The 72089-nt window shown below is 43.0% G+C and overlaps 3 protein-coding genes across 12 annotated transcripts in view; 1 reads left to right on the forward strand and 2 right to left on the reverse strand.

The window, feature by feature from the left end:
• The window catches only part of myl6 (myosin, light chain 6, alkali, smooth muscle and non-muscle), an 8456-nt gene extending 5495 nt beyond the window's left edge, over positions 1-2961 (forward strand). For both annotated transcript variants that reach the window (XM_021569290.2, XM_021569289.2), the window contains one exon: positions 2438-2961. Coding sequence is in view for 1 of the 2 variants with exons in the window: in XM_021569289.2 (XP_021424964.1) it covers positions 2438-2466 (29 nt within the window). In the remaining variant the exon portion in view is untranslated. The remainder of the gene's footprint in view (positions 1-2437) is intronic.
• A 2492-nt stretch (positions 2962-5453) lies between these two features.
• On the reverse strand, positions 5454-19319 carry smarcc2 (SWI/SNF related, matrix associated, actin dependent regulator of chromatin, subfamily c, member 2). Of its 8 annotated transcripts, none has more exons than XM_021569293.2 (25): positions 19159-19319; positions 18187-18306; positions 17958-18043; positions 17653-17728; positions 17464-17556; positions 16975-17044; positions 16745-16814; positions 15623-15698; positions 14976-15229; positions 14703-14845; positions 14265-14324; positions 13948-14116; positions 13787-13858; positions 13501-13614; positions 13230-13383; positions 13016-13135; positions 12841-12903; positions 12387-12645; positions 11958-12119; positions 11744-11805; positions 11471-11597; positions 11191-11354; positions 9941-10075; positions 9435-9813; positions 5454-8811 (listed from the first exon to the last, which is right to left on the reverse strand). In XM_021569293.2, exons 1-25 carry the CDS (start codon positions 19267-19269, stop codon positions 8747-8749), a joined length of 3204 nt encoding a protein of 1067 aa, XP_021424968.1. In that variant the 5' UTR covers positions 19270-19319; the 3' UTR covers positions 5454-8746. The 8 variants fall into 8 exon arrangements, with proteins under 8 accessions (XP_021424968.1, XP_036806310.1, XP_036806308.1 ...); XM_036950415.1 differs by having other exon boundaries at positions 11744-11802; positions 14721-14845; positions 14982-15229; positions 17653-17734; XM_036950413.1 differs by having other exon boundaries at positions 14721-14845; positions 14982-15229; positions 17653-17734.
• A 5953-nt stretch (positions 19320-25272) lies between these two features.
• On the reverse strand, positions 25273-51491 carry LOC110494331 (complement C1q-like protein 4). Of its 2 annotated transcripts, none has more exons than XM_036950416.1 (3): positions 50917-51491; positions 48498-49235; positions 25273-28494 (listed from the first exon to the last, which is right to left on the reverse strand). In XM_036950416.1, the coding sequence occupies exons 2-3, from the start codon at positions 49041-49043 to the stop codon at positions 28315-28317; spliced, it is 726 nt and encodes a 241-aa protein (XP_036806311.1). In that variant the 5' UTR covers positions 49044-49235; positions 50917-51491; the 3' UTR covers positions 25273-28314. The 2 variants fall into 2 exon arrangements, with proteins under 2 accessions (XP_036806311.1, XP_021424971.1); XM_021569296.2 differs by having other exon boundaries at positions 48498-50287.
• Between the last annotated feature and the right edge of the window lie 20598 nt (positions 51492-72089).

A 72089-nucleotide genomic window follows, 5' to 3' on the forward strand; every position in this document is an offset into this window, starting at 1 on the left:
AGGAGGGGGCCCTCTTGTCAGCCCATCACTGCACAGAATGCTCCTACTCCTAGCTACTGATACCGCACATATAGCCAGTAGTTTACTAACAGTTTTACACTTTAATGTTTTAAAGTGATACTTGGTTGGGGTTGTGTGGGGGGACCGGGTGCTCCTAGTCTATCTAACTCACTTGTTTAATAAGTGGCAGGCTGTTGTAGAGATGCAGAGTAAAAGCTATGATACTAATAGAGTAGGATATTGCTCTGTGCCATGATGGTGTTGTCAGAGGCTGCTGGGTTCCTGTGATGGAGTCAGTGGTTCGAATTTATGGTTTGATCTCTGTTCTCTTTAACTTTCTATCTTGCAGGGCCCTTCTCCTGCCCAGCTCCCTCGCCTCTCTCCCCCTCCCCTGGCTGTTGCCTGCATGTAGCGTCTCTGCATGTGTCTAGGTGGCTCCTCTAAATTACCCCCATGGACACTGACTCTCCAACTGGAGGAGGGCAGGACACTGACGGGGGGGTCTGTTAGCTAGACTAGATGGGTGACAGTTCAACTCCGAATGTCGGGGAGAGAGGGGTTTGGATAAAGTGGTGTGCAATAATAAGGAATTCTTAATGGTTGAATTATCGTCCTCTACTATAATGATTTCCAACTATTGCAGTGAGTAGCTCCATTTCCTTGGCTGGTGACTTCTGTTCCCTTGTACTGAAGGAAGCTGCTGCTGGTACTGTAAGCGTGCTAGAACCTTGATTTGTTTTTTCCCCTACCTTTCTGCCAGATCCATCGCTCCTCCTCCTTCCTCACAGCTGTCCTTGTTCTCCTCTGTTAGAACAGGCCAAATAAGGAAGGGGGTTGCTAATCCTAACACATTCCAGGTCCTGAGGCCTGGCTGAGCAAATCCTTTGCTGTTCTGGCTCGCTAGGAGATAGTTTCTCTCTGTGTCCCTCCCTCTACAGTTCCCCCTCCCTCGCTCCTGCCTCTAATGCTCAACCTTTTAATGCTGATTCTCTCTTCTGTCTGACTGACACATGGAGTCTCTGTGGATCAGATTCAGGCTTCAGCATCCAGCTGAGAGCAGTGCTCATGTTGGGGAGGACTTACAGTGCATTCGGAAAGTATTCAGACGCCTTAACTTTTTCCACATTTTGTTACGTTACAGCCTTATTTTGTTTGCTCCTCAATCTACACACAATAGCCCATAATGACAAAGCAAAAACAGGTTTTTATATATTTTTTTTGCAGATTTAGAAAATAAAAAAAACGAATCACATTTACATATGTTTTCAGTACTTTGTTGAAGTTCCTTTGGCATTAATTACAGCCTTGAGTCTTCTTGGGTATGACGCTACAAGCTTGGCACACCTGGAGAGTTGGTTGTCCTTCTGGAAGGTTCTCTCATTTCCACAAAGGAACTCTGGAGCTCTGTCAGTGTGACAATTGGGTTCTTGGTCACCTCCCTGACCAAGGCCCTTCTCCCCCAATTGCTCAGTTTGGCCAGGCGGCCAGCTCTAGGAAGAGTCTTGGTGGTTTCAAACTTCTTCCATTTAAGAATGGAGGCCTCTGTGTTCTTGGAGACCTTCAATGCTGCATAAATGTTTTGGTTCCTTTCTCCAGATCTGTTGCGTGACACAATCCTGTCTTTGAGCTTTACGGACAATTCCTTTGACCTCATGGCTTAGTTTTTGCGCTGACGTGCACTGTCAACTGTGGGACCATAGACAAGTGCCTTTCCAAATCATGTCAAATCAATTGAATTTACCACAGGTGGACTCCAATCACGTTATAGAAACATCTCAAGGATGACCAATGAAAACAGGATACACCTGAGCTCAATTTTGAATCTCATAGCGAAGGGTCTGAATACTAATGTGAAGTTTATTTGTTGTATTTTTTAAAATACATTTGTTAATATTTCTTAACTTGTTTTCGCTTTGTCATTTATAGGGTATTGTGTGTAGATTGATGAGGGAAAAAGCATTTAATACATTTTAGAAATGGGCTGTAATGTAACAAAATGTGCAAAAAGGGAAGGGGTCTGAGTAATTTTTGAATGCACTGTACCTCTCTGTTGATTCATTGTAATTTCTCCTTGTGATTTTTAAATATATAGGTGTCTGTAGACTGTGACATCCTTTGAGTGTGCTTTGAAATTACAGCTTGGTGGGATAATGCTTAGGAAGGCTTTTGGTCAAATTTCTTTGCATGTAATAGCCCCTCCATAAATTATTCTCGGATACCCAAGTCATTTCATATTGAACCATTCAGTAATGAGTCACAGTATGAATTCATAAGGAATATAAGGCCCTCAATCTTCATGGTGAGTCTGGGGCTATTTGGGAGAGATGGGAGGCTATAGCACTGCTGTCAGATGCTGGAGGTGGGGTTTGCTCTAGGCTCTTCTCAGACACTGATGACCAAGCATGCTGCTGATGTTCTTTCTTCTTCTCTCCCTCAGAACTCGTCCGGATGGTGATGAGTGGTTGAAGATTAAGAACACATCCGGATCACTTTATTCCCAAATGTTTTTTTTCTTCTATTATATACGCAACGTCTGTCTCACCCCCATCCACTGTCATTCCCCACCCAACTCTTGTTATCCCTCGTTTTGTCATATTTTTTGTATTTTCTTTCAGAAGTGCCTTTTCTGTGTCTGAGTTGAAGAGCCCCTTTTCATTTCACTTCAAAATATCATCCAACCACGGAGGCGCATGCTATCATGCCTGGCTCGTGGACAGAATCGGCAATAACATTCCCTGGATTATTCCATACATTCCCATCACCCACCCTGTCACTCAACCCTTGTCAGCCCCACCACCAAATAGCTGTTTTTTTTATACGGAGGAGATGCATGTTCATTGGCTGAGACCATGCTGTAATGTGGGTTTTACCAGGCCAACCAACCAATCATGAAATTACAGATTTACTGTCATGTATATGTTATAACGAACGGTATTTAATAAAAATCCCCAGTTTCTGAAAGTACTGTGTTTTTTCTTTTTAATAAAACGATGGTGAAGCAACATTCTTAATTTAGTTTAAGAGTCAGTGGAATTCTAATAAAGCAGCAGTGCAGTAATATACAAATGGATACATCATGTACTGGACCATTTTGGCCTAGTGTCCAGGATGGGCCGGATACCTAGCTATTCTGGCTACACATCTGGGCTCGATAAGAGGATGCATGTTTTGAGTTGACACCATGTAATGCAATCTAGGAAGTGGTATTCAAGTAGCAGAGTTTAACCGTTGGATAATTTAAGTGAACAAACTTCTCTGATAGCTTTCTCTCAAATGTAAAGGTCATTTGAATATTTCAACAGAACTGTATAGGGCCTTTATTCTTTGCTTATTGTAAGGCCTACTCAACTTTGTCATAGTATATTTTTTGCAGTAGTCCTTTATGGTAAGATGGGTATGTTTTATTGCAGTGGCCCTGTATAGTTAGTTCTCTGATGTAGTTCCAGTACTTACACCAGCCCTTGTATGGTAATGCAGGTATGAGTCTATTTGCTCTGAGGCAGTAGGCCCTGTATGGTAAGGTGAGATATTTTCCCGCTGGATTGTTTGTGGTCTCTGTAGTATCTGTTTAGTACTAGGTGATAGTTCAGAGGAAAATTAGAAACGTACAGTATGTTCAGGATGCAGCAGTCTCATGCATAGAGGGAGGGGGGGGGGGGCTGTAAGTAAGACAACACACACAGCCTGCCCTCTTGTGGTGCCTGCAGTGCAGACACTGACTTTAGGATTATTTCCATATAGGCCTAATGTCACATGAAAAAAGTGAAAGATCCTCAGTCTATTCCTTGATATAAAAGTTGTGTAAAGAAATGGACGAGGAGTAATAGTTCTCTCAAATGTAGGGGTCAAAATGATTGAAATCCCTTTTTTCAATACCTCACCGTGCGAGGATAACGACACTAAGCCTTTTCCTAAAATGTTTTTTGAGATTGGAGAACACACTGGGAGAGATATTAGACCTTCTCAGTCGCCGGACTTGAACCCCATTGAAAACCTGTGGTTTGAATTGAAGAGGGCAGTCCATAAGCACAGACGAAGGATATCAAGGATCTGGAAAGAGGAATGGTCTAAGATCTTCCCAATGTGTTTTCCAATCTCAAACATTAAAAAAAAGGCACAGTGCTGTTATCCTTGTAAGGTGATGTATTGAAAGCAGGTGTCAATTTTGACCCCTGACTTAAAAAAAAAAAAATGACTTGTTAAAGGTCCAATGCAGCGGTTTCTAACTCGATATCAAATCATTTATGGGTAACAATGAAGTACCTTACTGTGATTGTTTTCAATTAAATGGTCAAAAGGAAACCAATAGCTTCTTAGCTAAGAGCAATTTCTCAAGCAATAATTTTGCAAGTGTTAACTCTCTTGCGTTATGTATTTAAAGAAAGGACTGGCCAGCCAGCGATCCCAGTTGATGGTGTTTATTCTGACGATAAGACACGTAGAAACACAGATGTACAGGACAACAGTATGTTGATGGCAGTATATTTGTGATTCGTCGCTTGCATGTCAATATCAGACGGGGTATTTTGTAAACATAACAATGACAAAAATAGTACAAAATCCAATAAATCTAAGTGTCTGACGATAGACAAAAGGAAGCACATTAGATGTGCAGGACAACAGTATGTTGATGGTTGTAGATTCGTAATTCATCTGTTGGCATGGAAATAACTCAATTAGCAGGGAGCTAATGTGACCATTAGAATTAGAGCATGCTAGCTAACTCGCGCTTTTTAGCAATTACGTACAAAAGCACATGCCAGAATGCCCCCATTATTTAACAGGTACCGTGCACATATACACCGAGTATACAAAATATTAGGAATACCTGCTCTTTCCATGACCAGGTGAATCCAGGTGAAAGCTATAATCCCTTATTGATGTCACTTGTTAAATCCACTTCGATCAGTGTAGATGAAGGGGAGGAGACAGGTTAAACAAGGATTTTTAAATCGAGACAATTGAGATATGGATTGTGCATATGTGCCATTCAGAGGGTGAATGGGCAAGACAAAATATTTAAGTGTCTTTGAACAGGGTATGGTAGTAGGTGCCAGGTACACCGGTTTAAATGTTTCAAGAACTGCAATGCTGCAGGGTTTTTCACACAACAGTTTCCCATGTGTATCAAGGATGGCCTACCACCAAAAAGACATCCAGCCAACTTGACACAACTGTGAGAAGCATTGGAGTCAACATGGGCCAACATCCCTGTAGAACGCTTCCAACGAATTTAGGCTGTTTTGAGGGCAAGGGGGTGCAACTCAATAGGAAGGTGTTCCTAAAGTTTGGTATACTCAGTGTATACATCAGGACATGTACAAAGTGAACTCGTACACATTGTACATTTGAAAATAGAATGCATTATTTCAGAACGTGAGCTCCTGCTTGCATGTTAATATCAGACTGGGAAGAATTGATATTCATTATCTATCTCCCCCTATCTGCAAGCGTTACGAATGGCATAACACTTTATTGATATGTAAATTCACCCAACCAATAAGAATACATAAACATCGAAAACATAGTTCTGCAGTGGCAAGTGGAAACATAACCAACATCGTTACACTAGGACTGTCTGGGAGTGGTCTGAGCTGGGAGGGGAAAACTGAAAGCTAGCTGTTATTGGCAGAGAGGTTTGGAACTCTCTTTCTTATTGGTCTACAAACTAATTTACCACCTGGGGTTGTCAACAGGCAGTGCAAAACTCCATCCACCAAAACAGGCTGAAATTTCAGGCGGTCTTTTCAAGCCACTCTTAAAAGCGCATTATCACCATTTCCACAGTTTTACAGTTTTTTTCCAACATCAATGTGGAAATATATATATATATATATATAACTTAGGAAAAATCAGTTTTGATTGCACAGGGCCTTTAAACAAAATCTCTTTCTTTGAGCAATTGTATTAGTATAAAATAATATAATTAAAAACAAATATATTGCATACAATACAGCTCAGTATTTGAATTATTTCTTTTATGCAGTCATTTTTGCTCGTCTTTATCCAGGGTGTCAATAATTGCGATCCCCACAGTAGCAACAATGACCAAACTATACACGTCACGTCATCTTCATTTATTTGACTTTCCCCAAAAAATTGTAAGTAAAACCTTCGCATATATATATATTTTAATTCAATACGAACGGCAGAGCAACTGTTGACACTCATTTGGCAAGAGTTTGACTGAGGAAAGGTTAATTTCTACTGTATAATCAATGCAATCATTGCTATCGTTAGCAACCATGAAAAACAAACAGAAACAAGAAACTGAACATACACACGTATTTCATATCACGAAATCCACACAATGCAATAATAGAGACCAAAGCAGTCCATCCATGGTCACGACTGTAGTGAAGTTTCTAACACTGGCTATCTGGACACAAGTTGTATTATCAGAGTATATGTAGACACTGTCAGAGGAGTGGGTTTGTGTAATGTGTTGCTGTGTCATCATTTTCTACTTCTGTATGAGAACAATGAGCATCCCAATTCCTCAGCCTTTGTAACAATTCAAATACAATGGCACAAGGGGGTTAGATGGAACTGAACTGAAGGAACAGTGGGGAAAACACACCCATGCTCACAGTCACACTGATTGAAAGGTCATGGAGGCCTATCAGGATCGCGCACATGACAATGAGGGAGGGGATTAGAGGTTACATAGATAATAAAATACAGCAATAAAATGCAAACAATAATATCAAAGAAACAAAAATGGAAAACCTGACAGTCAAATATTATAAAAATAGATAGGATACATAGAGAAGATATTGTTTACAGATATTAAAGGACACAATTGTCCTCTGTAAGCTGAACTGACTTCTCAGATTCCTTGATTTAGAAAGTTATTTTGTAACATTAAAGCCACTTCCATCACATACTAACAGCTTCATGCGAGTTGGACAGGTTATTGGAAAACACAAAACAAACTATAAAAATCAGTGGATTTCCAAATGTCCGCATCCCACAAACTCATATGGAGAAAATTGCAAACCTAAAAAAATGAACAGAGTTGTGATGGTGATACCTGCTATCTTTGAAGTTGCCAATAAGGTTCTTCCGGAGCTATATCCAGTCATTGTTTTAGAGTATCATCTCTACAATGGTATGATTCACTGATACTGACTAGCCATACTGGACATACTGACAAACACCATCTTATTTGTGCAGTTACTGCTAGGCTTATGATTATGCTCTGCTCTGAGCATGTGCAACTGTTTCAGAAGTGCTTCAGATGTTAAACTTAAAAAACAAAGGGCTCTGTTCAATCTGTGTTGCTGAAGTGTTACAGATTGTGCGATAGCAATGTAAAGGTCATATCTGATTGAGCTGACATATGCAGTGTTTACTGTGAATGCAGTCTCCGCTAACATTGCCTTTACATTTCAATCACACTGTAACGCTAAACTTTTGCTATATGGATTGAATCGAGCCCAAAATAGAGTTCAAATAAGGCCTTTTAGGACATTGTGTCCTAGAGGACACTGACTCTGGGGGTGTGGCCCTTCATCAATACTTTAAGTGGTTTCTAATGCTCAGTCATGGAGGGATTTTCTGTTCCAATTGGAACGAAACATTCGTAACAGAAAATCCAGTTTACAGTACATAGTCTTAATAACAAATGGCAATAGGGCAAGATGAGACGGTTTCCACGCAGAATACATATCATTACAAAAGAGTAATACCATTCGTTCATCCTTTTTCATTTCCCTAACACATACTTTGTTTCAGTTTACGATACATCTAACCAACAGACCAACCCCAATGCTCTAGAACAGCACATTCACACACATAGGGCAACAAGCAGCCAAACCAATGAAATAAGGTGACCTAGAACTGAGAATCTCATATTTGGAAACTATGACGTCGTAGTAAAAGTTCAAAACAAGAGAGCAGCTAAGTGCTTTAGGTCAATTGAGTTAGGGCTCTATTCAATCTGTATTGCTGAAGTGTTACAGATTGCGCAATAGCAATGTAAAGGTCATTTCCAGATTGAGCTGACATATGCAGTGTTTACTGTGAATGCAGTCTCCGCTAACATTGCCTTCACATTTCAATCACGCTGTAACGCTGAACTTCTGCAACGCCTATTGAATAGAGCCATTAATAATGCTTCATGTCTCTAGATATGGCCACCGGGGAAACATCTTTTCAAAGTGCAAATCTTTTTTTTCTCTTTTATAAATTCCTACCAGGGGTACCGTGGGTGAATAGGTAGGTAGGTACCTCTGGGAACATGGTAGGACATCTGACTACAGTAAACTATAACAGGAAACGAAAGCACCAAAGCACCACTGGTCAAAGGACTGCTCAGACAAGAGCCTTTTAGTTCTCTTCATATCCTCAGGTCAAGTGGTGTATTTACATGACCATTCTCTCTTGGTTTAACCTTGGGCTCTGATGTGAAAGTCATTAGGCAACTTATGTCTGAAAAAATGCCTGGGGGACTGTTAGTTTGAAAACCGATAAAGTTCTTCATTGGTATTTTCTTGTTTAGTTGAGGGGGATCTTTATATTCACTCTGGTAAGGTAAGGTAGACTTCAGTGAAATGTTTTTGTTTTGCTTTTCTTTCTCATGTAAATCGTTCAAAATGTTAAACATGATCAAAGTTTGTTATATGTCCTTCAGTTTGACTTCTTCATTTTTAGATTAAACAGGCAGGATTCATAGGTACAAAGTGGTCAATGTCATTCAGTTTGCCAGGACCCTTTCTCTCACTCTCTTCTTCCCTCTCTCTTTTCACTGTGGAGGGGGAACTGGGGCTGAGGAGTGGTGTGTATCCTCAGGTAGAGGGGCACTAGGCTCTGGGTTCAAGAAAAGAGAATAACACACACACACACACACACCAAAAACAATAAGTCACAGTAAAGTTCAAGTTGATTCCAGTGGCTCATGTGATTATTATTATTTATTTTTAATCCCTTTTTCTCCCCAACTTTGTGGTATCCAAATGGTAGTTACAGTCTTGTCTCATCTCTGCAACTCCCATACAGACTCGGGAGAGGCGAAGGTCGAGAGCCGTGCGTCCTCCGAAACACGACCCCGCCAAGCAGCACTGCTTCTTGACACAATACTCGCCTAACACGGAAGCCAGCCGCACCAACGTGTCGGAGGAAACACTGTACACCTGGCGACCGTTCGCGCCCGGCCTACCCCCGGAGTTGCTAAAGCACGATGGGACAAGGACAACCCGGCCGGCCAAACCCTCCCCTAACCCGGACGACGCTGGGCCAATTGTGCGCCGCTTGATGGGTCTCCCGGTTGAGGCCGGCTGCGAAACAGCCTGGGATCGAAACAGGATGACGCAAATAGCACTGCGATGCGGTGCCTTAGACCGCTGCACCACTCAGTAGGCCCACATGATTACTTTTGTACAGTATTAGCTAAATACTGAATTCACAGTTCGATAACACAAAGTGTGACTCACCGTGGAGTGTTGGGGTGGTGCTGGAGTGGGCCGTGGGGGGCTGGCCTGGCGGGCGGGGAGGTGAGGTGTGAGGACCACTGGGGGGCGGCTGGGGCTCAGCAGGCTGGGCAGAGGAAGGGATGGAGGTGGTAGGGGGTGCTGGGCTGGGAGCTGGCTGTGGTGCAGGGGTACTGAGGGTTGGCTGGGACTGGGTGGCTGAGGGGCCCTGGGGTGGGGGTGGGGGGCCAGTGGGGGCCGGGGCGGAGTGTGGGCCTCCAGTCTGGCTGTGCTGCTGGATCTGTTGGAAGTGCTGCTGACGCGCCCTCATCTCTGCATATTTCAGCTGCTCCATGTGGAACGACTGACGGTCTGCCAGTAGCTGCTGCCTCTGGTACTCCAACTACACACACAACACACACACTCACAAAGGGTAAGAACATGTATATGCACACTCCAACCAACAAAGCAAAACAAACAAGTCTACTTAAACTACATCCCCCATAACCCTTCACTTCTCATTGACTCACCGCCTCCCTCTCTCGGTCCATGATGGTCTCCAGCTCTTCAAAGTGTCTAAGTTTGATCTCCAGCTTCTTCATCTGAGTCTCCACCAGCAGAGCCACCAGAGACTTGATCTTCCTCTCCTCCACAGCAGCCAGGTGCTATGGAGAGAGAAACACAGAGAAGGATGGAGGGGGAGATAGAAATGGAGACGGGGGGGGAGAGAAAATGTATAGAGGAGATCAAGAAAGAGAGAGAAGTATGGATGTGAGTCATCTTTTCATGTGAAATGGCACAGACATATTGAACAATCCCTGGTTGATAATCAGTATGAGAAACAGATAGGGACAGATATGATTTAACCCCTGGGGGTTGGCTAGGAGAGCTGATCTAGGATCAAGTGCATCCTAATGTAATCTGGAATGAATTGCAAAAATATCTGAAGCTGGAGACTTATATTTCCCTCACTAACTTTAAACATCAGCTATCAGAGCAGCTAACCCATCACTGCAGCTGTACATAGCCCATCTGTAAATAGCCCACCCAATCTACCTACCTCATCCCCATATTGTTTTTATTTACTTTTCTGCTCTTTTGCAAACCAGTATTTCTACTTGCACATCATCATCTGCACATCTATCACTCCAGTGTTAATTTGCTAAATTGTAATTACTCGACTACTATGGCCTATTTATTGCCTTACCTCCTCACGCCATTTGCACACTGTATATAGACTTTCTTTTTTCTATTGTATTATTGACTGTATGCTTGCTTATTCCATGTGTAACTCTGTGTTGTTGTTTGTGTCGCACTGCTTTGCTTTATCTTGGCCAGGTCGCAGTTGTAAATGAGAACTTGTTCTCAACTAGCCTACCTGGTTAAATAAAGGTGAAAAAAAGTTTCTTATTCATTATGATCCCAAAGGCAAAACTGACCCTGCAGATGTAGGATCTTAATTTTAGCCAGTTTGCTACAGCAGGAAATTAATCCTGCAGCAACAAGAAATGTGATTATAATTAATGGACCTTTTTTGTAGGGGTTGATGCATTTTTCGTTAGGGCAAATCAAGTCTGACATTTTAAAGTGGGAATTACAAACTTTAGAAGCCTTGCACACTGCTGCTGTGCAAGAAAATCCTCAGCAGCAAAATAGTGATCAAATTAAGATCCTACACCTGTAGATCAGCACTCCTACTCTGAGAAGTTTGATAAATACAGCCCCTCATCCTAGATCTGTGATTAGGGGGATCATGCTAAACACGGGTCAGAGGTCAGACCTTGGCTTTGACGGCAGCAGCAGCCAGGGCAGAGGCAGCTGCGGTAGCCAGGTTCCCCTCTCCCACATCCCGCTCCACCTTAGCCTTCCTCTCTCCCTCACTCTCTCCTTCTCTCTGGCTCTCCTCCGAGCCCTCCTTCCCTTCCTTATCCTTCTCTCCATCACCTAATGCAGAGAGGGAAACATAGAAGTCACACATAATTAAGTGTCTGTAAAAAAGTTGACTATTTTACAAAGTTTACAGAGATACATTCAAATTCAGTCACAGACATAAACATTACCCATCTCCGAGTCGGTCTTCTCAGCCTCTTGCTCTCCCTCTCCTTCTCCATCTCTTCCTCTCTCCTCCTCCTTCTTCCCGTTTTCTCCTTGCTTCTCCCCCTCTTCCATGGCTCCCTCTTTGTTCTCCTGTTATCACCATGGGGACAGGGACAAGGGTCAACACCTGAGTATAAATCATCACAACCTAGACAATTCAGACCCAGACCGTAGCTGGTTTCAGAAGACTCGACCACATAAACACAAGTAAAGTAGAAGTCCTAAAGACACCATACCTTGGTCTCCCTCTTCTCTTCACTGGATTGGCTGTCACTTTTACTCTCCTCGCTGCTCTCTTCTGGAGGCAGAGAAAAGACAGATGAGTTGTCAGCAAGCCTAGTGTCCTAAGTGCACCCCACCGGAAACTCATTTCTCTTCATTGACATACAATACATGGAAATATGACCAAAGACAACTATAGTTTTAGATAATAGTAGATGGAAGCTGCACCAGGTTTTTCTCCCTCCTCCAGGCTGGTGCCTGCGATGCCGCTGCCTTCCAGGCCGTAGAGGGGGTCCTGTCTGCCACTGGTCCGCGCCGCCTCTTCCACCCTCCTCACATGGGCCTCCACCAGTGCTGCTGGGACCTCCTCCTTCATACGGGAAAACTCCTCTGAGAGAGAGGGGGAGGGAGGAAGGGAGGGAGGAAGGAAAGAGAGATAATGAACGGTGGTAAAAGAAGCAGGGAGATGGTTCTGAACCGTTGAAGGCTACACCAAATACACACGCCACCTCTAAAAAGTATCTCTTGAGAAAAAAAAGATCCAAAACTTCCAAGACACTTCCTGGTAAATAAAGGTTAGCTAAACAGCTCTGACACAAATCAGGCCAGCCTGTACTCTGTGTGATCCAACGGTTATTTAGTGAGTTGACCTCTCACCCAGGGCAGATTTGGCGGCTGCGGAGGCCACGCGGGGGTCCACCACGGAGGCCAGGAAGGCCACTGTGCTCATGACGGGGTTGCCTGCCTGGCTGAAGGGGACGGGCTGATAGGCCAGGGGGCCCAGGGACGAGGACGTGTCCTCCAGGTATGGGTCCTCGATGGGCAGACGCAGGAAGTGTAGGATACACTCGTCCTGGGTACGTGAGCCCACGTGCTCCGACACCTTGTTCCAGTCATCCTTGTACATCTCTAGACCCTGAGAGGTGAGGGGAGAGGATAAGATTGATATTAATAAGGATGTTATATTAAGCCCTAGGTTACATTTTCAGATAAGTTATTTGTGTGTTTTTGTTGTCGATCCTCTCAACACTGTTTCAAGGTTATTTGGATTTAAAGGGCATTCTATTGAATGGTAATAAAGTGGATGAGACAGAGCTGTGCTGTTAGTTACCTCTAGCAGCAGTAGTGTCTCCTGTTCAGTCCAGTCTCGCATGGCGCTGGCAGCAGTCTTACTCTGCAGACAGGAAGAAGTAGCATCCCCGTAACACACCTCACTACTCTTTACAGATAGCTAGCTACACAGTGCACTATGATCCTCATCAGTCCTGCAGTGTTGTGAGCCATACCTTAGGAGGCCCAGTCTTCTTGCTGTACATGTCTGTCCTCAGGCCAAAGTTCTGCAGGTCGGCTGGCTGCTTCTCCTTCACCTTGTCTGGGAAGGACAGAATCTGCTGGGCCGCCGGAGTCTGGAGGGGACAGAGAGAAGTGGAGTGAAGCTACAGTCAAATAGAGGCATCTAGAACCAAAATATAGAAATAACCTGTGTGTGTGCCTGTGTACCTGGGAGGCCTTGGGCTGCAGGGGCACCAGGCTGGAGGGGGTGTCAGCCAGGACGTGGAAGTGGGAGGTGGGCGGGGGGCCCATGGGGGTGGGCCGGCTCTCTGAGTCCACCTGGTAGTTGATCAGACCCCACTGCTCCAGGAACGCATGCACCCTGAGGAAGAGGAAGAGGAGAGAGGGATAAATGGAGGCGGTAAATATTACTGCATGAAGTAGATGAAAAGACAATGCGACTGTGGTAAATGTCCTGTGTGCACTGAGTCCTCCCGACCTCATGATGGCGCACACATCTCCGGCCAGGTTCCTACGACAGGCGGTAGAGGTAAGGTACTCCTGCGGGTTCAGCCTGTAAGTGTCTATCATGAAGTTCCTATAGGCCAGGTAACTGTGAAGAGAAAGAGAGACTCTCGTCATTGGTTATGCAGCTAAGTTACTCCAAACTCCAAAGCTGTTGGTCTCTGTATAACACAGAAGAGTGTACATGTGTATTAAGCTAGGCATGTGTAAAAATAATAATAACAATCATAATAACATTATGTTAGCATGTGTTTACTCACATCTCAGGGGTTTTGGATTTGTTCTTGCCGTTGAAAAACTCTGGGAGGGCTCTACGCTCGATAGCATGGACACTGGAAAAGACAGAAAGAGGTCAAACATACATCATTGATCAAACTATCATCATTGATGGTCGGGAGAGACGCGTAGATGTGTAGCCTACCTGTTGTAGTCAAACCAGGCAGCATAGCTGGGGATAATGATGTGGTGGGTCTGCTCGGTCACGTTGTCCTCATGGAGGTCCGAACCTTTCACCGGCTCTCCCTTCACACTCGGAGAGCCCTCCTCCTCCTCCTTTCCTGCAGTTTCCATGGATTCATCCTCTTGCTCATCTGTTCAAGAGATAAAATAGGAGAGAGTGAAAATACAGATCAGGGGACAGATAAAGGATGGAGAAAGCTAAAATATTGTAAGAAGTGACCTCATCCTGCAGACAGTGTATATACACTGAGAACTTATTAAGTTGTTCAGGGAACTCACCCAGGTCTGTCATGGTACCTCCCTTTACTGGTGTTGACTCAGAGTCTTTCTTAGTGTTGGCTACACACACACACACACAGACAGACAGAGAGAGAGAGGTATGGGGGGGAGAAAGAGAGAACGCGAGAGAGAGGGGTATGGGGGGAGAAAGAGAGAAAGGGGTATGGGGGAGAGAGAGAGAGAGAGAGAGAGAGAGAAGGGTGTGGGGGGAGAGAGAGAGAGAAAGAGAGGGGTATGGAGGAGAGAGAGAGAGAGAGAAGGGTGTGGGGGGAGAGAGTTGCATTTCCTGTGATACAACAATTCAGTTCAACCCCTGACTTTGTCACAATGATGATGAATACTAACGTTTTAACCAATGTAAATATCAGGAGGACAAGCCAATTGGCTGAGTCTAAATCTTCAATAAATATATATATATATATACATACACACACGTACGTGTGTGAGCATGTGTACCTGTCTTAGGTAGGGTGACCTCCTCCACTGCAGGTACAGGTGATGGTTCATCCAGATCTTTAGTCAGATCCTCTGGCTCCTCCTCTCTCTGGCCTCGCTTAGACTTAGTGTACGGGGTGGTGGGCCTACACACACACAAAGTTAGTCATTATGTGTATATCATTTTAAGGCTTATATTTCTTAGTCATTGTGTATTTCAGCAATCTACAGATCTCCCAATGTATTACACAGTAGTAAACAAAGGGTAACACACACCCACACCCTTTCTTTGTGTTCTTCTTCTTGCTCTCCTGGGGTGGTGGGGTGGGCGAGGGGGAGGGCGAGCGCTTCCTCTTCTTGGCACTGCCGGGCTTCTTGTCACGACGCTCGTCCCCTGGGGTGGTGACCTCATCCGTCAGGGTCTTGGCTGAGATTCTCTTCCTCTTGGGGCCCCCCTCCCCCACCTCATAGTCCTCCTCATTCATCCACTCATTAAACTGGTCAAGGTCCAGGATCCACTTGGCATGGACCTGAAGACACAGTTTATATGGTGTTCATTTAATGTAGTAAAATGTTATATATTGGCTATAAAAAAACACAAACAGAGAGGAGGGAGAAAGAGCGAGAGAAAAATAGAGACTTAAAGAGAGGGGAAGAGAGAGGATGTGTCCGAAACCTGTCTTGCCTACTACTTACTAAAACAACATTCTGTGTACTCAATGTACTACATACTATTTAGAACGTACTGTTTAGTAAAAATGTATGCAGCAAGCAACAAATATCAACAGACAATGTGTCATCTAATGCGCAATTGCGTTGTTTCCCGCCATTTGTTCATTATGGTACAGCCCCGTCCCTTTATCTGACTATCAGCTCACACAGAAAGACACAGAAAGAGAAGAAGGAAGGATGTGTGTGCCGACCTTCCTGGGTTTCTCTGGGCTGGGCGCTTCTTCCACAGCAGCCTCCACCTCACTGGCTGAGATCCAGGTGTCATAGCTGAGCAGCAGGGGACAGAGGTCAGAGGTTAGACTAGACTAATGTTTCTAGTGCACCACATGTCAACACATGGTGCTATAACACAGGCTGAGAAAACAGTGTGAAGCTCAAATGGTAAAGGAGATGTGGGTATGGGATAGAGAAAATGGTAAAGGAGATGTGGGTATGGGATAGAGAAAATGGTAAAGGGGGATGTGGGTATGGGATAGAGAAAATGGTAAAGGAGATGTGGGTATGGGATAGAGAAAATGGTAAAGGAGATATGGGTATGGGATAGAGAAAATGGTAAAGGAGATGTGGGTATGGGATAGAGAAAATGGCAGTGTACTTTCAATGCGTCTGCACCCCAAATTGTGACATTTAAGACACATGGTGCCATGCGGCCAGCAGAACACCACCCTGCATCCCACTGCTGGCTTGCTTTTGAAGCTAAGCAGGGTTGGTCCTGGATGGGAGACCAGATGCTGCTGGAAGTGGTGTTGGAGGACCAGTAGGGGTAACTCTTCTCTCTATTCTTAAGATCGAATCCCAATGCCCAAGGGCAGTGAAAGGGACACTGCCCTGCGTAGAGTGCTGTCTTTCGGATTAGATGGGATGTTTAATGGGTGTCCTGACTCTTTCTGGTCATTAAAGGTCCCATTATCGTATGAGTAGGGGTGTTAACCCTGGTGTCCTTGCAGAATTCCCAACCTGGCCCCATTTCCATCATGGCCACTTAATCATCTCCCTCATTCCTAGTTGGCATATATCACTCCTCACCATGCTAGCTGTTGTATGATGAGCGTTCTGGCACAAAATGGTTGCCATGCATCACCCAGGTGGGTGCTGAACATGTGGTGGATGAGGTGTGTTTCCCCCTTACTGTGTAAAGTGCTTTGAGTACCAATGTAGAAAGGCGCTATATAAATCCAATCCATCATTATTATTATCATCATCATCATCATCCTGGGTTTCCATGGTGTTAGAGCACCCTGTTCTGCACAAGGCTTTATCCGAAGGTTGTGTTGACGTTGTCAGGCTGAGGCCCCAATATGGACAGTCCCTACCTGTCAGGATAGTATCCCCAGTGGAGCAGCACCTGCTTGTCTCTCTTCATTACCAGACGCACCCACTCCTCTGAACCAACGGGGGAGGGGAGAGGAAGAGAGAAAAATGTCTCTATGATCAATCCATTAGTCTAGTTAGCTAATAGACCAATTCACTTTCCAGGCATACATTCAGAACAAACATTCTGGCCACCAGATAACGTTTGATCCATAATGTTAGACTGACTCACCCTCCTCCAGACTGGCAGGGATGGGAACCACCACATGGGAGCTGGACGTCTTGTCTTCAGTCACTGAGCCCTGCAGGAGACAGCAAACACACTCTGCTTAACTGTGTTGTACTGTATTGTATTATATTGTGCTGTATTGCATTGTGCTGTATTGTTTTGTATGACGCTGTACTGTAATGTATTGTGCTGTATTGTTTTGTACGAAGCTGTACTGCATTGTATTGTACTGTATTGTGCTGTACTGTATTGTATTGTTTTGTATGAAGCTGTACTGTATTGTATTGTACTGTATTGTATTGTGCTGTATTATAATGTATTGTATTGTTTTGTATGAAGCTGTACTGTAATGTATTGTAATGTATTATTTTGTATGAAGCTGTACTGCATTGTATTGTACTGTATTGTGCTGTATTGTATTGTTTTGTATGAAGCTGTACTGTATTGTGTACTCATACAGTTTCATCATTAGGTCAGTGAAGACAAGCCTACCTGGTGCCTCTTGATGATGTCCTTCAGTTTCCCCAGTAGCTTGGCCTCAATGTCAGAGCTCAGGTAGATCACTGGTCGACTCAGACAGTTGTTCTGATGGACAGATGCAGAGAAAGAGAGAGTAAATAAAAAAAAAGAGAGCGACAGACAAAGAAAATAGTTTTCCAAAGAAGACAAGGGCAGACGGACCTGTACTAGAGATTTCTCGATAGTCATGAACATCTCCACATTGCGGTCCATCCGAGAAGGATTCTGAAAGTCAAACCTGCGCCTGCCATGAAGACAGACAGGAGTCAAAAATCTCACACAACCTCATAAAATATTTCAATAAAAATGCATCATTGTGAAAATGAAAACGTCTCAAAGGATCAGTCTATTTGGTTTAATCTTAATCAGAACTTCTCAACCATACAACTTAGTGGGTTAAACTCATTTGAGGGGAGTGTAAGTGTAGTGAGCAAAACAAAATATGCAGGCTAGAATGAAACTCTTACCAGCCCTGATCGCTCTTGAACTTGTAGGCTGCAGCCAGAATGTGGCAGAGAGCCCCACCAGACTTAAAGTCCAGGAAACTCTTCATCTGAACAGAAAGACAGAGGGTCAGATACACTATTAGAACAGTGGAATAGGGGAAGCACAAGAGCAAATTGTGTGTGTGTGTGTGTGTGTGTGTGTGTGTGTGTGTGTGTGTCTGAGCACATGTGTGCGTGCAAGTTCTCTCACCGGCAACCTGGTGAGAGGTGGGTTGCTGACATGTCGTCCGAACACCTCCTCCTGAAACTGCAGCAGCTGGACCACCAGGCTGGACAGAGACTTGTTGGTGGGGGGCTCCGCCTGGATGTACTGAGGGACAAGAGAGAGAAAGGATTTACATGGAAATATCAGGATAAATATACATTGTAACTATGTTGACATGCACATCATCATTATTCTGGTATTATCCCATATATTCAAGTATGGTGTGAGTGAGTGGGTCTTAGATAGATCTTTGATAGTTGGAACTGTACAATTAACAAAAACAGAGGTAATTTGATGGTCAAAGAAATTATAGGTTCATCTATGTGAATCTTTGTATTCTTTCTGTCTGGCCCAGGTTGAAAATGGTGGGGTTGAGCGCTTGCTCTGAGACAATAGACATGGCTTTTTTGGCAACACTATAATGAGAAAATCCTTCTCACCATCTGGGGGTAAAAGGAGCCGGACCATGAAAACTCATGGCGCTTATATTGCCCTAAAAGACCATGGAGTGAAATGGGGTGAAAGAGAAAACTGAAGGCGCCGGTAAAAAAAAAAAAAAACTGTTTAACATCTGGATTTGTGCACTTGCGCTGGCAGGAGTAGGCATCTGCAATCCATGAAATTACCGTTAGCCAGCTAGCCAGCTAGCTAGCTAGGTTCCCTCCCCTCCCCCGAACAGCAACCCCCAACACAGGCCATTTATTTCCCTCTACTAAATGGGTGTAGAAACATCCACTTAAAACATATCAAGTGTCCATGTCCATCACGCGGCACGATTCCTCAGCATCCTTTTGTTTCCGTCTCGTGAATGTGTGGATTAAACAACTGGACTATACTGCAACCCATCTCATCATACCCTCACTCGCCTGCCCACTCCTTCTACTGTTAAGATTGCCCTCTTTCATTTATGATCATATGAATGAATGTATTCATTACAATAACAAAATACAGCAGTACCTTTTTATAATTCTTGCCCAACCAAACGCGGACATTGTCGAACTGCGAGACTGTATCAGACGCTTCGAAATATTTTACGTTCGGGCCGCCGTCTTTCTTCCGCACCGCCATCTTTGTCTGCAGAATGTCGACGTCGACCGCCGCCCCGTGGTGGAAATATGACATTGCAGCCAACGGGCCCATTAATACCGCTGTAGTTGCAGTAAATGTACTGCAAGCGGTGTTGTTGTATAAAGAAAATTCAGTTTAAAGGGCTTTCACCCAGCCAGCATGTATATATATATATATATTTACAGTACCAGTCAAAAGTTTGGACACATCTTCTCATTCAAGGGTTTTTCTTTATTTGTACTAGTTTCTACATTGTAAAGACATCAAAACTATGAAATAACACATATGGGAAAATGTAGTAACCAAAAAAGTGTTAGACAAATTAAAATTGATTTTAGATTTTTCAAAGTAGCCACCCTTTACCTTGATGACAACTTTGCACACTCATGGCATTCTCTCAACCAGCTCGGAATACTTTTCCAACAATCTTGAAGGATTTCACACATTTGCTGAGCACTTGTTAGCTGCTTTTCCTTCACTCTGCAGTCCAACTCATCCCAAATCATCTCAGTTGGGTTGAGGTCGGGTGATTGTGGAGGCTAGGTAATCTGATGCAGCACTCCATCACTCTCCTTGGTCAAATAGCCCTTACACAGCCTTGAGGTGTGTTTGGGTCATTGTCCTGTTGAAAAACAAATGATAGTCCCACTAAGCGCAAACCAGATGGGATGGTGCATAGCTGCAGAATGCTGTGTAGCTATGCTGGTTAGTGTGCCTTGCATTATAAATAAATCCTTCACAGTGTCACCAGCAAAGAACCCCCACACCATCACACGTCCTTCTCCATGCTTCACGTTGGGAACCACAAATGCGGAGATAATCCGTTCACCTATTCTGCGTCTCAGAAAGACGGTTGGAACCAAAAATCTCAAATTTGGACTCATCAGACCAAAGGACAATTTCCAACGGTCTAATATCCTTTGCTTGTGTTTCTTGGCACAAGCAAGTCTCTTCTTAGTATTGGTGTCCTTTAGTAGTGGTTTCTTTGCAGAAATTCGAACATGAAGGCCTAACTCACACAGTCTCCTCTGAACAGTTGATGTTGAGATGTGTCTGTTACTTGAACTCTGTGAAGCATTTATTTGGGCTGCAATCTGAGGCTGGTAAATCTAATGAACTTACCCTCTGCAGCAGAGGTAACGCTGGGTCTTCCTTTCCTGTGGCGGTCCTCATGAGAGCCAGTTTCATCATAGTGCTTGATGGTTTTTGCGACTGCACTTGAAGAAACTTTCAAAGTTCTTGACATGTTCCAGACTGAGTGATCGTCATGTCTCTCTAGGGGATCGGTGTCCTAGGGATAGGCTAATGTGATTAACATGAGGTTGTAAGTAACAAATACAATTCCCAGACATGTCTGATATGGGCAGAAAGCTTAAATTATTGTTAATCTAACTGCACTGTCCAATTTACAGTAGCTATTACAGTGAAAGAATGCCATGCTATGGTTTGAGGAGAGTGCACAATTCTGAACTTTAAAATGTATTATTAATATACCAATTAGGCACATTTGGGCAGTCTTGATAGAACATTTTGAACAGATATGCAATGGTTCATTGGATCAGTCTAAAACTTTGCACATACACTGCTGCCATCTAGTGGCCAAAATCAAAATCGCGCCTGGGCTGGAATAATACGTTATTGCCCTTCTCTTGCACAAAAAAAAATAAAATAATAATCTTTCTTCTTTGTATTATCTTTTACCAGATCTAATGTATTATATTATCCTACATTAATTTTACATTTCCACAAACTTTAAAGTGTTTCCTTTCAAATGGTATCAAGAATACACATATCCTTGCTTCAGGTCCTGAGCTACAAGCAGTTGGATTTGGGTATGTCATTTTAGGCAAAAACTGAAAAAAAGGGTTGGATCCTTAAAAGGATAAAGACATTGATGGGTGCTGTTGGGTTATAATCTGGCACTTGGAATTGTTTTAAGATGGTCATACCATAGGTCATTTAGCTATTTGATTTTGAATTTTATGACCCCTTTTGCTATTGTAAAATATATGTACAAAAAATATTTTATAATATTTAGAATTTTGCATTTATTACCAAATCCCATAGAAACCCATTGAATAACACATGCCTAAATGGCAAAAAAGACAGTCAAAAATGAAATCATAAGGAATACATTTTTTAAGTGTCTGTCCAATATCTAGGAGATATAAGAAAGCTCAGGAAATATATAATGTATATTTGTACACATATTTAACCCCTCATTTTTGTTAGTGCAAAACTAGCTGTGCGGTAGCATAGAGAATAGTCTATGTCTAGGGTTGCTGGAGACTTTGAACATTTTTGGGCCTTCTTCTGACACCGCCTGGTATAGAGGTCCGGGATGGCAGGGAGCTCGGTCCCAGTGATGTACTGGGCCATGCTCACCACCCTCTGTAGCGCCTTGCGGTCAGGTGCCTTGCAGTTGCCGTACCAAGCGGTGATGCAGCCAGTCAAGATGCTCTTAATGGTGCAGCTGTATGTGTAGATCTGAGGACCTATGCCAAATCTTTTCCGCCTCTGGAGGGGGAAGAGGTGCTGTCGTGTCCTCTTCACAACTGTGTGGGTGGGTGTGGACCTTAGTGATGTGGACACCGAGGAACTTGACGGACTCGTTCCGCTCCTCTATAACCCTGTCAATGTGGATGAGTGCGTGCTCACCCCTCCATTTCCTGTAGTCCACGATCAGCTCCTTCATCTTGCTGACCCTGGGGGAGAGGTTGTTGTCCTGGCACCACACTGCCAGGTCTCTGATCTCCTCCCTGTCAGCTGTCTCATCATCGTGTCATCAGCAAACTTGATGGTGTTGGAGTCGTGCATGGCCACGCAGTCATGGGTGAGCAGGGAGTATAGGAGGTGACTAAGCACACACCCCTGAGAGGCCCCCGTGTTGATGGTCAATGTGGTGGATGTGTTGTTAACTACCTCACTGCCTGGGGGCGGCCCATCAAGAAGTCCAGGATCCAGTTGTAGAAAGAGGTGTTCAGACCCAGGGTCCTGAGCTTGGTGATGAGATTGGAGGGGACTATAGTGTTGAATGTTGAGCTGTAGTCAATGAACAGCATTCTTACATAGGCATTCCTTTTGTCCAGGTGGGTGAGGACAGTGTGGAGTGCAGTAGAGGGTGCGTCATCTGTGGATCTGTTGGAGCGATATGCGAATTGGAGTGGGTCCAGTGTGCCTGGAATGATGGTGTTGATGTGAGAAACGGCCAGTCTTTCCAAGCCTTTCATGGCTATGGATGTGAGTGCTATGTGGCGATAGTCATTTAGGCAGGTTACTTTGGCGTTCTTGGGCGTTCCGGGATAGGTTGAAGTTGTCAGTGAGACACTTGCCAGCTGGTCAGTGCATACTCTAAGTACGCGTCCTGATATTCCTTCTGGCCCCGCGGCCTTACGAATGTTAAACCTGTTTAAAGGTATTAATCACATCGGCTACGACGAGCAAGATCACACAGTCACCCGGAACAGCTGGTCTCTCATGCATGGTTTAATATTTATTTCCTTGAATCAAGCATAAAAGGCATTTAGCTCGTCTGATAGGCTCACGTCACTGGCAAGCTCATGGCTGGATTTTCCTTTGTAATCCGTGATAGTTTGCAAGCCCTGCCACATTTGTCGAGCGTCAGAGCCGGCATAGTAGGATTCTATCTTATTCCTGCATCGATGCTTTGCCTGCTTGATGGCTTGTCGTAGCGGGATTTCTTATAAGCATCTGGATTAGTGTCCCGCTTCTTGAAAGGAGCAGCTTTAGCCTTTAGCTCAGTGCGGATGTTTCCTGTAATCCATGGTTTCTTGTTGGGGTATGTACGGTCACTGTGGGGATGATGTCGTTAATGCACTTATTAATGAAGCCGGTGACTAATGTGGTAAACTTCTCAATGTTATTGGATGAATCCCGGAACATATTCCAATCTGTGCTAGCAAAACAGTCCTCTAGCTTAGCATCTGGTACAGTACATCGGACCACCTCCATATTGGTCACGTCACTGGTACTTCCTGTTTGAGTTTAAGGGAGGGCGAGGGAGGCCCTTGTATGCGTTTCTGTGTGTGGAGTAAAGTAATGTAGAGTTTTGTCGCCTCAAGTTGTACAGGTGACATGCTGGTAAAAATGAGGTAAAATGGATTTCAGTTTCCCTCCATTAAAATCACAGGCCACGAGAAAAGACGTCTCTGGATGTACATTTCTTGTTTGCTTATAGCCCTTTTTACTTCTCTTTGAGTGTGTTCTTAGTCCCAGAATCGGTTTGTGGTGGTAAATAGACAGCTATGACATTTTTGTGATGAAAACTCTCTTGGTAAATAGTGTGGTCTGCAGCTTATGACGAGGTATACTAACTCAGGCGAGCATAGCCTCTAGACTTCCTTAACATTAGACATTGCGCACCAGCTGATGTTAACAAAGAGACACACTCCTCCTCCATTCATCTTACCCGAGTCTACCATCTGATCTTGATGATACATAGAAAAACCAGCAGGACATATATTATCCATGTCCTCGTTCAGCCGCGAAACCTAGAATATTGCAGTTTTTCAGGTCCTGTTGACAGGATGCATAAATGAACAGAAAATATATAAAAGATCAATAAAATATACTAGAAACATCAATTTCACGGTGGGCCACACAGCTGTTTGGTGAACCGGGCCTTGCCAAAGGCTATCATCTCTCTGACCTTTTTGCTCCTATTCTCCATCTCTGTCAGTCAAAGGCATACCCCTCATTAGCACTGGGATAGGTGTATGAGTGTGTGCGTGCTTCCATGCATGTTCAGTGTGTGGGTGCTTGTGTGTGGGGGGAATCATTACTGTTGTGTGTATTCATACAATATAGTGTTTATATGTGGCATGAGTAATTGAAAGTTTACATTTCTATCTGTCTTGAGTGTATAGGTGTGTGCATGTGACCAGACAGAATGTATTTATTTCTGTTTGTGTTGCTGGCTTGTGTGTGGGCCTTCCCTAGACTGTGTGTGTGTGTGTGTGTGTGTGTGTGTGTGTGTGTGTGTGTGTGTGTGTGTGTGCGTGCGTGCGTGCGTGCGTGCGTGCGTGCGTGCGTGTGTGTGTGTGTGTGGTGGTGGAGAAAAGAGAGTGAAGCCTATTGATTATTTTAATCCTCCTATTTGTGAGTCTGTGATCCTCTCGGCTCAAGCTTCCAAGGGGGGATTGCTAATGGGCCCGAATGCTTCCCTCCTCAGCCCCTTCTCCCTGTCCAATTAACTTTACACTGGAATCTGCCAGGAGAGAGTGTGAGGAGGAGGGGAGACTTCCAATGTACACCACAACCCCTCTTTTCTACACCACTATCCATCCCCCCAGTCTCCCATAGCCACCAAATTCAGCTAAAACATTTAAATCCAGAATACTATTACCTCTCACCTTTAATTAAAGATCTGTCTGCTTGTTTTCACTCTGACAAGATGAGACCTCCATTCAGCCAATACTTCAATACCTCAGACTGGTTCACTGGGGGAGGGAGCAGAACAATGGTCTATTCTGTAATTGTAGAGTTTTGCTTGTAGTTTCAGTGGTTAAGTGACAGGATGCTGTCATTTTATATGAGTAAGGAATCACCTAACTGTGGCAATAGTGAGATTAAAAAATAAATAGATAAAGCCAACATTTTGGTTATTAAGTTTTTCCATTAAATTGTTGGGAGCATATATAGAGTGAGCGACTGTCTTTACTTATTTTTATACAGTTTACTCTTGGTTAGCCAGCACCTCTACAAACATTTTTAGGTGAGCATCAGCTCATGCTATGTTACTAAATTAATAGTGAAATGTGAGCTAACAGTAGCTATTTCAGTGGCAGCTGAGAGTTTAAGTTGTAGTACACTGAATGCAATGTACATCCATAAATGCAGTATTCGTCCTTAAGTCTGTAACATTCATTGGTTTCCAACTCACCACATAAACAAAGGAAAATAAATTACTGCAGTAACAAATTGACAACGTTTTTGGATTGTAAATAATGACAGCATTAGTGTAAGTCAGAGAGTGACTCAGAGGCGTCTTCACATTGGTTTATTGGAGGTCTTATATATAGTCTTAGGGCTGAGTTTTTAGTATTATACATAAAATATACACACACAGCTCAGCTTGCAAGGTACAGTGACAACAATCAATTCATACTGTTCAAAAACAAGAATCAGGTTTCTTTTTCAACAGTAAGTTATTTAACATTGTTTAGTGCCAGGGAACACAGCAGAATGCAGCATGACACAGAGAGAGATCATGTACACTCACACACAAACTAATCTGTACATTACTTTGGTGTAAATGAGATGGTAGATGGTTGTTGCAATACTGTCCATTAAAGGTATAATACAGGAATAATGTTTTCATCTGACTGATGCAGTTTGATAATAACCAGTGTTCTGTCTCTAGATCAAGCCCAAAGCTCTGTCCTGTAGTTGGACCTGAGACTCGACACACACCGGTATACAGTGTTGTAACATTAATGCACACACATGGAGTAGCAGTATCATCCCTGCAGCAGCAATGGTTTATTCTGTGGTTTTCCTAATACAACTACTTGTTACAATAGAGCCGTCCTCTGAAGTCCTGTAACATATACAACTACTTACATTAGATACATGTATGATGCTATAACAACAGATGCGTGTTTTTCATGGTATTGTCTAGGCAGGGCATTTACATCGATGTAAAGATGGTTGTATTTTGTTATGGTATGACAAGATAATAATGTCGCCACACGGAAATCGCCATGAAATCCATTTTGATCGATAACACAAGTGAAACATTATAGATTCTCGTTGCCACTGTGTCAAGTGTTTGCATAACATCTTTGACCGACAGCATCAACCTGAACCTGCATATTTGGATTGAATTTACAATTAGCAATGTATGGTACATTCAATAAAACACACAAAGATTTCCATTGAAGACACTACTTGTTCTGTACAAGATGAATCCTCAATGTCCATATCCACCCTGTAAACAAACCGTCTGCTTTACCTTTGAAGAAAAGAAGACTCATCTATATACAAATAACCAGTATGATCTAAAGCTCCATCTCTGTGTATGCATTTGACACCCATTTTAAATTGCTAAGTTATCAATTGAATGTAAAGTGAATATAGGAATAGTAATCCTATAGTAGTCCTGCCAACAGTTGAGGGTTTTTACACAGGATGTCTGGGATCATTAGTGGAACATGATGATGTTCTATCATCCACCATAAGGTCTGGAATAATAGTGTATCTGTCTGCCATAAGCCTCATCATTTATATCCTGTGTGTTGGGGACCCCCCCATAGCTGTAGCCAGGGGCCATGTGGGTAAAACTAACAACAACATGATACTTATCTTTACACACACACACACACACACACACCATACTGGATGATGTTCGTGATGTTGCGTGTATTATCAGCTCCGATCAATATATTCATGACTTTTCTCGTTTTGTGTCTTCAGCCGTATTGGAAATCCATCTCGGAGCGAAGAAGGGAGGCGGGAGGCCCCGCAGCCAAGCTCGAAGTGTTCGATTTACAGTCTGCATTCTGAGACCATTTTACTCAATTCCACACTGGTGGTCGAAATGGTCAGCTCCTGTCAATGCAACACTAGATAGGGGAAGTCAATTAATCACTGTGTGTGTGTGTGCATTTCTGTGTGTGTGTGTGTGTGTGTGTGCATGTAATGCATGCGAGTCATGTATGCTTCCACATACCTGATCATATACACAGATGTGTGTACATCAGAAGTGAATATACACACTCCACTCCATACGTATGTATTTGGACAGTGAAGCTGTTTTTTTGGCTCTATACTCCAGCATTTTGGATTTGAGAACACATGATTCATATGAGGCAACAGTACAGAATGTCATCTTTTATTTGGGGGCATTTTCATGCATAGGCTATCTCTTTTACCGTTAAGAAAGGAGAACACTTTTTGTATCTAGTCCCTATTGGGCAATTTTCTCTCTCCAAAACACACACACACACACAAACGCAAATGCATACAACAAGTTTTTAGAGTCACAAGCTTGATGTAGTCGTTGTGTGCAAGGATTATGGGACCAAATACTTATAGCGTTTGACTACTTTAATACAGAGTAAGTGAATTTGTACAAATACTTATGACTTATTCAAATGGATAAATAAAGTGCTTTGATACATAAAGTGCTTTGATTTCTAAACGGTAAAACGGATATGTATGAAAATAAGCCTAAAATAAAAGGTGGCGTTCTGCACTGTCGCCTTGCATGAAACAACATTCTATCTCAACATTCTATCTCAACATTCTATCTCAACATTCTATCTCAACATTCTATCTCAACATTCTATCTCAAATCTAAAATGCTGGATTTAACAAAAAATCCTTCACTGTCCACATACATTTGGAGGGGAGTGTATGTAACTTTAAGAATATACACAATATCAAGATTATATATTTTTTTGTCTTGACATAATTCTTGTTTATCACCACATACTTACATGCTAGTTGAATTTAAATATCTGTGATTCAGGGATATCATGAGAATTACACAACACAGTAATATTAATAAAAATTTTAAAAAGAAATGTAAAATATATACTTTCTTTAGACCTGCAGGCGAACGGACCCCCTGCAGTACCTCCGCGGACCCATAGCCGTGGGAAGTAAGGGTGCTGCAGCACGACAAACGAATGGATGTTTATATTAAATTAACATTTCTATATACACACTTGCACATTAGATGCCTTCTAACTGCACTTGGTTTGGAATGTTATGTTTTGGCCACTATCCAAACTTTTATAGACATAAAAAACACAGAGCAAATATACATTTTCCTTTTCCCACTGCATCTGTTTCTTTAAATAATGTGTGTGTTTAGCAACAGAGAGAGAGAGAGAGAGAGAGAGAGAGAGAGAGAGAGAGAGAGAGAGAGAGAGAGAGAGAGAGAGAGAGAGAGAGAGAGAGAGGTTTAGAGAATCAGGTTGGATGAGAATCCTGAAGAAGGTGCTGTATATGTTTGCCTGGGAGATTATTTGTTTTGTGTGGCTGTATGTTTGTGTGTGTATGTGTAACGCATGAATGCCATCAGTCAGGGTAGATGAGGAAGCCAGAGAAGGTGCTGTATTTGTTGGTGTTTCCTCCGTGGACTTTGCCCCCATCGAGCTGCACACACACTTCGTCCCCCACGTCCAGGTGCAGGATGACACTGTTGGAGGCATAGTCATAGTTCAGATCAGCATCCTGGGCTATGGCACTGGCCCTCACCTGAGAGAGAGAGAGGAACAAAGAGAGAAAGAGAGAGAGAGATGGCGAGACAGAGAGGGACAAAGAGAGAGAAAGAGACAGAGAAGGGGGGTGGGGTGGGGTGGGGTGGGGTGGTAGGTTGGAGAAAGTGACTAAGTAGACAAGTGGATAAATAATACAGACATGGAAAGCACATAATCTAATTGCATGTATTTAATCCAAAGACAAGACCTACTTCATTTGGCTGTGATGTGTTTATACATATACAGTACTATATAATGTAATATCTCAGCCTATGTCGCCCTTCAGTCCCCAAATGGATTTCCCCAGAGAACACTGCTTCTCCAGCTGCTCTCTCCTCATCTCACTATGTGTTCTCTCATAGTCCTAGAGCATCTGGTCCTTGTGGTGTTGGCACAGGGCTACTCATTTTTCCTAAATGTAGATTTTATCTTTTCCCCCTCTCTCATCTGTCCATCTCTTCACTTGAATTACATGCTGTCACTGTCACTTGTCCACTCAAGCTTAGCATTGTTGTCATCTATCGCACACCAGGTACCCTTGGAGAGTTCTTCAATGAGCTTGACACTTTATAAGTTAAGCTAATTTTCCGATGATGGCTCACCACTCATTGTACTGGGAAACTTCAACCTCCTGACTCCTGACTTCATCTAATTTCTTTCCACCGCTTTCTTTCCCCTCCTTGCCTCTTTTGACATCACACTTTCTCAGTCCCCTCCCACTCACAAGGCAGGCAATACGCTTGACCTCCTCTTTAGTAGAAGCTGTTCGCCTACTGATCTCACTGCAACCCCCCCTTCAGATCTCTGATCACTACTTTGTTTCTTTTTCTCTCCTTCTCTCCTCCAACCTTACCCGCTCAGCTCCTACCCAGATGGTCATGTGCCATCACAATATTCTCTTTCTCTCCCACTATTCTCTCCTTATCTATCCTATCATCTCTTCCTGCTAAATCCTTCTCCCTCCTTTCTCCTAACTTTGCCTCATCGAGCCTACTCTCCCTCCTTTGACTCTAACTGTTCCCTTTTCTGCCAGTCGGCTTGACCCTCCCGTCCAGCTCTGTGAATGAGTGACTCACTGCATGCCCACAGAACAAGGCTGTGACTGTTGGACAAAAATGGAGGAAAACTAAACACTGGCGGACCTATCATCCTTCCACTTCCTCCTCTCTACCTTATTTTCTTCTGTATCCACTGCTAAAGCCACATTCTATCACTCTAAATTTCAAGCCTCTGCTTCCAACCCTGGGAAACTCCTTTCCACCTTCTCCTCCTTCCTTAATCCTCCACCTCCTCCCCCTCCCTACTCCCTCTCTGACGACTTTGTCAACCACTTTGAAAAAAAGTCCACTCCTCACACAGAACTACCATATGCCTTGACCTCTTTCTCCACTCATTCTCCAGTTTTAATCCTGTGACTATTGATGTCCAGTCACCCGGCAACCTGCCCACTCAACCCCATCCTCTCTTCCCTTCTCTAGACTATCAATGGAGACTTCCCATTCCTCACTTTCCTCATCAACTCATCCCTAACCACTGGTTCCGTCCCCTCTGACTTCAAGATGGCCAGAGTCGCTCTCCTCCTCAAGAAACCAACATTCAACCACTCTGATGTCAAAACTACAGACCGGTATCCCTTCTTTTTTTCTCCAAACACTTGAGCGTGCGTCTCTGACCAACTCTCTCGTTATCTCTCTCAGAATGATCTTCCTGACCCTAACCAGTCAGGCTTCAAGACGGGTCACTCAACTGAGACTGCTCTCTTCTGTGTCACGAAGGCTCTCTGCTCTGCCAAAGCTGACTCACTCTCTTCTCTTCTCATCCTCCTAGATCTATCCACTGCCTTTGACACCGTGAACAATCAGATCCTCTTCTCCACCCTGTCAGGGCTGGGCGTCTCAGGCTCTGCACACTCCTGGATGGCATCCTACCTGGCAGGGTGCTCTGCTGGTGTCCCCCAGGTCTCGGTTCTAGGCCCTTTCTTCTTTTCTCTATGCACCAAGTCACTCAGGTCCGGCATATCCTCTGATGGTCTTTCCTATCATTCATATGTAGATGACGCTCAACTACTTTTCTCATTCTCCCTTCTGACACACAGGTGGCGACATCCATCTCTGTGTGTCTGGCAGATATCTTAGCTTGAATGTCAGCCCACCACTCCAAGCTCAACCTCGACAAGACAGAGCTGCTCTTCATCTCGGGGAAGTCCTGCCCGCTCAAGACCTCTCCATCACTGTCGACAACTCCACGGTGTCACCCTCCCAGAGTACAAAGAACCTTGGCATGATCGTGGACAACACCATGTCATTCTCTGCAAACTTCAAAGAAGTGACTCACTCCTACAGGTTTATGCTCTACAATATCCGTTGAGTAAATTCTTCACATAGGAAGCAGCAAATGTCCTAATCCAGACATTTGTCATCTCCCGTCTGGACTATTGCAACTCTTTGTTGTCTGGGCTCCCCACTTGTGCCATCAAACACCTGCAACTTATACAGAATGTAGCAGCCCGTCTGGTGTTCAACCTTCCCAAGTTCTCTCATGTCACCCCGCTCCTCCGTACACTTCACTGGCTTCCAGTTGAAGCTCGCATCCACTACCAGACCATGGTGCTTGCCTACTGAGCAGCAAGGGGAACTGCCCATCCCCAACTTCAGGCTATGCTCAAACCCTACATCCCAACTCAAGCCCCCCGTTGTGCTATTTCTGGTCTCTTGGCTGTCCCATCCCTACAGGAGGTCAGCTCCTGCTCAGTCCAGTCAAAGCTCTTCTCTGTCCTGGCACCCCAATGGTGGAACCATAGAGATCCTATTAAATAACTAGAGGGGCTATGTCATCCCACATGAAAAAATACTATTGTGTATACTATGGTAGGAATACTGTAGTGTTTTTGCATACTTTACTGTAGTATTTACAGTTTACTATAGTATAAATACTGTAGTAAAAAAAGAGTAGTACATACTATAGTAATTACTGTAGTGTTTTTGCAGACTAGTATTTACTGAAGTGTTTTGCGGACTGTAGTATGGTATACTGTAGAATTTACTGTCGAGTTTGTGCAAACTGTAGTATACTGTAGTATTTACTGTAGTGTTTTTTGGGGGACACTACTGTAGTATTTACTAAAGTGTTTGTGTATTATTATCTTTGACAATGAAGTGGGGGGCTTTCTCCTTGAGGATACCTACTGGAGAAATACTAAAATATGACATTTTCCATAACCTGTAGGGAACAAAATATATTGTCTATACTTGGGTTTAGGTTTCTCACTTACGGGTGGCACAAATTGGGATATGCGGGAGGGGAACGCACAGTGTATATGCAAATTAAATACTGTAGTATTTACTATAGTTGAAATGTTTTTGGGTTCTTGTGGACAATTCTGTAGTATTTACTTGTGTTTTTGTGTGTTGCTAATACTGTAGTGTTTAGTATAGTATACTACAAAATTCTATACAAAGTACTACACACAATTGAGGTTTACTACAGTGTGTCATATAGTATCCTACAGTATACTACAGTTTACTACATAATTATATAGTAAGTACTGTAGTATTCTATAGTAAACTCAAATCAAATCAAATCAAATCACATTTTATTTGTCACATGCGCCGAATACAGCAGGTGTAGACCTTACAGTGAAATGCTTACTTACAAGCCCTTAACCAACAATGCAGTTTTAAGAAAATACTAGTGGTGCAACCGATCACAAAACGGTTTGGAGTCACGGATTGGATCATTTTTCGGATCAGCAAAAAAAAAGAAGAAGGGAGACAAATTAAACTTTGCTTTCCATTTATTACTTAAAGAACACTTAAAGCAAGGAACTTTTCAATGTTTAAATAACATTTTTAAATACAATATTCAATACGCAATTGTTAAATTGAAGTGCAATATGAGGCATGACACCTTCTTCCTTTGAACAATAGTGAATGTAAAAATAGCTTGTGTCTTCATCATCAATACAAAGTTTTTTTTAAAGAAAGAATCAAAGCAGACCTGAGCTTATAACTTATTTTTCAAAAATATGATGTCTACATTGTCTGGGGAGAGGGAAGACCTCTTACAGTCACTATGTCCCCTGCCGTGGAGGACACCCTCTCACTAGGTACTGAAGTGCCAGGCACACTGCCATCATGGCAATGTGAGGGTATTTACACTCATTGCGTTCCACCATGCCAGTGGATCACCATCCACTGCAATGTCGCTTGCTGCCTTGTAGGATGCCTCCTCTTTGATGGTGTTGACAAACGTCTAATCAAAAATGATGATTCTAATAGCAATAGCATAGACTTAGATTAGACTGTAGTGTATTTATTATTTAAGTAATTCACTTTCATTTATTTGTTTACCTCTTCAGTGGCCTCAATGTCAGTGGTGAGATCACTGTATGTCCTCCGGTGTAGGGCAGGGTCTAGGTGAGACAGGGACTTGAACCTTGGATCCAGTGCTGTAGATCTATGAAGGTAGTCCTGTACACTAGGGGGGGTATCTGGCGTTCAGGTCCTGTCTAAAGGCAGCCTTGACATCTTTAGTTGTTACGCCTGTCGTCGGAAGGCATGGACAAAAGCGCAGTGTGGTAAGTGTTCATGATTTTTATTTATCAAAACACTCGAACAAAATAACAACGTGAAAGACGAACAGTTCTGTAAGGCAAATAAACTATACAGAAAACAACTACCCACAAAACACAGGTGGGAAAAAGGCTGCCTAAGTACGATAGACAGCTGCCTATGATTGGGAACCACACTCGACCAAAAACGAAGAAATAGAAAACATAGAAATAAAGAAACTAGAATGCCCACCCTAGTCATACCCTGGCCTAACCAAAATAGAGAACAAAAACCTCTCTATGCCCCCCCAAAGGTGCGGACTCCGGCCGCAAAACCTGACTCTAAAGGGGAGGGTCCGGGTGGGCATCTCTTCACGGCGGCGGCGCCGGTGCGGGACGTAGACCCCCCTCCGCCCACAGATCCTTTCGCTTTGGTGGCGGCCCTAGTGCATGGACCTTCCCTGGAGAAACCGGGCTGCAGATCCTCGCCGGAAGAACCTGACAACCGATCATCGCCGGAGGCTCCGGACTGGGGACCGTCGCTGCAGGCTCCGGACTGGGGACCGTCGCTGCAGGCTCCGGACTGGGAACCGTCGCCGCAGGCTCCGGACTGGAGATCGTCGCTGGAAGCTCCGGACTGGGGACCCTTGCTGGAGGCTCCGGACTGGGGACCGTCGCTGGAGGCTCCAGATTGCGGATCATCACTGGAGGCTTCGTGCCATGGATCATCACTGGAGGCGTCGTGCCACGGATCATCACTGGAGGCTTCGTGCCATGGATCATCACTGGAGGCTCCGTGCCATGGATCATCACTGGAGGCTTCGTGCCATGGATCATCACTGGATGCTTCGTGCCATGGATCATCACTGGAGGCTTCGTGCCATGGATCATCACTGGAGGCTTCGTGCCATGGATCATCACTGGAGGCTTCGTGCCATGGATCATCACTGGAGGCTTCGTGCCATGGATCATCACTGGAGGCTTCATGCCATGGATCATCACTGGAGGCTTCGGGCCATGGATCATCACTGGAGGCTCCGTGCTATGGATCATCACTGGAGGCTTCGTGCCATGGATCATCACTGGAGGCTTCGTGCCATGGATCATCACATGGAGCCGGAACAGGTCTCACCGGACTGAGGAGACGTACTGGCAGCCTTGTGAGTAGAGCTGCCTGCTCCTCCTCAGGCGAAAACCTGAGAAAAATCCAACCAGGAAGTGGGAAATCTGAGGTTTGTAGTTTTTCAAGTGATTGCCTATCCAATATCCAATGTAAATGGGGTCAGATTGCACTTCCTAAGGCTTCCAGTAGATGTCAACAGTCTTTAGAAAGTTGTTTCAGGCTTCTATTGTGAAAGGGGAGCGAATATCAGCTGTTTCAACAAGTGGTCAGCCTGAAAGCCATTAGTTGTGTCTCGCACGTGGCCTTGAGATCGCGGTCGTTCTCTTTCCTTTCTATTGACAACGGAATTGTCCGGTTGGAATATTATTGAAGATTTATGATAAAAACATCCTAAAGATTGATTATATACATCGTTTGACATGTTTCTACGAACTTTAATGGAACTTTTTTGACTTTTCGTCTGAACTTAGTGCCCGCTCTTTATGCATTGGGATTAGTGAACTAAATGCGCAAACAAAAAGGAGGTGTTTGAACATAGAGATGGACTTTATCGAACAAAACTAACATTTTTTTGTGGAACTGGGATTCCTGGGAGTGCATTCCGATGAAGATCATCAAAGGTAAGTGACTGTTTATAAAGCTATTTCTGACTTTTGTTGACTCCACAACTTGGCTGGTATCTGTATGGCTTGTTTTGGTGGCTGAGCGCTATACTAAGATTATCGCATGGTGTGCTTTCGCCGTAAAGCTTTTTAAAAATCTGACACAGCGGTTGCATTAAGGATAAGTTTATCTTTAATCCTATGTATAAAACTTGTATCTTTCATCAATGTTTATGATGAATATTTCTGTAAATTGATGTGGCTCTCTGCAAATTCACCGGATGTTTTGGAGGCAAAACATTACTGAACATAACGCGCCAATGTAAACTGAGATTTTTGGATATAAATATGAACTTTATCGAACAAAACATACATGTATTGTGTAACATGAAGTCCTCTGAGTGCCATCTGATGAAGATCATCAAAGGTTAGTGATTCATTTTATCTCTATTTCTGCTTTTTGTGACTCCTCTCTTTGGCTGGAAAATGGCTGTAGGTTTTTTTGTGACTAAGCGCTGACCTAACATAATTGCATGGTATGCTTTCGCCGTAAAGCCTTTTTGAAATCAGACACTGTGGCTGGATTAACAAGAAGTTTACAGTGCCTTGCGAAAGTATTCGGCCCCCTTGAACTTTGCGACCTTTTGCCACATTTCAGGCTTCAAACATAAAGATATAAAACTGTATTTTTTTGTGAAGAATCAACAACAAGTGGGACACAATCAGGAAGTGGAACGACATTTATTGGATATTTCAAACTTTTTTAACAAATCAAAAACTGAAAAATTGGGCGTGCAAAATTATTCAGCCCCCTTAAGTTAATACATTGTAGTGCCACCTTTTGCTGCGATTACAGCTGTAAGTCGCTTGGGGTATGTCTCTATCAGTTTTGCACATCGAGAGACTGACATTTTTTCCCATTCCTCCTTGCAAAACAGCTCGAGCTCAGTGAGGTTGGATGGAGAGCATTTGTGAACAGCAGTTTTCAGTTCTTCACAGCAGGGGCACTGTGGTATTTGTTATGTGGGATGAACCTTCAAAGTTCCAGAATGGGGCATTTTACTTATGTAATAAAATAAAAGTAAGGCATGCGATATATCAGAGATTGTGTAATATAATTATTATATTGTCATATAATTATAAATACAGTTTATATATACGTTTCTGTGTAAATAGCCTCTAAAATATATATATAAACAGAATGTATAAATTGTTTTTCTTGGAAAATGTCAGTACTTGTTGCATTTACAACTTGTCTAAGTCCTATCATTAACTGAATTCAGTCAGTGTATGGCTGTGGATTCACTGCATTGTTTGATTGGAATGCTGGCATATTGGCGGTTAATTTGAAATATCCTCTTAAACTGTCTGGCTAGTTAGCTAACAAATACACAGTGCAGATAAATACTTCAAATTCATTAATACAGTACTGGCAAACAATGTTTGACCAACTCACCTATCAAAAGGGCTGAACTTTATCCCATTACAAGAAAGTTCATGTCCATTCTAGTATTCTAATTCCTTATTCTATGTTTGGAACCAGCTTCCTCGTGATGCTAGGACAGCTGAGTACCTGCCCCTCTTCCAAAACCATCTGAAACCCTACATCTTCAAAGAGTATCTTAAATAAGACATCTCAGTCTTATCCCATCCCACACCCATTTCCTTGCACTCATCTTCTCCTACGAGCACTGACTTTGCTGATAATTTCCTTATTGAGGAAAAATGTACTTACTATGACTGTGATATGTGGTTGTCTCACCTAGAGCGATGAATGCACAAACTGTAAGTCACTCTGGATAAGAGTGTCTGCTAAATGACTAAAATGTCAACATGGAGACTCTTGCACTCCCACGCCCCCGTGTAACCCTTCCTGTTGTCCCTGCTTCCTCATACACCACCCCACCACAGACAACCTTGCCCACTGGCCCGGACCCATCTCTTCCACTGAGCAACCACTCTAATTTTCCTCTCTGTGGTACATTAGCCTCATGTCTGTAATGTAATCATGGCCTGAGGTTGAGCCTTGGTCGTCATGGTCATCTAAATGTTCATTACTGGGATGAGAAGGACACGGGGGAATATGGGCGGATTATGGCTCATCCCTATGTGTTAATTTACAACTACCCCTCCAAGACTATCTCCCCAACACACATACACATACTGTAAATCATAAATATTCACTACTAATGGCCCAAAACAAGGAATATGGGTATTTCCCCTCTGTCTCTATTTCTTGTTTTTACCTCTCTCTTTTTCTCAGCTTCCCTCCTCCAATCTTCCCTCTATCCATCTTTTATCTCTCCATCCCTCTCTCTCTTTCCTCACATTTCTCATCTCATTCTCTTTTCTCTCTCTCATTCTCTTTTCTCTCAGTTTTTTCCTCCTTCACTCTGGGGTCTTTGTATAATGTCATCGGTACAGAGGCCTTCCTGTCCAATGTATTGCTCTAAATAGAAGAGCTGTGTATTGACCTTTGACCCAGAGCCTTCATTGAGAACACAACCTCACACTATCGATTTATCGGGATGTCCAGCACCTATTGCAGTGGAAGAATGATAGAGAGCGCCTCCTAGATGGTTTAGTTGGGGTCAGGGTAGACATGCTTCAACAGAGCATCAATCTCAATGTTCCTCATAGTCATAATATAGAAACCAGCTTAATGTGATTAGAACATGGTTTTAACTGATCTTTGCTTTCCTATTTAATAATGAAGTATTTTACAAACTCTCACCAGTCATGCATTTATATGTATGCCTCAAACAATTATACAAGTATATTCATTATACATGGTAAAACATAGGAAAAGACACTGCTCATGGTATACACATTTTGTGTACACAAATGGCCTATAATGAGTTGCACTACATCTTAAGTTGTGCCATTTCTTAATTGTCTGTTTGTAGCCCTAATTACTAAAGCTGCATATAATGAATAGTAACATCACCAGATAAATAGCCAACTGCTCAAGCATGGGATCCATTTAATCGTGGAAAAATTAAACACACTAGCGCATCTATATTAATTAATGCAAATCTGATACCCTCACTCCATCCTTGTCTCTCTCCCAGGACCTAGGCCTGGCTGAGGATATGTTCCATCATCTCAACCTGTCACCTAGTCCCTGTCCCCTATGATCGGTTAGACATATCAAATGAAACTAACCATTTCTCCACAACCTGGTTGGCAATAACATTTTTTTTTTTTGCACATATCATCAATTTAACTGATTAGGCTACTCAGGAAATTTTCCCATATTCTTAAAGGCCAGAATATCTCTTTCCATGTACAGCTTGTTGCATGGGCCTTTTTTCTTCTTCCCAAAGACTCACATGAATCGATCCGTTCCCTTTGTTGTTTTTAATTCAACTCACATCACTCCATTAATTGTTCTGTCTCTCCCTCTCCGCCTAACACCCCCTCCATCATCCTCCCTCCGTCCGCAGCCCCTCACTATCTCTTCATTCTGGACCCATCTATCCATCTTTTTTTGTCCTTTCCCCAGAATGAGATGCAGGTCACGCTTGCGGATTCTTCCCCTGCCATGGCAGTGTTGGCGGGAGCGGCGGCTAAGCGTGTCCCTGTCCGGTCTAAATTGGATTGATTAACGGCGCGCTGCTGTGCCAGGTCTCCCGGGACCCCCTCCAACAACCCCCCCCCCCCCCCCAAACTCCAGAGGCTACAGGGCTCGGTAATTGGTAGTCGAACAGCCATGGCAGCTCCCTCCTTAATGGCTCCCACTCCTCAATAACTCCATACAATCACAATAAATGGGGCCACAGAATAGGCTACTGCGGTCAGATGGTCTCCTGAAACAGTGGCGGGAGGTCAGAATAAAAATCCATGCCTGGCTACACACACTGTTGTCTATAAAAGCTGCTGGACTAGTAGTATTTTCTTTAGTAGTCTATTTTTTTTAATGTATCTCAGGTAGACTGGAGACACATAAAGGAATTGCATCTTTTAAAGATCTTTTGCCATCTTCTATAGACTTCCTGTTCTCTGAGAGAAATGAATGACTCCCGTGAGGAGGATCTGTGATGTGGTTTTGTGTAAAACAAAATTGAGAACGGAGAGGCTGACTTGCTGTCAATCCCCACATCTGTCTACATGGTTGAGTGGCATTAATCCCCTGACATTCTCTGAGTTGTGTTTTGAGATGCGGGCAAGGAGGAGAACCTTTCCAGGAGAACCTTTTTCCATAGATGTATAGCTAGGCGGCTTATGTTAATCTACACTGGGTTGTTGTGGTTTAGGGTTAAGGTTAGTATTATAGTTTGGTATGGGCCTTGCCACATCCTTCTGTCATTCTCTCTTGGTAGCACTTGGTCATTCCTGGTTCACAGGTGGGACATTTGTGTAGAACTGTGGTAGCAATACAACTACGAACCAAAGCTAGTCAGTAGGGATGTCATGATTGTTGGTCATGTTGGTATAATACGATATATAGTCTAATAAGTATCAGGCGATATCATTAATAGTATCAGACGATATATCGCCATATTAGTATTGGCCGATAATGGCAACAACAAAAAATAACAACATATAAAGGGTTTCTGAGAATCTTTTTCATAAGAAATATGAAATAGTAAAACATCTTATCGAGCCAGCTTTTACTTAACGTATGACACTGCCCAGTTTTGAATTCAAGGTCAAATGGCATGAGCGTTCTGTCTATTTGAATATCCCAAAGCTACCAATATGCCACCTTCAACCTCCTTCAAACTGCATGCAGAGACATCAAAATGGTATACATGAGTTGGTCTAACTCCCAAGTCCAACATACCAAAGTATCCCTTCAAAGGGTCATAACAAGGGCTGTGACAGTGCTGGTGTGTACCCCTCCTCCCTACAATGACCCTTTGGCATTCAGCTAATTATATTTGCTAGCGATAAGGAGGCCTGGTTATTTATGACTTCTGGCACAGAGCCATAGGGGACATTACTTCACATTACTTCAGGCTCAGACAGCAGAAAATATATTCAGTCGCTGACATTTCATGTGTAATGTTTATGATTGATGTATAGTTGTATTGTACTTCCTAATGTAACCTAGTGGCTCAACAGCAATTCTGCCCAACAATGAAGCGTCATGGTGTAACATTTAAAAACCATGTTGGTGAAACCAATGTATGAAAATGAGAATACATGTACTGATGAAGTCAAATATATTTCAACTTTTCACTGCAATGGAGCGGAATGTTCTGTTTTTTCCTTTCAAAACTGGTTAAAATGACTACTTTTACCCTGTAGGCACCTGCGACTTACCACAGGTGAGATACACAAGACATTAAATTAAAATGATTCCCTCCAACCAATTTAGAATTTTGAATAATTTAGTCCTGGCCATTTCTTTGAAGTAAAAAAATATACATTTCAGTTTATATTTTATTTATTGGTCCTGCGCAGTTCTAAATCAAACAAATACTCTTGTGAACACGAAAGTCTTTCAATTTCAATTTATTTTAGAAGAAATAGTGAATCATGCAAAGGTGCATTTGTATGTAGGGTCTTATTTGTGATGTTACCCTCAACTCTAAAGTAAGTGCATGGTCAAACAGCAATGAGAAAATAATTATTTGTATAAATAAATACAGCATACCAATTACAGAGCATATTGTAAATACTACCACCATAAATGTAACAGTACCAGAATTTACACAAAGGGAACAGGAGCAGTCTGATTAGAGAACCAGAGCAGTGAATCTCAGTTTGGGCTGTCACCCAGTAACTATCAAAATGAAACCTTGTTTTCTCTAAGAGGAGAGGAGGGGGAGCAGTGGGAGTGTGAAAGAGAGAAAGGAAAATCGGGATTATTGTCAACTGCAGTGGAGATTGATATCGACAAGGGAGTGAATTCCTGTCTGTTGGCCAAATGCCGTGCCGACTTGAGCTGCTGCTGGGGAGAGCGGGGGCCCGCGGGACAACAGGGAGGATAACACTGCCTCCACTTTTCATTATTGGGGCACCATTAAATAGGAGAGGGAGAGAGATAGAGAGAGATGGACAAAGGGAAGGAGCTAAAGACACAGAGAGGAGAGAGGGAGGTGGAGACAGAGAGTCCGTGGAGAGCAGAAGGCAGAGAAGGAGAGCTGGGAGAGTACAGGGGAAAAGGGAATGGGGTAAAGAGAAAAGAGAGGAGAGGGTTGGTGAAAACGAGGGTAAGTGAGAGAGATTTAGAACGAGACCACAGGAGGGAGCAGCTGCGTGCCACTTTAACAGTCCAAGCACAAGACGGGTAAGGGGAGCCAAACTGGAGGGGGGCTGGAGTATGTGGAGGGAGGGAGCCCATTGGGTAACAAACTGATCAAGCGAGCCGATTTCAGGGGGGCAAGAATGAGACTGGGGAGGTGGGGGTCTGCATAGTCTCTGTTATTTTGGTGTTTTTCAGTGGTGCCCTGCTCCTCTGGTAATAAAACTGACAGGATTCATTCACCGTGATGTACAGACCTCTCAGAGCGGAGCGAGAAGATTGAGAGGGGTCTCTTAAACTCACCTGTGGGACCACTATGGGCAGAGAGGCAGGGGTCGAGGAGGGGGGAGAACTGATGGAAATATCCAGTTTATGCAATGCTATGGCACTCTGTCTGTCTGTCTGTCTGTCTCCCTCTCTCTCTCTCTCTGGTCAGCGTTAAGGTGTGCTCTGTTACCATTAGGGTGGTGGTTGTGGAATCCCTTTAGCAACCATGTGGGTCTGACCCCTAATTGGCATGCTAAATGCTAATATATTGCTATGACACTCTGGACCTAAGGTGAAGACGTTGATTAGAAAGTCCCTAATTGGCTCTGGGCTGGGACGTACCAATGGTGGAGACTGTTCAATTGGATATAAAGGGGTTTCAGCTACAGATGACTCTACCTGCAGAGCATCAACTATAAAGCAGCGATAGATTGAGCAATGACATTAAGTTAAGTGACAGTCAGTCACAGGTAATTTGCTACCCTCTATTGACAATTTGGACATGATGAATATTGGGATCCTTGCGATATTTACCAATACAAACACGTATGCTGGCAGGTAGATGCACAAGTATGCACACAGGAAGGCAGACACAAGCATGCATGCACACAAATAGGCATGCGCACACACAGGCACACGCACATACATTTCCTTGGACCTTGCTAACCAGTGTTTTCTCCTACATATCATCTGATTACAATGCTATCTATGTGTGTGTACATAGCCCATCTGTAAATAGCCCATCCAACTACCTCATCCCCCATACTGTTATTTATTTTGCTCCTTTGCACCCCAGTATCTCTACTTGCACACTCATCTTCTGCACATCTATCACTCCAGTGTTTAATTGCTTTATTGTAGTTATTTCGCCACTATGGCCTATTTATTGCCTTACCTCCCTAATCCTACCTCATTTGCACACACTGTATATAGACCTTTTCTATTGTATTATTGACTGTATGTTTGTTAGCCTACCTGGTTAAATAAAGGTGAAATAAAATAAAATAAATAAAAGTGTGGTTGGGTCTTGCAAACATCACGTGACTGATTAAACATTTACTTCACATGTTCAGCCAATCCAAAGACACACCACTGCCATAAAGGGATCAAGCTGTCATGGTGGGGAGATATTCTTCATTGGCTACCTTTAGTTCCCTCATTATATAATACCATGAGTCATGGGTTAATGCCATACTTTTAGCCTTCATTCTCTAATCTGGCAAATGTTATGCTTCCAACGTCATATACACGTTCATGATCTCTATGGGCTAAATGCTCTATATCCTCCAGTACCAAGAAAATGGTCTTTATCAAACCCATCCTGACATTTGAACACTCCTCAATGAGAAAACCCAACCTTTGGGATGAACTATTGAAGTGTGAGGCAAAATGAGAAGGAAAACAAAGACAAGACAAAAGACCGGAAAAGGAAGAGAAGGGAGGCCTATTAGTCTGCACTGTATAAAGGCCAGTGATGATTAGAGAAATGCATGGACATATAGTGTGTGTGTGTGTGTGTGTGTGTGTGTGTGTGTGTGTGTGTGTGTGTGTGTGTGTGTGTGTGTGTGTGTGTGTGTGTGTGTGTGTGTGTGTGTGTGTGTGTGTGTGTGTGTGTGTGTGTGTGTGTGTGTGTGTGTGTGTGTGTGTGTGTGTGTGAGTGTGTGTGCGAGCGTACAAGTGTGTGTGAGTGAGTGCGTGAGGGAAGGAGAAAGAAACACACAGCAAAAATGCATTTGTGGTGTACGGACTCATGAGTGTCCTCCTGTGCGGCTCAGTTGGTAGCGCATGGTGCTTGCAATGCAGGGATTGTTGGTTCAAACCCCAAGGGGGACAAGTGCAAAAACACATACCTTTTTTCATAAGTCAAATTAATGACAAGAACCATTGCATGGAAAATGTGCCCTAACATAAAACGCAGCGATGTCATTTCCAAGGAAGTGTTGTGAATATACACTTATACCAAAGCTTTGCTGTTGCAGTTTCAAACCACGTGTATGTTCTACAAGCTCCGGATGACAAGTAAGGGAACATCAAAACAAATGTAGTCATTAAGTCCTGTGTAGCAGACGGCATCTGGAAGGCTGTACTAAACTAACACCTCCACTGAAACCGATGGTAATTAGTAGCCGCTAATCCTGACAGCGGATACTTCAGGCCCACTAAATGAGATCTAGCGCTTCACACAGTTGTCCAAAAATTAGCTACTAGCATCATTAATTAATGAGCTAATTAAGTTGATGTTGAACCGGATCCCTTCTGAAGTGAACATGACTATGTTTTGGATCAGAATGGTATAACTACACTGATATGTATAGCCTAAAGTTTAACTGAATGGAAAAATACTCCCTCTAGCTCTCCAGTAGCCTATGTCCTCTGTGAGGTGTGCAAAGGGTTGAGCCGTGCGAAGTGGGAAGCGGGCCGCGGTTCCAATGTTGTGTTGGGCTTAATTAGTGCTCAGTCTGTCTCCAGGTCTCTTTCTCCAATAGGTCAAATCAAACCAAATGCCACAGTCCTGTAATGGGGACACAGTGTCACAGGCGGCACAATGCTACAGTCATGTTGGGTCTAAATGGTTTAGCAGCAGCTCTTTAAACACTGTACTGGACTCATCATAAACTATAGAAGAAATATGGGACCAACATGGGACAGGCCAGGCCTAGACACTCCCAAAATGACCAATCCATGCATTCCATACCGGCTATAAATATTAATGATAATCCCACTCCCAGCTCATCATCGCAAAGGGCAAAATCTATATTGGTTGTAAATTATAGATCCATGGGAAAGGTCACTTACTTTAACAAAAATCTGTTGGTGGCTCAAGCAACATGGAGAGAGGAGATCTGACAGCTCACTAGGGTATGCAGGCTTGTCAGTTGTGAGCTGTGATCAGACATAATATAACTTCCTTCCATAGATGTCTAATAGGTACACTGGACACACTGGAAAATATGTCAAGGAGCACACGTGAAGGATTCATCATCCATCTAGCAATATCAGATATTCGGAGATTTACGACTGTCAAGGTCTTTAATCATTTGAATTTCTTCCACTTTTCTGACTTTACACTGGCCCTCTCTTTCACGACATCGCTCCTCCTCTTTTCATCTCATCCCTCCTCATCTGTCTTCTTTATGTTGATCTGATCCAGGGCTCTCATGTTGGCCTCGCTGTAGCAGTGTGTCTCTCATCCCGTATGTCCGCTCTCCTTTGTTTATCCATCCATCGTTCTCTCCTCCCTTGATCTCTCTGTCTCCCCACTTGTCTGCAGCCTGCCTCCCGTTTACCTACCCCCAGTTGTGTCGTAATCCCACCTTCCTTTGATTTACCGTGGATAAACCGTGTCTCTGTGTCAACGCCACAGCTGGGGGTGGCGTTGACACCTAGATCTGCCCTTTGAGTTATAGTCAATGTAAATCACACGTACATCCTTTTTTTGCCCTGCACATGCTTCCCCTTAGTGACATCATAACATTCAGTTTCACTGCTCTGCAGATGACACACAGCTTTATTTACCAATCAGACCCAGTGGCCAGGCTAGTGTGGCTATCCTCCACAAGTGTCTTGCTGGCATCAAATGTTGGATGTCTGACAATTTTCTCCAGCTCAATGATAAGAAATCTGAGGTTGTTTTATTTGGCCCCCACCTTGCTAGAACCTAGATTGTAAATAACCTTGGTCATTTGTCCACAAAAGTAAAGTCTACGGTCTTCTTTGACCCTGACTAAACCTCAAACTGCATGTAAAGAATGTTGTCCAGTCCTGCTTTTATCATCCAAGAAATAAAGCTAAAGTCAAGTATTTTATTTGAGTCACTGATCTGGAGAAAGTTATATATGCTTTTATTTCCTCACGCCTAAATTACTGTCACTCTTTGTATACGTCTCAGCCAGAAATCACTCCATCGTCTACAGGTAGTTTAAAACTCTGCACCAGGAACCAGGAAATGTATCCATATCATACCTATTGTAGCTTCTCTACACTGGCTACCAGTCACTGTTAGAATAGATTTAAAACGTTTAAGGCTTGGCTTGGTTTAGCCCCATCGTCTATCTCAGATATTTTATCTCCCTATGAGCAAGGACGCAGCCTGAGATCCTCTGGGCAGGGCACTTTTGATCATTCCAAAGTCTAGTTTGAAAACGAAAGACCAGGCATTTTCCATTAGGGTCCCTAGACTTTGGAATGGTCTGTCAGAGATGCTTTTAATGTATGATTTTATTTAGCTATCTTTTTTCATTCTCTATCCTCTGGTCTGTTGCTTTGTTAGTACTTTTCTTTTATTATTTTATGATATGAAGCACTTTTACGTGTATTGAAAAGCGCTATACAAATAAAGTTATCATTATTATTATTACATAATTATTACATACAACTACAGTTTGACTAGGAAACTCAGAAGGACAGGTACAACAACTTAAATGGAACATCACAATGGACACATCACAATTTTCAATTTCTGACAGAATCCAAACAGTATGCCTACACAATGCAACTACCAAACATTGACATTGATATTGGTACTCCTTGCTGTAACTTTGATATTCAACCGTTGGTCTCTAGCTTTGGCTATACGATGTTCTCCCAGGGTTGTGTTTTCTAATTGACCCCATCGGTTAGCTCCCCTACGAGAGCACTTGTCTATTCACTGCAAAGTGGGACCACAAAGTGGAGTGGGCCTCTGAAGGGGGGGATGGGCACTGAATTAGGTTAAATAATTCAGTTGATGGAAAAAATAATTAATGGGCAAGCCAATAGACAAGCCAGAAGAGACCAGAGGGAGGGGGGGGGGGGGGGGGGCACTTGTGTGTGTGTGAGGTGTGTGTGTGAGAAGGGACGCACAGGTGGATGGGAGAGGTTCTAATCTAAAGGCCATGAATGATTTAACAGCGGGACAGGACAGGAATGACAATTTCAGTGACGGCACACGACAAACCAGGTCTGCCAATTATGCCTGGCATTTTCCTGTCTTCTTTACTGTGTACTTTATACACCCACTGTCAAATTGATGACTGGGGAGGCAGTGCGGAGTCTACCTCTTAATAGACCTGCTCAAATAAATACCCCGTGTTACGGGTGCATTGGGGAAGCTGGGAGAAGTGCCAAGTTGGTACAGGATCCGAGGAGAAAACATTATAGACATTTTTATTTGCAAAACTTGTGAAATGAATGGTAACTAATAAAATGTTTAAATACTGTATGTGCCTGACCTGAACTCATCCATTCCACCACCAATTGGGTAGGTAACATTAATACTGAACACAAATATAAATGCAACATGCAACAATTTCAACGATTTTACTGAGATACAGTTCATATGAGGAAATCAGTCAATTAAAATAAATAAATTAGGCCCTAATCTATGGATTTTACATAACTGGGCAAGGGCGCAGCCATGGGTGAACCTGGGAGGGGCATAGGCCCACCCACTTGGGAGCCAGGTCAACCCACTGGGGAGTCAGACCCAGCCAATAAGAATCAGTTTTTCCCCACAAAAGGGCTTTATTACAGACAGAAATACTCCTCAGCACCCCCTCAGACAATCCCGCAGGTGAAGAAGTGGAGGTCCTGGGCTGGCGTGGTCACATGTGGTCTGCGGTTGTCAGTCAGGTTGGACGTACTGCCAAATTCTCTAGAACTTGTATACATTCAACCCAGTGAAAACTGTCCGATGAAGACAGGTCAGATCCCTTACACTTAGATCTGGTTGTTTGTACTAGTTGACAAGGTGTAAGAAATCTTGAGACTAAAGGTAAGAAATCTTCAACTCTAGCATTTCCATGGAAGACAGTTTTACAGAGATTTTATGACAGATAGTTCAAGTTGTCCATGCCTACCAGTCTTTCACGAAAAAGAAGTAGCTATCAGGGTCGCGGTCGACTCAGTAACACACCGCTGCCTGACTATACAGCCTGTAAATGATGTGTAAAGAAACCAAACACCAGTGTTTCATCCAAACACTCAGGCTGATTTGGCTTGGCTGGGAACAATGAGTCTAATTATATTCCTCTCTGGTAAAGCCCTCTGTGTCGTTCTTCTGTTCCACACCACACATGTCAAAATCGAACCTCATCGAGTCAGGGTTTAATCCCTCAAGCTTGTCATGCATCTCCAGATGGGCAACTTTCAAGCCTTTTTTGGGGCTTTTTTTTTTGTGCTTGTTTATTTATTGATGTTAAAGCCGGAGATCCTCAGAGGACAGTAGCCAGCTGTTGCGTTTTGGCGGCACTCCACAGAGATGTGGAGGATCGTTATCCTCTTGATCGCTTAGCTGTCACGGCATTCTCTCTCTTTCTCTCCTGCTGCCCAAATCAGGAGGTGGAACCTGACAAAGCGTAAAACTTGTTTATCTTCTATTAAGTGAGGGCTTACTTGTTCTTATTCAAATGCTGAATGAGTTATTTTATTCTCATAATAATCTCTACTTCAACATTCCTTCTTTCCCATTTTTATGTTTAATCTTGATTGCTTTGCTTAAGTCATCCTTCAAACATCTTACCAATAATAGAATACTCGGCCCACCTCATTTGGAATAGCAATAGCTAAATAGTTACTGTTGAGGGTTTAGGACGTTTAGGCCTAGCATACTTTCAAGTTGATTGGGATATGTAAGAGTTCCACTGTTCTTACCCGTGCCTTCATGTTTGAACAACAATACTCTCTGCGTGTACCTGTGTAAAATGCAGGTCCTCTGGTTAAATTTCCTACCAGAATAGTTTTTTTTCAAGGTATTTGGATATTTAGTTAGGAAAACAAGTTGATAAATCTCTAAATATTGCCTATAATCAGACCTTTCCTTTAATAATAATGACACTTTTATCCAAAGTGACTGACAGTCATGAGCGAATACATTTGACATATGGGTAGCTCCAGCGGGAATCGAACCCACGACTCTTGGCATTCATTACAAGCACCATGCTTTACCGACAGAGACTGATGACACATATGCATACAACTTTAACAATATACCCATTATAACCCTTTCTATTTTTCAGAGAGGCCTATGACAAGGAGAAACACATTAGAGAATAATGGAAGAAGAAGTGATTCAAGAAGGCATAGGCAGATGGGGTTCTCATACTATTATAGAACTTTTGAACTGTTTTAGTGTAAGAACAATTGAGTGCTCATCTGTCTAGAATTCTTTTTTTTCTTCCATTTTGAATGGAAACTGTAGTGACATTTATTGAGAAACTGACACGGGTACGAGCAGCCAATTCCCCCAAATACACACGCACACACAACAATACACTCCTCTCTGACTCACCTGTCCATTCTTCTTCAGGTCGGCCCACATGCTGGTGCCGTCTCCGCCCCTCATCAGGACATGGTAGGTGAAGAAGTAGATGCCAGGCAGGGGGCAGGTGAACTTGCCAGTACTGGGTTCATAGTAGTTCCCCACATTGGTCACCACATCGTCAAACCTCAACACTTCACTCCCTTCATGCTGTTTACGGAGGCCTGCATAGAAGGCAATCTTGGGGCTGTAGAAGGAGGGGACGTAGCCCCCTGGGCCAGGGCCGGCGGGCCCAGGGGGGCCTGGCTTGCCTGGTTCTCCAGGGGGACCTCTGGGGCCTGGGGGGCCTGGGGGTCCAGGGCTCCCACGAAACCCAGATTTGCCCCTTCTCCCAGTGAAGTCTGGGGGTTGGGGGGAGACAGCAGTCAGCTCGTGGCTTCCCTGTGGGGGGGTGAAAGAGTCGCACACCATCTTGCAGCTGCCGAGCATCTCATAATGGGTGCTCCCGCCCCCAGACGCGCCCCCTTTGGTGGTGTGAACCAATAAGGGGATGGCAACCAGCAGCACCAGCACCATGGCCACGCCCACTCCTGCCCCGATGACACGTTTCCTGCGGCTGAGCCGGGTGGCGGCCAGCGTAAGGAAGTCCTCCTCCCCCTTGGCCGGAACGGTGGTGCCGGCCAGAATGAACTCTGGGATAACCGGGACTAAGGGGAAAGATGGTGAGAGAGAGGCGCTGAGGGGGAAAGGGGAGGAGGCAGAGAGGTTCTACACCGTGAGTAGGTGGTGAGGTAGTTAGGTCAAATAAAGGGAAAGAAGGGGTAAATGAGGGAGAGTGAAAGGGTAAGAGGGTTATGAGGAGAGACTGGAAATACAGGAGATTTCAATGTAAAGAAAGGAAGGAGATGCTATAGGACACTGAAGGAACAACAAAGCTCAGGAGTTGTTGAAGTCAAATGTCAGGAGGAGAAACATGTTTTTCCCTTCCATTAAATAATAACAAAAATGACTAGGTTTATCTTTGGATTTCTCAACACCTTTTTCTTCACATCTATTTTTGAAGATTGGACTTTTCATCCGCAAAGCAATATTTATTCACGTTTTTCATCCCTATTTTCAGTAAAGATCTCACTGATTTCAAAAGTAGTATGTTATTATCTTTGGAGGACTAGAGGTGAAACCAGCCAGTTGAGTGTGGACACCTTCTCCGTGTTGCATACATGGGTTGAAACGGACTAAGTCACACATCCAGTTCTTTGGAAGGATAAATACAAGGGTTTTCCCTGGGATGGAATATAGTAGATTGTAGATGGTTCTAGAGGGTTCTTTAAAAATATAAATATTTTTCAGACAAAATGTCAGCAGAATCTCCTGTTGAAATGTCCTTATATTTCTCAGTTGGAGAGCTGTCAGGTGGGGTCTGCTGCTCCAGTATTCCCACTGGAGTCCATCTCACCCAAGGCATTCAGTGAAGGGCACTCACTTGTCTGGTCCAAGGATCAGTGGAAGGGAATGAAAAAAAATGTTTAAATCTCTGGTATTTTTTCCTTCCTCTTTCCTTGTGCTTCTCTTTCTCTATGTATTTTAGATTCGCTTAATCCTGGGTGTGTTTTCCTCATGGGTAGACTAACACATTCCCCTCTCAGATATATATATATATATTTTTAAGTCAGTATTTATCAAAACACAGTGTTGAGAAAATGTTCTGTTCCTCATGAAAACTTGTTCCTCTGTTTTTTTGTGGCGCGCTGAGTCGTAGCAGAGAATATCTCAGGTTCCACTGTTTGCTTCCGAATCAGACATCTTGTGCCAGGAGCATTCTATTGGGGGAAGGAAATATATTTTGAGATTGACCTGACTAAATTAATACAGTATTTTTTCACTATGGGCTATGGTTATGCCATAGTTATCTATGATCAGATACAATGAAGGGTAGATAATACCTAACCACTATCACAAATCAACTCACTAACACAATTACTGCAAAGCAGTAAAGTGTTTCAATTATCCTATTGGGACTGAGCTACATTTGATGTAAAAAATAAAATAAAATGCAAGAAGTGTAAAGTAACATGATTTAAAACCATATTCCTAAATGGTTACATTTGTGCAAGATTGAACATTTACTTTGTGGATAAACGTGAGACTATTTGTTCTTTGGAATAATAATAGTAATAATCAAATAAATAATAATAGCCAGGCCTAATAATAATTTTAAACCAAAAAGGTGCTTTGCATAATAAACTGGATTCGTAAATGATTTGGACATAGTCAATGAATTATCAGTAACATAACTTTATTTAAGCATTCAAACACATTTCGATATTTCATGTGACCAGTTACATGTATTATGTTCCTAAAAATAAAAATATCTATGAGCGATATAGAGGCTAATTTAAAACAAATCTGTAAAACGTTTGTAAAAATATATACATAAATCGTTGCTCACCTTTTCCTCCTCGCTGCTCAATAGAAGTGTCGATAATCTGCGATACGACGTGGTATGGTGATTTTCTCAGCCAAGTGCAGTCAGACTTTCAACGTGGTCGAGAAATCTGTGAGGACAGCTCATCCTCCTCACCTTCGCCTTGGTGAGATGTCAAGCTATAGAGTAGTCCGACGAAGTCGAAAACTAACAGCAAGTCCACTTTCCGTTTTTTTCTAATTTGACCAAAAATGTTGTCGTAAACCACAAACTATTCACTCTGATTAAAGGCTAGCCTGCTACAATGAGCCGTCGTGCGCCAATCGTTTTTTTTTCTTCAGTCAGTGCGTAACAGATCACCCGGCCATCAACACCCGAGGCAAATAGACAGTGACTTAACTAATAGACAGTGACTTAACTAATTAACTTTTCACGTCCTTTTTATATTCTAAAATATTCTAACGATACATTTTGTAGATTTAATCTTGAAATCTACTGGTAAACGTCTTTACCGAAATGCAACAGTTCTCTCACTTGTTAGATTTCCTCTTCTCTCTGACAGTCTTGCGCTCCTCTCCCCCGCCCCCTCGAACAATGATTCTGCACGGTCCCATTCTGCACGGTCCCATTCGCACACGGTCCCATTATTTGTTGACCTTTGCGCTATGTAGGTGCCACTATGCTCTTATTAGCGCCTTGATAACGTATTTTCTTACCTCTATGTGTGTGTGTGTGTGTGTGTGTGTGTGTGTGTGTGTGTGTGTGTGTGTGTGTGCGCGCGTGTGTGTGTGTGTGTGTGTGTGTGTGGTGGGGGGCTTGAACAGAACTCTCACATTCTAGTGACATGACTGTTTAGGCTACCATATGTCACACTAATGTACAGCCTATTGTCATCAACACAATAGAGACATTTCGATTGTGTCTTAACCTGGGCTAGACATAGTTTACATGCAGAAAAAATAAATAATGTGTGTGTAGGCCTAATAGTGTGTGTAGCCTACTGTGTATACAAAAGTATTATATTCTGATTATGATAGCAACAGGATGAGGCCTACATTTAGCAAGGTCTATTTTCAAACCAACATCTATGTCTGTATTAAAGTGTTTTTTCTGCCTTGTACATTTTCAAAGCGTGTAACCGATATGAGCAGACAATTAGCAGGATATTTGTATAATATAGGCAAGTATGTTTTTTTGGGGGGGGGGCAGTTAAAAAAATTGAGACTAGCGTGGATAGGAGATGTACTGATTATGTGAGACTGACACGGTGTGAAGAATGACTAAATGTGTGTGTGTGTGAGAGAGAGAGACAGAGAGAGAGGAGAGTGGTATTCTCATGGCTGGTGTCAGTGCCTCTGTTTCTCCAGCTTTCAGACCTCATTAGTGGTGAAAGACATTGATACTGACAACTTTTTTTCTTTCTTTCATTCATTCCTCCACTCTTCCTGGGTTTCTAAACATTGTATACCTTTAGCCCCTTCACTGTTAATGTCAACAGGCTCATCCTCTTTGTTCTGTGTCATTTATGCCATATCACCCTGCTCCACACTATATCTGACCTTTTGTTGAGATTTCTATATTCTCTACCAAAAAGCCTATTCATTTAAAACGGTATATGTTCTCTAAACTGAAGTCTATTAAAACATGTTTGCCAATGAAATTGATCGAAAATAATTTAGTCTGAGTAAATTTGTTTGTGCAGGAGATCTAACAAGATTGGCCTCTTACCATTAGGCAGAAGAGGCAATTGCCTTAGGCCTCATATCATCAAGGGGCCTCGTGAGCCGGGCATAATATTTGTTTTTACAAAATACTAGTTATCCTTTAAAAACATTTTTTTTATCTTAATGAGGCCACATTGTTGACAAAAAAAGGCTTTCAAAAAGTCAATTAATCCATACAGCTGATTAATAATTCATAATAGATCAATAATTTATTTCCATACATATACATATATTTCATATCAATATTAATATAATCCAAGTTTTTCTCAAAATAGTAGAAACAAATGTCATTAATCACCCCTGGACCAGTTCATAATAATGAACTATTTCACCTTGACAGAGTTACCATGCATTGCTTCACGCAATATGATTGCAAACGTGACTTTCATTGAAATTAAGCTGCAATAATGAGGCACTTTCAGAGCGGGGCAGAGAAAATAAAAAGAAAGGAAGTTTTAATTTTAACAGAAAAATCTAACTGGCTTCTGCCTGGGGCCTCCAAATCACTAAGTCTGCCCCTGATTCGCCTAAGTCAGCCTTTTGTGGCCTAAGTGTGGGATGTACTGTCAGTTCTACACTTTATTTATTCATTGGCCAACTTTAGTGAGGGGGAAAGTGTAGCACATATTGAATATGGATCAATAGATCACTCCCCGGGATGCATACTGTCAGCTGCCTAAGCCGCTGGGCACCAGAAAAGCCTCTGGTTACATTAGCATATGCAGGAAAAAAAACTAGAGCCAGAATGTTTTGTTTTTTTGGGTCTGATACCGATTCTGCTTTTTGGGCGACAAACCTTACTGTCACCGACATATCTGCCGATGTACTGTTTTACAGCAGGGAAAGGAAAAAGTTGAATTCTCATAAATTGCTATCCAAAAGAGTAATTGTCCAAGTGATATATGCTTTAAATGTTGATTTCTTACATTATGAAAATGTGTTCAGATAAGCATGAGATTCCCTTTTTTCATTCTATTTATTAAATATCGGTTATTGGTGAAATTAACGCTACCTGCCCAAATGCATAGTGACAACTGTAAAGTTTGGTGGAGGAGGAATAATGGTCTTGGGAGTGTTTTTTATGGTTCGGGCTAGGCCCCTTATTTCAAGTGAAAGGAAATCTTAACGCTACAGCATACAATGACATTCTAGACGATTCTGTGCTTCCAACTTTGTGGCAACAGTTTGAGGAAGGCCCTTTCCTGTTTCAGCATGACAATGCCCCCGTGCACAAATTGAGGTCCATACAGAAAGGGTTTGTTGATATCGGTGTGGAAGAACTTGACTGGCCTGCACAGAGCCCTGACCTCAACCCCATCCAACATCTTTGGGATGATATGGAACGCCAAATGCGAGCTAGGCCTAATCCCCCAACATCAGTGCCCGACCTCACGAATGCTCTTGTGGCTGAATGGAAGTAAGTGCCCGCAAGCAATGTTCCAACATCTAGTGGAAAGCCTTCCCAGAAGGGAGGAGGCTGTTATAGCAGCAAAGGGGGGACTAACTCCATGATAATGCTCAGGATTTTGGAATGAGACATGCAATGAGCAGGTGTCCACATACTTCTGGTCATTCAGTGTACCTAGCACTATAAAACAATACACATAAAATCCCCAAAGTAAAAATATATAAATGAGGAAATATCGTTACGAATCCAATTAACAAACCAAGTAGCACTGTAACAGTAATCCAAATATATAAGTACCTACAACAGATTAATTTACACAAGATATAGGCTACTAGGAATTATATGTACAGCAGTAGAGCTATGTCAAGAATCCAGTATATAAATAAATATGTGGTGTGTGTAAACATTGTACAGGAATGCAACGTACAGGAGTAGAAATATTAGAATGAGCTATTTTGAGAATACAGTATGTAAATGCAGAGTACAAAACCCCATAGCAAAATGGATAGAATTGCAGGAAATTAGCTTCCGGACCGGAGTCCGGAATATAAATAATGAACTGTATATATATGTGAATGGTGTGTATAGCAGTAGTTATATAGGATGAGCCATGACTAGAATAGAGTATATACATACAAAGTGACTCTTATGTTCATAAGGCAGTGGTCTCTAAGGTACAGGGTAGAGTACCAGGTGGTAGCCGGCTTGTGACAGTATCTGAGGTTCAGGGCAGGGTATGGGGCGATCACAGAACGGCAATTGATCCAGACAGATAAACTCAGCTACTGATCTGTTCAATCGTTGGGCATCTTTTGAATTCAGTGTCAAGGCATTTTAAACATTTTATGACAATTATTTTGAGACAGCCATGGACAGTATGCATTAATCAATCAATTATACAATAATACAATCAATTTGACTTTGTTTTTACCAATCTAACTACAAAAGATCAATGGTAATAATTTATTTGAAAGGTAAATCTCTATTAATAAACTGTGTAAGTCAATATTCTAGGTCTAGGTCTATTCATAGGTCTAGGATAATACATAGGTCTATTCATAATACAGGTGAATGCATATTATTCAATAGGAGTGTGTTTTGCATGTTTTTGTGTGTTTTGTATGTATATATATATATATATATATATATATATATATATATATATATATACTTTGTATGTATATACTCTATTCTAGCATTGAGTTATTGAGTTATTGAGCTTGTTTTAGATTATTTCATGGGGCTACAGATGACAAACAATCCTTTCCATTTAGGACTTATTTCATTGGCTACTGCTAGGAGAACATATCATTTTATTGCACTGATCAACAACATTTGAATATAATCTCTTCTTTTATAAAAGTGTGCGCGGTCTCTTTAAGAAAGTAATGACATAATTTGCTGAGGCTGTGAATGTGTCTGTGGAATCTGATTTTGTGGCTATGGAATCAAGTGGAAACTAGACCTGTGGCAAGGGAGATGAAGAATTGAATGAGTTTTTGGTGGTGAGGGAGACGGAGTGAATTAATGAAGGTTTTGGTGACAATCAGCTTTGAAATCAGCATATTTTGTGTTATGGTTTGCATATTATCACAAACAAAGCACTAGGGTAGTGGAGTGATGGTGCTTCAGCTGTAAACTAGCTAGGAAGCCTACAATTAAAGTTGGAAGCTACTGTTATCGTCTTGCATTGTATAAGTGTTCTAACCTGTATGGACATTGTTTTGTGAACAGTAATGAACAGTTTCAACCTTTCTACATGCAGTGTTGCATTATTCAAGTGTGTTAATTTCTGTGCTGCATGAGTGGGGAGCTAACAATGCAGCCCAGACAGCTCTAGCAATGAATCAGTAAGTAGAACAGGCACTTTGCTGATAGACAGACTTGATCCTCTCTATCACGTGAGACACATTTGACAGAGGTAACGAACGTAACAAAGATTCTAGTATACCGTTTCGGTATACGGTGAAACACAAGTGGCCACGCATTCATGGGTGAATGAGGGGTTTAGGAGGAGGCTGAGCATGCACCCCTGTGGGGCCCCCTTGTTGAGGATCAAAGTGGCGGAGGTGTTGTTACCAACTTTGGGTCGGCCCGTCAGGAAGTCCAGGATCCAGTTGCATAGGGAGGGATTCAGACCCAGGCCCTAAGCTTAGTAATGAGCTTGGAGGGCACTATGATGTTGAAGGCTGAGCTGTAGGCTGAGCTGCTGTGGTTGAATGCGTTGGTTCGGGGCTTTCAGTTTTGCACGAATGTTGCCCTTTATCAACAGTTTCTGGTTTGGATAAGTTCTAATCGTCACTTATCCTCTTCCTGATCAATCCAGTCAATACTTCAATATTATTCCCAGAGGTAACCCGGAACATATCCCAGTCCGTGTGATCAAAACAATTTTAAAGCATAGATTCCAACGTTAAACAGTCCTTACCACGGGTGCTTCTTGAGTTGAACAAGTTTTAAGCAAGTTATTGCTACAAAATGTATGTTGAGTAACTCTCAATAATTGTCATTAAGGGGAATAGGAAGTTCAGCTACTTAGATAGAGACGGGGAGCGGGTGATAGACCACTAAGGTGTGTTCTTTGGAGCTCTTCTTAAAAACAATCAACAAACCAATCAGGTCTTGAGCAGGAAGCTAACATGTGATCCGGGAGGTTACCACCTTATTAACCAGGCGATGGAAAGGAAGAGAGTGTGTGTGTGTTTGTGTGTGTGTGTGCATTTCTGTGTTTGTGTGTGTGTGTGTGTGTGTGTGTGTGTGTGTGTGTGTGTGTGTGTGTGTGTGTGTGTGTGTGACAGCACCCAGGCCAAATTATCTGCTTTGGAAAGGGCCTGACCTGACCCAAAAGCTCATAGGACCGAGAGACAGAAAGAGATAGAGAGGGAGGGCAATACTGAAATACAGTGCAGGCATGGTGCCATGTTGTCTATGACAAGGCTTAGACATATTTTTAGAGTTACCAAGCATTTCTGTATAAATCTTACTCTTAGAGTGTGTGCATCTGTGTGTGCCTAAGAGCATGCAAGCTCTCACACACACACACACACACACACACACACACACACACACACACACACACACACACACACACACACACACACACACACACACACACACACACACACACACACACACACACACACACACACACACACACACACACACACACACACACACACACACACACACACACACGTGAAGGCATATGTACCTCTGCCTTTGTGTATATCTGATTATGGTCCCTGATTGCGAGTGACAGTGTGCAGATTGAGTTGCACAGCCTCTCTAATTCTCTCTATTAATGAGCAACGCTCCACACTGCTGCCCCGGACCCCATCTATTAATCACAATTTGTCATCTGCCTCATGCTCTCTCCCTCCCTCCCACTCCCTCCCGCCTTCTTTCTCCCTCCCTCCCACTCCCTCCCGCCTTCTCTCTCCCTCCCTCTCCCTCCCTCCCACTCCCTCCCGCCTTCTCTCGCACTCTCTCCCTCCCTCCCACTCCCTCCCGCCTTCTCTCTCACTCTCTCCCTCCCTCCCGCCTTCTCTCTCACTCTCTCTCTCCCTCCCACTCCCTCCCGCCTTCTCTCTCACTCTCTCCCTCCCTCCCACTCCCTCCCGCCTTCTCTCTCACTCTCTCCCTCCCTCCCGCCTTCTCTCTCACTCTCTCTCTCCCTCCCACTCCCTCCCGCCTTCTCTCTCACTCTCTCCCTCCCTCCCACTCCCTCCCGCCTTCTCTCTCACTCTCTCTTGCTCTCCACATCTTGTCCCCACCTTGCCTCCTCTCTCCAACCAAATATGTCTGCTTTTCTTCTCAACATCTATTCTCTGTCCCTCAGTCTCAGTCTTTGTCTCTGTGTTCATTCATCTCTATCTCAGTCTTTGTCTCTGTGTTCATTCATCTCTATCTCAGTCTTAGTCTCTGTGTTCATTCATCTCTATCTCAGTCTTTGTCTCTGTGTTCATTCATCTCTATCTCAGTCTTAGTCTCTGTGTTCATTCGTCTCAGTTCGGATAGTACAACAAGGAAAAAGTGGGGACATTTCGCCGGTCCCCACAAGGAAAATACTTTTTTAGGCTCAGGGTTAGGGTCTTAGTCTTTGTCTCTGTGTTCATTCATCTCAGTCTCAATCTTAGCCTCTGTGTTCATTCATCCCATTCTATCCTATATCATCTCATCTCTCCTCTTCTTCCAGTTTGTCCATTCTTTCCTTCTCTCCCTCCATTTTTCTCTCCTCTTTCACACATCTCCTTTTCCCTCTCTGTCTGCCTATCCCTTGCTCTTACTTCTTCCTCAGCTGGGGAATATGGTCAAGCATACTGAGAGGGTTTCTCACTGAAATTTCACATTTTAATTCTGCTGACACTCTCAAGGTTAAGCAAACTGTTTCACACCAGCAAAAAGTGATTTATCGGCCCAATTCAGGCCTGTATCGATACTCTGTAATTACATATTTTGTCATATGTAGTTGTTGTTTGGCAAAATGAAAATATTGAACAGTATGGAAGGGGCGACTGGTATTGGGTGTATTGCGGCCGTCTTTTATGTTGTTGCTGATGAGTGTCCTGTGTCATACAGTCATTATTGTTGAATGGACATATCACAATAAAAAGTGTGTAATGCAAGGGTAAGGTAGAGTATTTGAATTTACAGTGGGACAGAGCTCTGGGTAAACCAGAGTGCATGTGTTTGGTTTTACAAGGAGATTAAAACCAGGAAAATTCAGATAGTACAACAAGGAAAAAGTGGGAACATTTCGCCGGTCCCCACAAGGAAAATACATTTTTAGGGTCAGGGTTAGGGTTAGAATTATGCTTAGAGTAAGAATTAGGGTTAGGAGTCAAGGTTAGGGTTAAGGTTAGGTTAAGGGTTAGGTTTAGAGTTAGAGTTAGGGAAAATAGAATTTTGAATGAGAATCAATTGTTTGGTCCCCACAAGGATAGTAAAACGAACGCGTGTGTGTGTGGGTAGTAGTGTGGACAGGTGGAGAGCTTGTAATTTGCTGGTATAACCCGCAGTATTTACATCAGTACCCAAGCTGTGCATGCCCCAAACATTGCTCATCAATTTTAAAAATACGATGTTTGCAAGATACAGTATGCGGCTTTCAGTACATGCATGAGGGCTTGTAAAATACAATATAAGATTTGTCAGTGTGTGTGTGACTGTGTGTGTATGAAAGAGAGTGGAAGACAGTGGGAGAGAGTCCCCTGTACAGTTCATTACCAATTGATCAAAGGTATCTACTGAATCCTGCAAAACAATTTGTATCAGCCATTTTCAACTTCCCCCCCCCCCCATGGTGAAGTATTAATTTAAACTCTTGCCTCGCCAACCCTCCCCTCCCTCCCTACTCATACCCCCAAAATATATGTCTGCTATATGGATAGACGCGAGAGGCGTGGCGGAGGGGACACATAGAGAGGGATATGAAGAGGAAAAGACAATGGAATGAATGAAGAAATTAAGAGAAAGCTGAAACTCTTAATGCAATTCCTTTATTCTAATCACAATATTTATTTCTTACCTGAAATGGTCATGTATTGATTTGATCCTATTTTTCCCCTTATTAAATTCTGTCATTATTTTGTGTATTGTACTGCTTTGGCAACACTGGATCATCCCTTTCATGCCAATAAAGCCTATTTGAATGTGAAAGCGGTAGGGTGATTGAGAAGAGAGGGAAAAGGGTCCGTTTCTATTGCCAATACACTATTCATGCTGTGGCCATGATTATTCTAACTCCAGGCCAGGAGTCAGGAAGCGGAAGTGCTCCGTCGTAGTCTATAGAACAGCTCAACCTTTCCTCAAGTTCAACCTTTAAACTACAGTAACAGTAACTAATAAACCAACCAAGGGAAGTAACATGTCACCTATATGCAAACCCTAGCCAACAGCTGATTTAATGATCAATACATTGATTTAGCATAAATATAGCTGCACAAGATGTATAACACCATTCAGATCCTCCCTGTGAATGCGGTCAGTTTTACAGTGCTGTTATAGGTGTGTATGATTTCCTCATATACAGTACTGAGCTGGCTTCCGACTGTAACCCCTTCTTGACCTTTAGTGACAGCCACGAGGATGCACTAATGGCTGATTAAATTGTTTTTTTTAGTCTGTGTGAACATGGGAGAGAGAGACAATGTCGTCTTTAAAGGCTGACGTCAGTGACATGTATATTGAGTCACTGGGACGATAAACCGAAAATTATTGACAGCGACCATACCGATCACTTATCGCAGCCATTTTGCTGATATCGTTCATTACAATAAGTAGCCTATACTAGAGAAATGTGAAGTTTGAAATGAAATACGTTTTATAATATGGGTGTTAATGGGACAATTGATGGCTGTAGTAGTAGTTTAAAGGATAACACAAAAAACTGTGGCGCACATTATTGTTATAAACGTATCATTCTATTCATTGTTATCGCCTCAACTCAGGCCAATTATCGCGTTATGGATTTTAGTCCATATTGCCAAGCTCTACTACTTAACTTGGGTCTCACCCCACTCACACTCCTAAAACAACACACCACTTCAGCCCACACAGAGGTTTAGGGATGTGTGTGAAACAGCACTGCTGTTAGGGGTTTAAACAAAAAAAACTGTACTGATTTTCATGTGCAAATGTCAGTCATGAGCAATCAGAGATCTACCCTCCTGGAGGCGGCGGACACACACACACACACACACACACACACACACACACACACACACACACACACACACACAAATGTACAGCCCGAAGGGAGAAGTGTGTGCTGAATAATTGAAAAGAGCCACTCCTCTCGCTGTTCACAGGTCACAACCTTTCTAAAACGATGACAGGAGATGTATCCTCTGACCCCCTCCAAGTCTCTCTCAGTACGTCTTATTCACTGGAACTAATATCACCCACTCTGGGAGTAGCCTGAACTGGAACCCTTATGTTTGCACCCTAAATACCAGCCTTATGCACATGCATGAGCTTTAAATACACTTTACAGGTTGATATTGGTGTTGTTGCCAAGAGAGAGGAATACCATTTTGAAAGAGTTCAAAGATAAGAATCTTAAGGTTGGACATCACAAACAGAGAGAAGAAAGCAGAGAAGGAACACCAACCCGTGACGAAGGACAGAAAGACAGCAGGGGAGAGAGTGTTGGATCATCCACCAGGGATGACAAGGGCAGCAGAGAGAAGAGAGGAGAGAGGGAGAGTGGAGCGAGACATCCGTGACCCTTTTTTTTTAGCTCTTAAACCATGCTGTCCATGCCAATGCATCACTGCCAGACAACACCTCCTCCTATCCCACTACAGACGACAAGAACATGACAGCCTGTCTCATATACTGGACAGTACTCACCAACACACACACGCAGACACACCCACACACGCAGACACACACGCAGACACGCACACACACACACGCACACACACGCACGCACACACACACGCAGACACGCATACACACGCAGATGCAGACACGCATACACACACGCAGACACGCATACACGTATACACACGCAGACGCAGACACACACACATACACATGCAGGCCACACATACAGACACAGAGGGATCGTTCCCATAAACTAAAGGGGCATGTGACACAGTAGTGGTGCGTGAGTGAAATCACAGGGGAAGCCACTGGGGAAGCCAGTAAAAAAGCCCTATTACAGCCTATGTTGTGATAATTGTGGCTTTTGCTCTAAAACCCATTCATTCATACACCACTGTGATATACTGTAGGCCTACAATAAGTCTGTGACAACAAAAAGACAACAGTCACACAGTGTAGGAATAAATTCAACTACACAAATGTTTGTTTCATCACAAAACCGGAGAGCAACAAAGCAAATATTGCCCTTAACAAACATTTATATGACATGCATCATGGTCACACAAGTTCATGTTTTGGACAGTTTACTAAATGACTACTGATTTAGAACCACAGAGTTACCGCAAGTCAGCACAAAGGAAACAGGAGAACTGCCTCCGCTATTCCAGCACCATTTCAACTTAAACATTTAAACATCGTAGAATCAACAAGGCTATACTGTATATGCTTATTTTAATACACTGAAAACAAACTTAAAGACACCAAAAACAATTTAGTCCAATCAATGTTGCTAAATATCATGTGTCTGTCCATGGTACTGATTTCTGTGTGTGTGGGCGTGCGTGCGCAAGTTAAAAAACAATTGTGACTCTTTCATGTTGGCAAAACAGTCTAAGGCTCTGTATGCTTTTAGTTGTTGTTTTCATAGGCTACCTAGCCTAAATGCTTGTTAGCCTAACTTTCTAACTTCTCTGCAGCACTCCACCAATCAGGCCTTTATGGTAGAGTGGCCAGACGGAAGCCACTGCTCAGTAAAAAGCACGACAGCCTCCTTGGAGTTTGCCGAAAGGGATTAAAGGACTCTCAGACCAGGAGAAACAAGATTCTCTGGTCTGATGAAACTAAGATTGAACTCTTTGGCCTGAAAGCCAAGCGTCACATCTGGAGGAAACCAGGCACCATCCCTACGGTGAAGCATGGTGGTGGCAGAATCATGCGGTGGGGATGTTTTTCAGCGGCAGGGACTGGGAGTCAGGATCGAGGGAAAGATGAACGGAGCAATGTACAGAGAGATCCATGATGAAAACCTGCTCCAGAGTGCTCAGGATCTCAGGCTGGGGTGAAGGTTTACCTTCCAACAGGGCAACGGCCCTAAGCACACAGCCAAGACAACGCAGGAGTGGCTTTGGAACAAGTCCCTGAATGTCCTCCTGTCCTTCAGTGGCCCAGTCAGAGCCCGGACTTGAACCTGATTGAACATCTCTGGAGAGACCTGAAAATAGCTGTGCAGCGACGGTCCCCATCCAACCTGACAGAGCTTGAGAGGATCTGCAGAGAAAAATTTGAGAAACTCCCCAAATACAGGTGTGCCAAGCTTGTAGCATTATACCCAATAAGACTTGAGGCTGTAATCGCTGCCAAAGGTGCTTCAACAAAGTACTGCGTAAAGGGTCTGAATACTTATGTAAATGTGATATTTCAGTTTTTTATTTGTAATACATTTGCAAAAAATCTATAAAACTGTTTTTGCTTTGTCATTATGTGGTATTGAGTGTAGATTTAATCCATTTTAGAATAAGGCTGTAATGTAACAAAATGTGGAATAAGTCAAGGGGTCTGAATACTTTCCCAAATGCACTGTATCTTTAGGAAGTCCTTTAATTCAAATGGATGTCCTCTCCCTAAGACCCCCCTCACCACCACCCCGTGATTCCCATTTCGGAAAGCCCTATATTGTCTTGTCAACATAAACAAGGCTGTAACACACACACACTGTGCCCAAACACACTCTGTGGGCCACTCTAGATAAATATCCATATTATCTTCTCCATGTACTGAGGCTAACTGGCCATCCATCTTCCTTTATTAGGCTTAAATGTGCAATATCAGTGTGTGAAAAGCCATCCATCTCAGTATCTGTCAGTTTCTCACAGTGATTCTTCCATTCTGGCTCTACACTGCTGTCTGTCTGTCTGTCTGTCTGTCTGTCTGTCAGTCCGTCTGTCTGTCCGTCCGTCCGTCGGTCGGTTCCCAGACAACTAGCTTTTGTAAACAAGAAGCGCTGAGCACAATTACAGTAACAAATCTTTCTCTCTCCTACTATTTTTATTCCTCTCCCGCACTTTCCCTCGCATCCCCCTGTCTTTCATTTTCCTCTGACTTGCTCCTTCTCTCTCTCTCTCTCTTTCTTTCTTTCTCACTCTCTCTCTCTCTCGCGCTCTCTCTCACTTGCTCTCGCACTCTTGCTCTCCCTCACTCTCTCTCTCTCTCTCTCTCTCTCTCTCTCTCTCTCTCTCTCTCTCTCTCTCTCTCTCTTCACATAGCGAGTAGTGAGGTGGCCTCGTTTGTTTTTATCTTGCGGCTAACAAGCTCTCATTTAGCCTATGCTGGGCAGGAATGGCTTGGTAGACCTATCAATTTCCAGAGCAGTGTTTGTGTGTGTGTATTATGCTGTACTGAGACATCACCAATTTTACACCAGCATAGAAAGATCAGGGTCTATAAAATAAATAGCATCATTACAACACCATACATTGTGGAAGCCTAACGAGATTGCCTTTGCCCTATAGGAAACAATGAGAGAGAGAGATTGGCAGACTGACAGATGGAGAGGCAGAGAGAAAATAAATAGTGATTGAAGTTTAATTGTAATGCAAAAGAGCACTAGTCCTTCACTCACCTACTTCATGACCTTGTTTAAATTCTTCCACCCACATCCTAAAGCTTCTGGTAATGGGAGAGAAGCACAGTCCCCGTTAATGGTTCATTGTAGAATGTACAGTTATTTTGGAAAGCAGACATCTTTACTTTTTCCACATTTTGTTCTTACGTTACAGCCTTATTCTGAAACTGATTACATTGTTTTTTTCCCTCATCAATCTACACACAATACCCCATAATGACAAAGCAATGTATAATTTTGGGGGGGGAAATATCACATTTACATAAGTATTCAGACCATTTGCTATGAGACTCGAAATTGAGCTCAGGCGCATCCTGTCTCCATTGATCATCCTTGAGATATTTCTACAACTTGATTGGAGTCCACCTGTGGTAAATTCAATTGATTAGAAATTATTTGGAAAGGCACACACCTGTCTATATAGAAACGATTGTGTTGGATTGTGTTGAGGCACAGACCTGGAGAAGGGTACTAAAAATGTCTGCAGCATTGTAGGTCCCCAAGAACACAGTGGCCTCCATCATTCTTAAATGGAAGAAGTTTAGAACCACCAAGACTCTTCCTAGAGCCTGGCAAAAATTAGCATCGGGGGAGAAGGGCCTTGGAACCCGATGGTCACTCTGACAGAGCTCCTGAGTTCCTTTGTGGAGATGGGAGAACCTTCCAGAAGGACAACCATGTGTGCAGCACTCCACAAATCAGGCCTTTATGGTAGAGTGGCCAGATGGAAGCCACTCCTCACTCACTACTCACTACTCACTACTCGCTATGTGAAGAGAGAGAGAGAGAGAGAGAGAGAGAGAGAGAGAGAGAGAGAGAGAGAGTGAGGGAGAGCAAGAGTGCGAGAGCAAGTGAGAGAGAGCGCGAGAGAGAGAGAGTGAGAAAGAAAGAAAGAAAGAGAGAGAGAGAGAAGGAAAGGCACATAACAGCCCTCTTGGCGTTTGCCAAAAGGCACCTATTTTTTTATTTAACTAGGAAAGTCAGTTAAGAACACATCCTTGCCTCCCGGGTGGCGCAGTGGTTAAGGCCGGAGAGTCCCTGGGTTCGCGCCCAGGCTCTGTCGTAACCGGCCGCGACCGGGAGGTCCGTGGGGCGATGCCTAGCGTCGTCCGGGTTAGGGAGGGATTGGTCGGTAGGGATGTCCTTGTCTCATCGCGCACCAGTGACTCCTGTGGCGGGCCGGGCGCAGTGCGCGCTAGCCAAGGTTGCCAGGTGCACGGTGAAGCCTCCGACACATTGGTGCGGCTGGCTTCCGGGTTGGATGCGCGCTGTGTTAAGAAGCAGTACGGCTGGTTGGGTTGTGTATCGGAGGACGCATGACATTCAGCCTTCGTCTCTCCCGAGCCCGTACGGGAGTTGTAGCAATGAGACAAGATAGTAGCTACTACAACAATTGGATACCACGAAAAAGGGGTAATTCAACAAAAAAAAAAAAAAAGAACATTCTTATTTACAATTGACGGCCTACCTAGGAACAATGGGCAACAGATTTTTACCTTGTCAGCTCTGGGATTCAATCCAGCAACCTTTCGGTTACTGGCCCATCGCTCTACCCACTAGGCTGCCCGCCGCTACCTAAATGACTCTCAGACCATGAGAAACAATATTCTTTGTTCTAATGAAACTAAGTTTGAACTCTTTGGCCTGAATGCCAAGCGTCACGTCTGGAGGAAACCTGACACCCTCCCTATGGTGAAGCATGGTGGTGGCAGCATCATGCTGTGGGGATGTTTTCAGTGGCAGGGACTGGCAGACTAGTTAGGATCGAGGGAAAGATGAAATGAGCAAAGTACAGAGCGATCCTTGATGAAAACCTGCTCCAGAGCGCTTAAAACCTCAGACTGGGGGCGAAGATTCACCTTCCAACAGGACAACAACCCTAAGCACACAGCCAAGACAACACAGAAGTGGCTTTGGTACAAGTATCTGAATGTCCTTGAGTGGCCCAGCCAGAGCCCGGATTTGAACAGGATTGAACATCTCTGGAGAGACCTGAAAATAGCTGTGCAGCAACACTCCACATCCAACCTGACAGAGCTTGAGAGGATCTGCAGAGATGAATGGGAGAAACTCCCCAAATACAGGTGTGCCAAGCTTGTAGTGTCATACCCAATTAGACTTGAGGTTGAAATCAATGCCAGAGGTGCTTCAACAAAGTACTGAGTAACGGTCTTAATGTAAATATGATATTTCAGTGTTTTGTTTTTAATACATTTGCAAACATTTCTAAAAACCTGTTTTTGCTTTGTCATTTTGGGGTATTGTGTGTAGATTGATGAGGGGGGGAAAACAATGTAATCCATTATAGAATAAGGCTGTAACGTAACAAAATGTGGAAGAAGTCAAAAGGCTTTCTGAAGGCATTGTACAGTATTTCCCAAGTTAATATTCCTTTCAGTCACGTAATTGCTTTTTACTTTCAGATACACCCCTTTAACTTATGGCGTGGCATACCACTGATACTCCTTTAACAGTCTAGCACTAGTCCAACATTTTTATTTTGTGTTTTTACATGTTGGCTTTCATAACTAGTTATTGATCTAGTGCAGGGGTATTCAACTCCTCAGTCTGTTCAAAATAATGTTTTTATTAATATCGCTAGCAACAACAGAATAAACAAATGTTGCATTACATACCTACAGTAGAAAATATGAGACTATCCTATTTCTAATTATGTCAACTTTATTTCTTGGAAAAAGTTAAACAAATTACACTCCTTGGAGCCAATTACACTCACACACCAGCGAATAGGCTACCAGTGTGGCAAGTGCCGCTGGCTGCTGGTTAGTTTTCTTAACTTAGACATACATTTTTGCCAACACATGGCTAACCTTTATTTAACCAGCTGCTAAACAGCTGCTCTTAGTGAAAATGTGTTTGGAGTTACCTTTCGAGCTAATTGGCTATGTCAGAGTTTACACTTCCTCTTCCAATTATAATGTGGGGAGGTCAAAATAATGAGAAATTATCTACCAAATCTATTCCTTTTAAAATGTTGATTACTTTTTCATTCACCTGATGGTAAGACAATAAATGAAATGTACATTTGTTTTTACAAATGTAGGATGGGGGTCCCTGGGTCACCCGTTTTCCAGGGGGATCCATGGAAAAGAAACGGTTTAAGACCCCTGATCACTTTGAGACAGATGCAGGATGGGGGTCCCTGGGTCGCCCGTTTTCCAGGGGGATCCATGGAAAAGAAAAGGTTGAAGACCCCTGATCACTTTGAGACAGATGCAGGATGGGGGTCCCTGGGTCGCCCGTTTTCCAGGGGGATCCATGGAAAAGAAAAGGTTGAAGACCCCTGATCACTTTGAGAGAGATGCAGGATGGGGGTCCCTGGGTCGCCCGTTTTCCAGGGGGATCCATGGAAAAGAAAAGGTTGAAGACCCCTGATCACTTTGAGACAGATGCAGGATGGGGGACCCTGGGTCGGCCGTTTTCCAGGGGGATCCATGGAAAGGAAAAGGTTGAAGACCCCTGATCACTTTGAGACAGATGCAGGATGGGGGTCCCTGGGTCGGCCGTTTTCCAGGGGGATCCATGGAAAAGAAAAGGTTGAAGACCCCTGATCACTTTGAGACAGTTTTTAGTTATTGCATTAAGCAAGGATCAAAGATTCCACGAATGGTTTAAATGTCCCCAACTGCTACTGATTTGTAATTATTACTTAATGAGAGCAAATGACCATTTTGTGCCATTTTGCAAGTGTCGTTGACTGAACCGTGACACATTTAAGCCTATTTGTCACTTATTAGTTTGTGTGTGTTCATGCGTGCACATGGTGCACTTTTCAGCATGGTGTGTGTATTTGAAATGGTAATCTTCTGATTTCCCCCCTTTTCATCAGATTCTCACTGTTTCTCCTCTCCCTGGTATGTCATTCCTGTAAAGCCATGTTTTAATATTTAAATGCACTATTTCCTTCATTGAGTTGAAGCTTAGTGTATCTAAGGAGGGTTTGAATGATGGCTAGAAACTGCAAAGAAGAGACACATGATTTAATAAATATATCGAAAGAGCTTAGCGGGTGACTTATCTTCCCTGCATTCACAGGCATAACAGTAAATCGCAAACGACCCAAGTTGCTCCCTCTCTCTTTCTTTCTCTTCATCTATCTTTCCAGTGACACCATTTCTCCATTGCTCCTAGTCTGCTAGTGTAACTCTTTTAGCAGAATAATGAGTTTGGTGTCTGTAACTTCATTTTAGGATACAGCAGATGTCATCAACTGTTGACGTATTTATCTATTTGCATACGCATGTGATCTAGTCTTCATATCAGATCTTTCTGATGTTGCATTCCCCTTTCAACATGTCAAACAACACACATACAACATATAGCAGCATTTCCCCCTGGTTTCTGAGTTTTCCTAGTTTTTTCAAGGTTTCACTCTCAAAATCATACTTTATTTTAATAGAAAAACTACACAAATGTAATGTTCTAAGTCTACAACAATCCTTAAACCACATCAGGAAACCCCTTTTGAGGTCTGGGAACAATCAACAACAACAACAAAACGTTGTTTAGTGTAGTTGTCCTTTAATTCAATTGTGTGCCTAGCAAGTTACCTTTGTGTTTTACTAGCAGTGTTTGTATGTAAAGTGTAGGCTACATGTCATAGCAGAGTTTTCAAATCACAGCTTACAAATAATCATGATGTCAACATTGAATTGTGAACCTTTGTTTGGAAAGCCTTTAGAAATGTTCACTCAAACATGATGACTGGATTGCACATCGTAAAGACTCAACCAAGACTTCGGATCTGCATACCCATTGCTGTTTGAATAAATCTTGATAATAAAAAATAAAAGCAAATTGTGAACAAAAAAGTAACGTAACCAGATTTTTTTTTTTTACTGGCACCCTAGTGGCCAATAAGAAATTGGTGTCACATTGCCAAGTCAAAGAGTCGCAAACGTTTTGGTCGCAGTTTTGAGCCGTGAATTGTCACAAGCATAAAGTGCATTCGGACAGTATTCAGACCCCTTGACCCTTTCCACATTTTGTTACGTTACAACCTCACTCTAAAATGGATTAATAAAACAACAACTGGTTGTAGAGGGCTTTCCAAATGGGAATCACAGGGTGGTGGTGAGGGGGGTCTCAGGGAGAGGACATACATTTGAATTAAAGGACTTCCTGAAGATACAGTGCATTTGGGATAGTATTCAGACCCCTTGACTTTTTCCACATTTTGTTACATTACAGCCTTATTCTAAAATTGATTAAATCTACACACAATACCCCATAATGACAAAGCAAAAACAGGTGTTTAGATTTTTATGCAAATGAAATACAAATAAAAAACTGAAATATCAAATTTACATAAGTATTCAGAACCTTTACTCAGTACTTTGTTGAAGCACCTTTGGCAGCGATTACAGAGTGTTCCTGGGTATGAAGCTACAAGCTTGACACAGTTGTATTTGGGGAGTTTCTCCCATTCTTCTCTGCAGATCCATTTCAGCTCTGTCAGGTTGGATGGGCAGTGTCGCTGCACAGCTATTTTCAGGTCTCTCCAGAGATGTTCAATCGGGTTCAAGTCCAGGCTCTGACTGGGCCAATCAAGGACATTCAGAGACTTGTCCCGAAGCCACTGCTGCGTTGTCTTGGCTGTATGCTTAGGGTCATTGTCCTGTTGGAAGGTGAACCTTCGCCCCAGCCTGAGGTCTTGAGCGCTCTGGAGCAGGTTTTCATCATGGATCTCTCTGTACTTTGCTCCGTTCATCTTTCCCTGACTAGTCTCCTAGTCCCTGCCACTGAAAAACATCCCCACAGCATGATGCTGCCAGTATAACCGATGTGAAATGGCTAGCTAGTTAGCGGTGGTGCGCGCTAATAGCTTTTCAATCGGTGATGTCACTCGCTTTGAGACCTTGAAGTTGCTCTGCAAGGAACGTGGCTTTTGTGGAGCGATGGGTAACGATGCTTGGTGGGTGACTGTTGTCTGTGTGCAGAGGGTCCCTGGTTCGAGCCCGGGTAGGGGCGAGGGGACGGACTAAAGTTTATACTGTTACACCACCACCATGCTTCACTGTAGGCACGGTGCCAGGTTTCCTCCAGATGTGACGCTTGGCATTCAGGCCAAAGAGTTCAATCTTTGTTTCATTAGACCAGAATATCTTGTTTCTCCTGGTCTGAGAGTCCTATAGGTGCCTTTCGGCAAATTCCAAGCAGGCAGTCATGTGCCTTTTACTGGCTTCCGTCTGGCCACTCTACCATAAAGGCCTAATTGGTGGAGTGATGCAGTGCTGGCTGTCCTTCTGGAAGGTTCTCCCATCTCCATAGAGGAACTCTGGAGCTCTGTCAGAGTGACCATAGGGTTCTTGGTCACCTCCCTGACCAATGCCCTTCTCCCCCAATTGCTCAGTTTGGATGGGCGGCCAGCTTTAGGAAGATTCTTGGTTGTTCCATTTAAGATTGATGGAGGCCACTGTGTTCTTGGGGACATTCAATGTTGCAGAATGTTTTGGTACCCTTCCCCAGATCTGTGTCTCGACATAATCCTGTCTCGGAGCTCTACGGACAATTAGTTCGACCTCATGGCTTGGTTTATGCTCTTACATGTACTGTCAACTGTGGGACCTTATATAGGCAGGTGTGTGCCTTTCCAAATTATGTCCAGTCAATTAAATTTACCACAGGTGGACTCCAATCAAGTTGTAGAAACATCTCAAGGATGATCAATGGAAACAGGATGCACCTGAGCTCAATTTTGAGTCTGATATCAAATGTAATCCTAATGTAAATATGGTATTTCTGTGTTGTATTTTTAAGACATTTGCTAAAATTTCTAAAAACATGTTTTCGCTTTGTCATTATGAGTTATTGTGTGTAGATTGATGAGGGAAAAGTAATAATTGAATACATTTTCGAATACGGCTGTAATGTAACAAATGTGGAAAAATTCAAGGGGTCTGAATATTTTCTGAATGCACTGTACTGTTTCTACATGTGCCAATATCACGACTTCCGCCGAAGTTGGTGCCTCTCCTTGTTCGGGCGACGTTCGGCGGTTGTCATCACCGGCTTTCTAGCTGCCACCGATCTACGTTTCTTTTTCTATGTTGTTTTGTCTTGATTGTACACACCTGGTTCCCATTACGTTAATATTGTTTTCCCTATTTAACCCTCTGGTTCCCAATATGTTTTGTGTGTGTTTGTTCCTTGTTGAGTGTTAGAATGCTGTGTTATGGTGTGTTTTTCCCTGCGTGGAATTTATGATTGTTTCTTTTCGAGTAAAGTACGTTATTTTACTCAGTTCTGTGACCTGCGCCTGACTCCATCCTCACCGCTGCACACTGACACTTCATAGCCAATAACTGGGTAATTCCACGAAATGTGTTCCTCCTGAGTCCCTTTGATATTTTAAGTAGAAATTGTGCACAAATATTGAATTTTAAAAGCCTGTTATATATTAAATTAAGTGCCCTTTAACATAGGCCATATGGAGAATTCAATAAATCTGATTCTCAATATGAATAAAGATTCAGCATTTTGACACATCCCGCAAGGATCTCCATCAATGTAAAGCCCTAGCTTTTTTGTTGCTTTGACAGTAATTTGTGAAGATGATTATTTATTTCATGTGATTAGTGACTCATTTTAAGGTCAACCCTGTGATGTGAACTGAACTCTCTTTTTAATATTGTGAACCTATTCCTTTTCAAATATTATTTTCTAAAGAAACATTGGGCATCTAATAGTGAAATCATAGTGTAAAAGCAGGTGAGCTGGTTCTACTATTTTTGGCCATTTTCTGGTGTTTTGTGGTGGAAAACTGAGCGGTAAAGTATAACCCGTCAACATTTTTAATGCATTCACTTCTTAT

Source organism: Oncorhynchus mykiss, chromosome 17 (assembly GCF_013265735.2).
Source record: "Oncorhynchus mykiss isolate Arlee chromosome 17, USDA_OmykA_1.1, whole genome shotgun sequence".
Lineage (NCBI taxonomy): Eukaryota > Metazoa > Chordata > Actinopteri > Salmoniformes > Salmonidae > Oncorhynchus > Oncorhynchus mykiss.

Bases quoted from the DNA above. Each gene is read 5' to 3' on its own strand.
- smarcc2 (XM_021569291.2), bottom strand. From the start codon at position 19,269: ATGGCGGTGCGGAAGAAAGACGGCGGCCCGAACGTAAAATATTTCGAA. The intron at 12,646-12,840 runs GTAACTAACAGC...CTCACCTCTCAG, and splicing joins AGACACTACTGCTGCTAGAG to GGTCTAGAGATGTACAAGGA. The intron at 11,806-11,957 runs GTGCAGCTTCCA...CTCTGCCTCCAG, and splicing joins GGAGGAGGGAGAAAAACCTG to AAGAGAGCAGCGAGGAGAGT.
- LOC110494331 (XM_036950416.1), bottom strand. From the start codon at position 49,043: ATGGTGCTGGTGCTGCTGGTTGCCATCCCCTTATTGGTTCACACCACC. The intron at 28,495-48,497 runs GTGAGTCAGAGA...TCTCTCTCTCAG, and splicing joins ACCTGAAGAAGAATGGACAG to GTGAGGGCCAGTGCCATAGC.